The 68,727-nt window shown below is 33.4% G+C and overlaps 3 protein-coding genes across 8 annotated transcripts; 1 reads left to right on the forward strand and 2 right to left on the reverse strand.

Moving 5' to 3' along the window:
• Positions 1-6,460: 6,460 nt before the first annotated feature.
• Positions 6,461-15,696, reverse strand: LOC130635978 (glutamate carboxypeptidase 2-like). Of its 2 annotated transcripts, none has more exons than XM_057445537.1 (14): positions 15,399-15,694; positions 14,961-15,246; positions 14,004-14,129; positions 13,334-13,523; positions 13,093-13,186; positions 12,677-12,763; positions 11,604-11,689; positions 11,240-11,362; positions 10,639-10,785; positions 9,435-9,679; positions 8,688-8,949; positions 8,396-8,477; positions 7,985-8,080; positions 6,461-7,351 (listed from the first exon to the last, which is right to left on the reverse strand). In XM_057445537.1, exons 1-14 carry the CDS (start codon positions 15,605-15,607, stop codon positions 7,171-7,173), a joined length of 2,214 nt encoding a protein of 737 aa, XP_057301520.1. In that variant the 5' UTR covers positions 15,608-15,694; the 3' UTR covers positions 6,461-7,170. The 2 variants fall into 2 exon arrangements, 1 of the variants encoding a protein (XP_057301520.1); XR_008982203.1 differs by having other exon boundaries at positions 7,218-7,351; positions 7,931-8,080; positions 15,399-15,696.
• A 292-nt stretch (positions 15,697-15,988) lies between these two features.
• On the reverse strand, positions 15,989-40,358 carry LOC130635977 (uncharacterized). 4 transcript variants are annotated; one of them, XM_057445533.1, is made up of 17 exons: positions 40,189-40,357; positions 33,714-33,867; positions 29,849-30,032; positions 26,719-26,754; positions 26,561-26,626; positions 25,883-26,008; positions 23,825-23,950; positions 23,577-23,705; positions 22,960-23,085; positions 22,656-22,769; positions 22,401-22,484; positions 22,076-22,277; positions 21,629-21,817; positions 19,689-20,964; positions 18,509-18,984; positions 18,150-18,236; positions 15,989-17,431 (listed from the first exon to the last, which is right to left on the reverse strand). In XM_057445533.1, the coding sequence occupies exons 1-17, from the start codon at positions 40,301-40,303 to the stop codon at positions 17,181-17,183; spliced, it is 3,741 nt and encodes a 1,246-aa protein (XP_057301516.1). In that variant the 5' UTR covers positions 40,304-40,357; the 3' UTR covers positions 15,989-17,180. The 4 variants fall into 4 exon arrangements, with proteins under 4 accessions (XP_057301516.1, XP_057301517.1, XP_057301518.1 ...); XM_057445534.1 differs by lacking the exon at positions 26,719-26,754 and having other exon boundaries at positions 40,189-40,358; XM_057445535.1 differs by lacking the exons at positions 29,849-30,032; positions 40,189-40,357 and adding an exon at positions 36,605-37,215.
• A 24,297-nt stretch (positions 40,359-64,655) lies between these two features.
• LOC130635980 (uncharacterized) lies at positions 64,656-66,535 on the forward strand. Of its 2 annotated transcripts, none has more exons than XM_057445539.1 (3): positions 64,656-64,816; positions 64,915-65,167; positions 66,189-66,535. In XM_057445539.1, the coding sequence occupies exons 1-3, from the start codon at positions 64,762-64,764 to the stop codon at positions 66,190-66,192; spliced, it is 312 nt and encodes a 103-aa protein (XP_057301522.1). In that variant the 5' UTR covers positions 64,656-64,761; the 3' UTR covers positions 66,193-66,535. The 2 variants fall into 2 exon arrangements, with proteins under 2 accessions (XP_057301522.1, XP_057301521.1); XM_057445538.1 differs by having other exon boundaries at positions 66,193-66,534.
• Positions 66,536-68,727: the final 2,192 nt, after the last annotated feature.

Here is a 68,727-nt window from a genome sequence, read left to right on the forward strand (position 1 = left end):
GGAAAATATTAAGATGTAAATGTCCGATTTTTTAAAAAAATCTCCTCGATTTCAGTTAATTACAAAGTAGAACATCCACCACGCCTAACAAAAGACACCCCAAACTAAGTAAACAGAGATTTATAGAGTGCAAAAACATGGTATTTTGTACTCTATAAAGGACAGTGGTGACTGTATGCAACTCTCCCCTCTCTACGATAAGATTAACTATTATTTTCAATATAGCTATATATATCATATACTGATGATTACCTGGTAGTGGTCGGTGCAAGGTAATTGTTTTTCCCAGCCCTTAATAAGGCACCCACAGGCGCAACGCTCATCTAAAATCCCGTGAGCACAATATGTCGCTATTTCACCCCTAAACAGGCATGCAGGGTAAAGGCACGGCAGGGAGCAGCAAAGAAACAGTAAGATTCTTGTTACAGTACAATTCTTGAAATAGCTATGTGCTAAATAGCTTAATAAAATATTTATCATATACACACAAAACTAAAAATAGCCTAGAGGCATTTAACGAGGAACACGATTGTATGTACAAGGAAAGCTGGCTTTGGTGAAATCGCGCTTTTGCTACCTGTCGACTTGTCAAAATCAGACGTTACTACGTTGTACTACCGCTATACTACCTTGTTGTGAAAACATATATAAATATAAATCTTCAGTGTTTAAAAACGGAATAAATAATAATACATATTATACATACATGTAAACACAAATTTACGAAGACTAGCAGATCGATTGTTGTTTTTTTTCACTATTTTATTTATTTTATTCACCCCTAAGGTTTATTATATACTTTTTTTTATAAAACACGTCAACACAATAGATATCATAAAATATAATACAATATTACGGTAATATGACCACATTACGGTAATATGACCACAGACGATAAATTTCCGTCTCGATTTTTTTGTTAAAGCAGATTGTAAAAATAGGACAATGAAATAAAAATTTAAATTTTTGGTAGACCAGCCAAATTAAAGAAAAAAAGATAAGTAAGTAATTTTTTAGAAGATTTTTATTCAATTATCTCCTTTTGTGGCTCGACGTTGCCGAAGAATATGGGTGCCTACGCTTCCGGGCATTTATGGCGTCCGTGTGCTACTTGATTTCGTGTAAACAAACTACTTAAGTAGTACAGGTTCGAAGTAGCACAAACTTTAAAATAAACGAATAGAACCTAAGAAAAATTAATTCCGAAGCTGCACTTAAAAGCCATGTTTGTGACATCAAACTGTCATGGCGGCGACCATAGAAAGGTTTGAGTGAGTATCACTGTGTAACTGACACTGATTCGATGATGACAGTGATATGGAAGAATCTTTTAATGATGACAACTTTATACATTCTTGCATTACATAGCTGTGAAAAACACTTTGTTGATAATGTTGATAGCTAGCTATAGATCAATTTCCATGCTGAACTCATCATTGTGAACACTGCTAAAATCAATATAGAAAGTGTTGCGGAGAGGTTGCCAAGGCAAAGGCATTAAGCACGGCAAGGAAAGGGCACGACAAAGGCAGGCAAGGAAATAGGAAGAGGAATTAGCAAGCCAGGGGTAGGCAAGGCATAAGAGGCACAGGCAAGGGCATAGTAGGCAGGTACCAGAAAAGGCATAGGAAGGGTAAGCAAAGGCAGGCAAGGAAACAGGAAGATGGATCAGTAAGGCAGGGTTAGACAAGGCAAGGGAACGGCAAGGCAGGGGCAGGCATCTTAATAGAAAATCTCCCCCCCCCACATCTCAAATATTACGTATATTCAATATATCTTAAATATGTATCATGTTGTCCAGGAGTATAAAAATGATTGAGGTGCAAATATTTCAAATTTAATAGCTCAAACAAAGGTCTTAAATTTATATCGGGTCAATATATATACAGTGAATAATGTTAGCAGAATTATGTGCCAATACAAGTACTTAAACAATCCGTCATAACGCCAAAAAACTATCATTTTTTGATAAATCTGAGATTAAAAGTTTTTTTTTTTAATTTGTTTAAGATATAATATATACATTAGTTTGTCATAAATAGATGCAGGTTTAAACATCCACTTTATGAAAAACTGTTTTTATTCTGTTCTCCCTCTCCCCCTTTTTCTGTTAGATGTATAAAAGTTTCTTAATGTTGGAGATTTTCTCAGCCTGCTCACATTTCTTAAAATTTGACTTGCTCTTCCTAAGGTTTCTTATAGACTAGTTTCTTATAAATAAAAGCATGTGTCTAAGCTATGTATCATATTAATTTAGTATCATGGAAAATATTAAGATGTAAATGTCCGATTTTTTAAAAAAATCTCCTCGATTTCAGTTAATTACAAAGTAGAACATCCACCACGCCTAACAAAAGACACCCCAAACTAAGTAAACAGAGATTTATAGAGTGCAAAAACATGGTATTTTGTACTCTATAAAGGACAGTGGTGACTGTATGCAACTCTCCCCTCTCTACGATAAGATTAACTATTATTTTCAATATAGCTATATATATCATATACTGATGATTACCTGGTAGTGGTCGGTGCAAGGTAATTGTTTTTCCCAGCCCTTAATAAGGCACCCACAGGCGCAACGCTCATCTAAAATCCCGTGAGCACAATATGTCGCTATTTCACCCCTAAACAGGCATGCAGGGTAAAGGCACGGCAGGGAGCAGCAAAGAAACAGTAAGATTCTTGTTACAGTACAATTCTTGAAATAGCTATGTGCTAAATAGCTTAATAAAATATTTATCATATACACACAAAACTAAAAATAGCCTAGAGGCATTTAACGAGGAACACGATTGTATGTACAAGGAAAGCTGGCTTTGGTGAAATCGCGCTTTTGCTACCTGTCGACTTGTCAAAATCAGACGTTACTACGTTGTACTACCGCTATACTACCTTGTTGTGAAAACATATATAAATATAAATCTTCAGTGTTTAAAAACGGAATAAATAATAATACATATTATACATACATGTAAACACAAATTTACGAAGACTAGCAGATCGATTGTTGTTTTTTTTCACTATTTTATTTATTTTATTCACCCCTAAGGTTTATTATATACTTTTTTTTATAAAACACATCAACACAATAGATATCATAAAATATAATACAATACTAGTCGTTAGCCCGTGGAAAAATCCACGGGTTCGCCCGTCCTTTATAATTACACGTCGCAACAAAGTGGATAAAAAAATATCGCATTTGATATTCATGTTTCCGTAACATCATTTTCTAACTCAGCGGGGGGTCCGCGCAGAGACAGACAGACGGAATACGGCTATTATTATAGAGACTAGTCGTTAGCCCGTGGAAAAATCCACGGGGTCGCCCGTCCTTTATATTTACCCGTCGCAACAAAGTGGATAAAAAGATATCGCATTTGAAATTCGTGTTTCCGTAACATCATTTTCTAACTCAGCGGGGGGTCTGCGCAGAGACAGACAGATGGAATACGGCTATTATTATAGAGATTACGGTAATATGACCACATAGGAGATAAATTTCCGTCTCGATTTTTTTGTTAAAGCAGATTGTAAAAATAGGACAATGAAATAAAAATTTAAATTTTCGGTAGACCAGCCAAATTAAAGAAAACAAGACGTATGATATGCGCAAACAACCTCGCGAATAAAGTTTACAAAAAGCTGTCTATCAAATTGGGATTTTTGTTACGAAGTTAGACACGACATATTTTACTATTCAGATACGCAATAATATTTGTTACTCACTTATTTTTCAAAATTGATTTGTGAGACCTTCCTGAACGGAAAATTCCTCGAACTTTTAATTTTCGATGGGTCCGTCTTGGGTGAACCGACTGACAGGAAGAAGAAAGACCACAAACCCATAAACCCCAAAATTTGCGAAATTCATTAATTCAGTTAATTCTGCCTACATTCACTTTTAAAAAGTTTGGTGGAAACACCTTTATTTACTAGTTAGTTAAACAAGTGTTTTGAACACTTGTCTTATCTTTTTAAAAAAGAAAAAAGAAAAAAAAAGTAAAAATAGTTACCAAGATGAGATTCGAACACACGACGACTCCCGTGTCGGTGCTCAGGGAGGCAAAAATTTCCATTCTTGTAGGACACAGTTGCGTTTTAATACAAGCTCACGAGCTTGTAAAAAGATAAGTAAGTAATTTTTTAGAAGATTTTTATTCAATTATCTCCTTTTGTGGCTCGACGTTGCCGAAGAATATGGGTGCCTACGCTTCCGGGCATTTATGGCGTCCTCCTGGGTGAAAAGGCCTTTCCCCCCAGCAGCACGCCACAACTCAAAGTTCTCGCGGCAAGCGTAGCCACCCATATCCTTCGACAATAACACACTCTCTTTAAAACTTTCCCATGTCAATTCTGGCTCCTTCTAAATGGAAAATCAGTCATAATACAAATAAAATGAGCAGGGTAACCATGATACGACGAACAATGCGAACTACTTGACTTTTAGAGAGGTATCTTCATCATGACTTATTACTTATATATATGACATGATTTGCTGCTTTCCGCAAGAAATAGGCTACTGGTTTAAATTTACGAGGTTTTGCGTACACCCTGGAGGTAGCTAGCTATATGTCTATGTAATGTCTATGTAAGCTGCAGTATTTTAATTGTTTTTCTTTAAGTGAAGTTCTGTAAAGTCCTGTAAAGTAGTCACCTAAATTTAAGCTGTGCAAAAAGAATGTGTAGCTAAGTTTGGATTTTGGAAAGAGGGAGCACTCGCATTTTTCCAAACGTCCAATTAACGTTCGGCTAAAAGAAAATGTATCAAAAAAGGGGAAAAGGGTCTTCAAGGGCTTACATATCTACGCTGTAAAATATTATTGCAGCTATTTTATGTATCTTTTCTGCTAAAAATTCGTGGTTATTTCAACTTTAACACCTTAGAACTGCCGTAGTTACCCATATTGTCCTTTTTCCAAGTAATCATCAATCATTAATAATCATTAAGTTGATTTTTCGGGGAGGGGTGATCTGTACATTTGGGAAAGGGGTAAGTCAAAAGGAAAGCATACAATGGAGTATAAGATTGACGATTTATAGTACGTATGCATTTTTGAATAGACCCATTATAGTAGTTGTTGACAAATGATTTTTGTCTGTTTTACCCGCATGTGACTTATTATTCCTTGAACTATAACTTCATTTTTAGATTGCTTATTTGATCAATTATATATTTTTTTAGAGTCAAGTAAAGGAAGTACTTGTAAATGATTAAAGGAAAAGTCCTTCTCATACGTTACAACCAGTAAACCAAACCTATAAATTTGATTTAAAAATATTGAAGCTGCAGGTCTACTATTATGGTAACCGTTGGCCTGATTTTTTTATGTTATGGCTCATCTGGACTTCTTAAACAGAGATACTAGAATAGCTCTTTTGAAGTGACAATGCTTTAACTAGGTAATGTTCTGGCTACTTGAATAAAAAACAAGCAAGATCAGATTGGTTGGAAACAAAGTGTGACATTCTCATTAACTTTTAAGAACATGAAAATTACGAGGGTCAAAGACAAATGTTTGGATTTTATCAACTCCACAGCGTCAATATCGCTATCTCCCTATCTCCGCCAAAACGATTTTAAAAATACCCCATCGCATGTAGAAATAAAAAGTCCTGGGTAAATAAGTTTGAAGAAAATTATGGTTATGTACAGTATTGATGAGTTCTTGAAATATACTTGTTGCATCAATTCCCTAAAACAGGCTAAATATTTCTGTGTTGAATTACAAAAAAAAGCATTTGAAAAAAAATAGTTGTTTTTATAAATTAGTTTACTATTTCAAGATTTTTGCTGTTAAACATTCTCTTGTTGAAACATGTGCCTCAAAGATGTGCAGACTCAGCAAAGTTATTGCATTTTGGAGTTTGTCTTATGATTCAATCAAGTATGAGACTTTTGCATCATTTTAGAATGTCATTCTTGTACTTTCTTATGTTCTTCGTCTACTTTACTGCAACAAAATAACTGCAGACTTCTTCAACAACCAGTTATAAAATTTCCTGATAAATGAAGGCAAGACTTCTGCTAATTCAAAATGACTTAATCCCCTTTTTGTACTGCATCTTCTATGCAAATACACTATAGATTTTAAGTAAAGATATACTTGGTCACGTTATTTATATAATAACATGAACATTTTGGCAGAGACCTCAACTGACGCTTTTAAGCGATTTTTCTAGTTTACATCAAATCACGTGATCACAGTCGTTTAACCTAAGCCTCAAGTTTTGCCGATTCAGAGTTTACTAATACTTGTACTTTACATCAAAGGTTTTTCAACTTTTTATGTGGGATTGGAAGAAATTAAATACAATATCATATAAAGGTTTAAAGTTTCGCCTCTATAGATATTTGTCCCCTTTTACAACGCTATCTTTGTTGATTCGTTTACTCAAAAAAATCCTGCGTGTAGGGAAGGGGTGCTTATTTTTTTTTAGTTTAGTCTTTTAATCCAGCTTTCACAGTAATTATAAATCTCTCTAATTAAAAAATGTTTACAAGGTTTACAATTAAAAAATCTACTTCTAACAATATCAAAAAATATTTTCTACTACAAAATCTACAATAATGTGTCAAGTCTATAAAAAATCACAAAAAAAATACACATTGTTTTATAAGCAACACAAAATATCGCAATCAAACTTCAGTTTTTTCCTTTGAAATTAATATTCTTATAATCTTTATTCTTCCCTTTACCCGTATTTTTTCAAAAGAAATCCGTTTATAAAACTAGAGGCTGGAGCTTCCTAAAATACAAGAAACGTCCACTACTGGATTTTTTAGGCTTCAAAAAATTATGAAACTAATAAAAGTAATTTTTTTATGAAATATTTCTTTCTGAACTCTTTGTACATACGCATGCGTGATTAAACAACGTACAAGTCGATATTAATTTCAATCGATATATGTATAAGTTTAAGAAACCAAATAGAAAACTTTTAGCACTAAAAAATTAAGAAATTGCGGTACTAGAGTCTTGCACTGCTTTCTTTTAATACACATGTACTCCTTTTTATGCACTCACTTTCAGGCTGGGATGTTGCTGACAACTTGCTTCCCTTTTTAAAGCATTTGAGCATATAAAATGTGGTTTATAAAAAAGTGTTACAACATTGTCAAAGTCTAACAAAAACATATTTACAACATTAATAACATCGTCTTCAAATTTACACCAATGTTTCCATAATGGAGTCTGCTACAGATTCGATTAAATACGCGGTAATCGAAATTTGTTTCTTCACTTGGTCCCAGGCCTTTGTTTCATTTAACGTGGGTAGTAAATCAGAAATGGCGGGTAAAGGTACATCATAATTGACACTGCCTTGTGAGGGTGCCATTATGTAATTTCTAAATAAAGAACGCAGGTTTTTTAATTTTACCATTCGATACTTCAATAAATAAGCCTTCCTGTAATTATACTTGAACGGTCTCTGCGAAAAAAAAACTTACTATACAAATTAACGATTTAAAAATATTCTTAAAAGAAGTCGGCAAAAAATTGAATGTTTAGGATAGACGAATTCAATCCAAGGGAAGCATAAGGCTGGACAATGCTTTTCCAACAAGCAATACCTCTTTACTTTCAAATTTTGTTTAAACACATTATTTCCTTAAAACACTTTCGATAGTTGCTTCATAATCTTTTGTTTATTGATTCAAAATTTGAGAAGTTTATTAAACCGTTACAAATCTCAAAGTAGAATTCTCACTCACTAAACTTGCGAACGACCAGGTAATCCTACAGGGTTGGTAGAATTATCACTCACTTAACTTGTGAACGACCAGGTAACCCTACAGGGTTGGTAGAATTATCACTCACTTAACTTGTAAGCGAGCAGGTAACCCGTACAGGGTAGGTAGAATTCTCACTCACTTAACTTGCGAACGACCAGGTAACCCTACAGGGTTGGTAGAATTATCACTCACTTAACTTGTGAGCGAGCAGTTAACCCGCACAGGGTAGGTAGAATTCTCACTCACTTAACCTGCGAACGACCAGGTAACCCTACAGGGTAGGTAAATCCTTTCTCCAACTGCATCAACTTGTCGTTCAGTATGCGCAATTTTAAATCATCCCTAAATAGAAAACAAAAAGATAATCCACGGTCTAATATTGCAATGCTCGCTCACCAAATCCTCTAGTTGTAAGTAAATCTCAGCGCTAAACAAGGCTGATATCCTTGTTTAGCCCATTAATAAGTGGGGTATGCCAAATAAAGGAAAAAGAAGACAATTTTGTGAAGTAAGAATGTTAGTTACATATATTTCCTCAATCCAAAACGATTACAAAACTCATTTTCGATTAGTCTCAGTTTCACATAAGAACCTAAATTGGACTCAAGTCATAACAGAAAACAACATAATGGCATGCACTGTAAATTGTCAACCTACTCATCAACGTCAAAATCTTTCAGCTTTTGTGTTAAATTTCCAACAGCGTCTTTAAATTTTGCCACTGAGTTGGTTAATATTTCTGAAAACAAAATTTGCGTCGTTGACATTAAAACTGCATGCAGGATATTAAAAAAAGACGAAAAGCTGTATTCAAAAAGCAAAAAACGTTTTTTAGCAAAATATAAATTAAAAAAAAACACAACATTTCAGATTTTGTCGCCCTTCGGGCGAGCTTATCTGGAAAATCAAAAATTTATTACCTGAACAAAACACTAAATAAAAATTATACCTGTGCTCACTCCCTCTTTTTCAATTCCTTTTAGGAAGAGAAATTCTGTGAGATCCGCGATACTTTTATTCAAACTAGTCGCATACCTCTGTGCATTTAGAGGCAGCAAAGGTGAATCTGCCAGGTGAAGGAGGCAGTAGGCAGCCACCTTAGCAACAGTAAGATGAATCTTGTACTCCTTATCAACAAAGTTTTCCATCCAATATATGGTATCGTGCAGGGTGTGATACATGGGATAGTACGAAGTGCCGTACTTCTTGTCCTAGAGAAAAAATAAGTCCTTGATAACAACAGATTCTTCTAAAAACGGGTAGGAACAGCGATTTGTCAAGAAAAAAATGCTAAGGTGGAGAGTAAGAATGGCGCGGAGAAATTAGACTTGATAATATCTTATAAATGATTCGAACAGAGATATTTGGCTTTAAACATAAAACTCCTACGCAGATCTGCAAGCGAGATTATTTGTACAATACTACAATAAAGCAGCTTATACATGTTTTCGCTGCTACAAAAATTTTGCTGGATTCAGTAGGTTTGACTGGTCATAAGGATGGATTTCATAGCCTGCGAAATTGATAAAATCACCTTTGCAAATCCGCTTTCGTCAGCGATTTTCAAAGTTCAGGAGCAAGGGACATTCTGGTAAAATACTGTTCGGTTGATTTGAAATAAAATTTGATGTTCCATTGCTCATCGCAGGCGTTACAAAACACAAGACAATATTCAAAATGGAAATATATCACTTACAAGATCAGCTTGTCTATATCCATAATCAATGGAAGGTATCCCCATAAATTGATAAAAAGCATAGTAATCACTGCCCGCACCAAGACTGTATATTCTATGTAGAGAAGGTTCGTTTTTATCTTCGTAAGCGCGGACAGCTTTGTCAAACACGCTCATATCGAGGTATGGATCTGGAACCAACTTGTTGACTTTGTAGATAAGTTCGTGCAGCAATGGACTAGCTTGCGTACGCAACGAATAATTTCCTAAATATCAAAAATGATTATTAAATAAAATATTGTCATCAAACGAAATGTGACATTATTTTTTGTAAAAAGTATTAGATTTATTACAACAATTATATCCTCTCTATTCCTCGCCTATTTTTTACTGTATTAGTATTTTAGTCTAGTTTTATGAATTACTTTAAGGGAAGAAAGTGTTTGATACTAAAACTTTTGCGGTTTAACTCTACAGCAAAGGGTTTTGCATTTTTGCGGAAAAATATTCCCCCAGTTCTACAAAACTTTTCATCTATTTCCGACTACAAAATTTCTCATCTATTACCGACTACAAAATTTTTCATCTATTTCCGACTACAAAATTTTTCATCTATTACCGACTACAAAATTTTTCATCTATTTCCAAATAGTTTTTATACATCTTATCTTGTAGCTGTAAAATTTTGCGGTTCACTATTGACCTGATTTTGCAGAAATGAACTTTTGCGAATTTCCCGAAAACCGTGGAAAACCGCAAAAGTTCATTCCGCAAAACTTTTTCCCCATGGTCCATGTTTTGAAGCAGGCTGAAGCAGGCCAAACTAGTAGTGATCTTACGCAATACGATGAGCAACATTCACGATGAGCAGCATTCACAAGAAACAACGTTGTACAGAAATATCTTGAATGGACAGAATGATCGCTGTCACCAGTAGACCATTCATTTAGGCTGTGCTTGTCTTAACTTATTTTAAATCCAGAGGAACGAAATAAAATTAGTATGGTCAGAATTTTGAGAGTTAATAAGAAATTAAAAAAATAAATCAAAATTAAAACCGTTACCTTGACAACGTTGGTGTTAGTACTAAAGTTTGGTTAGTAAATCTAAACGTTAACAATAAGTGGTCATACACACGATAATAAAAATACATAAGATATTATCTACTACCAGTGAAAACCATTTCTACAATTTAAAAAAATATACATAAGTTTGTTTCACAAACCTGCCACAGCAGAGTCTATGTTTATATACGCTACAGCCCTATCCCGCAATTCATTGCGAAACTCTTCAACATATTCGCAAGAACCAATCAGATTAAACTCCTCCCCATCCCATCCACACATTTTGATTGTTCTGCGAGGACGCCATCCTACGAAAAAGTTAAAAATGTTTAACTTAATAATTAACAAGAGGATACAATTGGTTGAACAGAACAAAGGTAACTATGGTGGTAACTATGACCACACAAACTTGTTTTTAGTTTTCTGCTGCAAATATTTCTTAACAAGAACTTGCACTGTAAATTCCTAAATTTAAAATACCGTATTTGCTCATTATTCCCACCGCGTGAGTAGCGTTTCAACTTTAAAATAAAGTTGGGTTTAATAAAGAGCCAGGTTTATATTTTCAGAGCATGAGAATTAACGAAATAAATTCCGAAAGTTTTTAAAGAGGTCGCAGAATTATGCTTTTTAATTTGACCTATGTCATACCGAACAAAACTTTCTCCGAGCCTTCTTGTTTTTCAATGGTAGTCAAACTAAAGTTCCTATAAAACAAAAAACACCACCAAACTGACGCAATATTTTTACGCTACAACGTACCTTTGTTTTTCATTTGTTCACCTAACGCTCTTGCTATCTCCATCATTACTGTGGTGCCGCTTGACGCATCAACCGCACCAAACACCCACGCATCGATATGATTACCAAGAAGAACGTACCGATCTATAGTGTGCACAAAAATATTTTGTTTGTAAATGATGACAAATAAAAAGTAATTTGGTGTAAAATGTTGTTTACCTGGTTCTTATCTTAAATTATTTATCTGCGTATAATTTTTTTGGATTAGTGCGTAAACTACTTCTCACACATCAAAATAGAACAAGATCAAATCAAACTGGACATGGAAAGAGACTCAAAGGACAAAACTACAGCAAAACATTGGAAAGTTTAGGTTTGGACATACCTGGTTCAACACTGCCATAGATGGTGCCACACACGTTACGAATTTTCTTTATGACTAACTCGTTTGTCACGACCAACTTAGCTTTTCTAAAAAAAACACACTACGTTCTTGTATCATTCCAAACATGCAAGAAAGAAGGTTTATATCTACTTTATTAACACCCATATTTGGTGTGTTCAAAATGGTTGCGCGCATCTTCATTCGGACAAACCCGCAGAGTAATACTATGCTAACGCGCGAACCCGTGAATTTTTTAACGCGAAGAGTCTTTATAGGCGTTGTCTGCCTGTCTGTCGGATAAAGACGGGTCATCTTAAACTACACACAAAATTGGTAAGCTAAAAATTACAAATGCGATATATTTTTATCAAATTCGTTGTAACTTGCTGTTTCTGAAGATTTTCCACAGGCTAACGACTGGTCTCTATAATAATAGCCGTATACAGCCTGGCTGTTTGCGCGTGAGAAAAACGTTGTGTTATGGAATCACAACCTAACCAATAGTCTATTTTGTGTGTTTAACTTAGTACTCGAAGCGATGTTTTATGCTAAGGATGCACGAAAAAACAGTGCCCGGGGAATGTACGCCGTAGATTTTTATAAAATAACAGTTGAGGTATAGTTGTGACTTATGCTGGAATGAAAGTATCACATTGAAAAAAGGAAGAGGGTAACTGGTGTATGCAATGTGGTTCCTATATTAACTGTTGAGAGAGGATGCATTCATCACTTCTCCTGTAAGTACATCTAAACAACAGGATCGCAAATAACCGTTCTGTAATATGATTTAGACAGAAGCCGTTTAACAACCCCCACCAGCACTGGTTAAGATTAACGTCGAAACAAGAAAAAAAATATTTTAAATTGTTTTCTTCGCCATAGTAAATTTATTATATACAAGAACATACAAAAATGTACAATAAAAACACACAAAGCTTTTCGTAAGTAAAAATTCTTACTTACCTGACGATGTAAGTAAGAATTTTTACTTACGAAAAGCTTCGTGTGTTTTTATTGTACATTTTTGTATGTTCTTGTATATAATAAAGAGAAAAAAGAGAAAATAAACTCACAATGTAGTATTTGCAAACGGTCCAATTTTATACGTCACATTAAGTCCACCTTTCCAGCTGTCCGGGACTACTGCTCCTCCCATACGTCTAAAAAAAATATAAATTGCTTACACTAACATTGTTGTCAAAAATTGGTGTCAAAAATTGGTGTCAAAAAAACAAATACCTGATAAAGGTAAAGTAACAAGAAACTGTTGAGAATATAAGATTGAAAAAAAAATGTTTATATTTGCTTTTGGGTGTGCCTTATCACTAGTAATATCATATAACAATTTCACCTCGTAAAAAAATATGACGTTTTATTCACAACCTCAATATGGTTCCTTTCAAGTCCGAAATAGAAGAAGTAGATTTTTTTTTGGCGAGATGGGGTAGTCTTGTTTAAGAAGGTCTCTATTCATTCTATTTAAACCTACCTCAACAATTCTGTTGCATCAAGAGAAGATATGGGTTGTGCAAGAATAGTAGGCAATGCTCTAGTGTCTGATTTTTTTTCATGATAATATTCAGCTGAAAAACACAACCACAGTATAACATTATAATATTGTTACGTGTCACCCTGCATTAAAAACCTAACATATCAACATGTCAACATTGTCATAAAAAAACGTCAGGTTTTTGACTAAACAAACAAAAGCGTGCAGTAATTAGGTATACCTTTAGCAGGATATCCTTTCGTTAATAAATCACCATCAACAGGTTCTTTACCATAACCTACAATTGACCCGCGTTGAACCCCATCATCAGAAAGCCACCTGCCATTGGGAAATTTGGTACTTGGTGCATAGTCCTTTGGATCACCGTATATAAGAACACCTAGAATACCTCTTTTAGCAGCAATACTAACCTAAAAATAAATCATTCAATAAACAAGAAAGTTCCTTTTTTACTGCTTGCGTAAAAGTCTAAACAAGAAAAGTATTTAATAACTAATTCAATCTCCTTTTTTATAGCTGTTGTGGAGTCAACAGTTATCACTTTACAGATGTGCAAACCCAAATTAATATTTCACAAATAAGGCCCTTAAGAGATTAATATGTATTAAACTTTCTTACATCTTCTTGTGTTTTATCCATAAAAGGATATAATTATAAATTCCCTGATAAATCTGTGAGTTTTAGGCTGGACATTAATTAATCCCTGTATAAACATTTTTTTCCTTTCAAATAAATCTGCAGTTTTTACTCAAGAGCTTTTTTTAAGGAATAGTTATGAAATACCTAGTAGAAAGAAGTGTCTGAAAATTATCATTTTTTGACAAGGCTTTTTATATAGGTCTAGTTTTAGCATAATTACACACACAGAAATAACACTGGAAAATACAAACCTTTGCTCCCCTTCCACTTTTTCCATATTTCACAAGCGCTATTTTACCAGTAAAATTTGTACCATGCTCTTCTTGCAGGAAATTATAATCTATATCTCGACCATAGTTAACATAAACAATATCACCCTAAACAGACATTAGACAATAGCATAAGTTCTTGATAAAAATTAGTAATTACAGAGAAAATTTGACACTCTTTCATGTTAATTCTTTGCTGTGTAATTTTTTTGATATGTTTGACTAGGTAGTTTTACATGGGAATAGTGTGGCCCAACCCCATTCCAATACTAACAGGGAGTTTGATGAATTAAAGTTTTTCCTTTTACTGATGGGAGACTGGAAATTTCGAAAACTATTGGGCAGGAAAAGTCAATGGAGTATATATAATACAATAATTTAGTTTTAGCATATGAATATTACATAAAAAGGAAGAAAATTTCATGTAAAGGACTTTTGATTTAGGCCAAAAAAAAAATTTAATTAAAGTATTATTAGTTCTTCTCAATTATTTCTCTCCAGTAACGTTCTTTGCGCTCATCTTAGAAATTATAAACTCCCTTACTCTGTGTTTAAATGACATTTGCCAATTTGTTATCTTGTTTACCCCCTTGCACAGCATTTTTCACATTAAATTTGTCTTGGCACTGAAAATATAAAATTGACAGGCAACCGGGGAATGGGATCTAAAGCTTATTTAATGGAAACAACAAAGAGTCTAAATTACTATTTTGTGTATATTTTTAGAGAATTTTTTGCATAATAAGAAATGTACTCTAAACTAGAAATACGGCTTATAAATAGATTATATAAATAGAACTAACCAATTGTGTTACAGAATTACAGTATAATACAATATATATACATTATATTTGCCTTTCACTATTGATAAACTCATTAACACAGATAAAAAAATGACAAAGGTCCTACTCACAATACAAATATATAATGATTACACACCTCAACACTTCCACTTGGACCATAGGCTAAAAACGGTGGTAACGAGTTAGAGTTATTTTCTTTCTCTTCGAATATCTTCTCAATCCGACGGGACTTAAAAATCTCAGTTCCATCATCCTTAATAATATAAACATGATTTGGATGGTCGGCTTTTGGAAAAGACAGAAGTGTTTCATAGGAATGGTATTTTGGTTTAAATCCGTAAGACTCAAACCGACTGTAGATTTCTTTAGATATTATGTTTGTTCTTGACGATGAAGCAACGTGTGGTTTTTGAGCAAAGAATCTACAAGAGAACAATATGTTTATAATTTTAACATCCATCAACTCTGCATTACAAAGCAATACAAAGTTTGTGAATTAAATAGTTTGCTAAATAGTGATACATAACAGCAAAGACAAGCAATACTATGCAACAGAAATCATCATTTTAGATACCTTAAATTGCTTTTCAGATTCTCTGTTTTCATTACATCAACAATTTCTTGAAATATTTTCAACCGCTGTGCACTTCGTTTAACTTTTTTTGAGGCACACACAGGACAACCATCAGTGCTTTTAGACACATATCCAATAACAAATGCAAGCACAATAACAACTACTGTTAAAAGGCCAAAAACGATTAATTTGTTTCTTGTGATATTCATGATTCCATCTATACTGTGTTATTTATACACTAAAAAAATAACTATTATATATATATGTGTGTGTGTGTGTGTGTGTTTTCACAAAACCGTATTTACGGGGACACACACGCGTCGTGGATCAACAATCTGGGGACACTTTGAATTGTGGGGACAAAAATTCGCGGCCCACAATGTTTTTTTCGTTTAAACGACTAAAACGGCCGAATAAGCATTAATTTTACGTCATATAAAGTGTCCCCGCAATTTGTGTTTTTTACACACAACTTTAATGTTTAACACACGGTTGTTTTTATGGAAACTGTTTTGCGGGGACAAACTGTGTATGTTTTGCGAGGACAAACTCTGTGTATGTTTTATGGGGACAAAAAATGCGAATAGAAATTATGCTAAAACGTGTATTTTGTCGCAACTTCTTTATGTAATATGTTACAAAAACTAAAATCAAACAAGTTAAAATCGTCAAAATTATGTGGAGATGACCGAATTGTCATTATGGCGAATCAACAAATTACGACTTCGTTCTTGGTCTTTATGAAACGAAATACATCACGCGGAAAATGAATAACGGCGAATATAGCTAGGTCATTCATGGATAACGACTGACGAATTGAATGAACAAAAACCTCGAGTCTAATATTTCTTTTATGTTTTTCGCTGAATTACCCGAACAAAATGAGCTACTTCAAGAAGAGTAAATAAAATTCTTTTGAGCAAAATAAGAACTAAAACTACCAAACGAGCAAAAAAAATATTTTGCCGATGTTAAAAAACAAGAAAAAGGGTCGAATTTACCCAACAAAACGTTTTAAAATCCCCTACTTCAAAGTAAATAAATTGTCGCTATAAAAACTAAAACTATAAAAAATGAAGTTTTTCGGCGTTAACCAGGCCGTCTTTCAGCCATATTTCAAAGGAATGGTTTGGTCGACTTGGAACAGTGAGTCCCGAGATACAGTTATGATTAGAACATGAAGCACGAAGTTTTGCTTAAATTTTGATGCCCTGGAAAACTTACAAACAGAACTGCGTTTTCCAGTTTCAAAAGTCTTTGTGAATGTAAGTCTGACCATAAAATGATTCTGTATCCACTTTTGGTTGTTTGGAAAAAATGAAATGAACGTTCTTATTTTGGTTAATCAACCACTGCCAAAAGAAAGACCATAAAGTTTGTTTAAAATTATAATACTCCACCTGGGCAACAGAACGATCTAAACAACTTACAGAATATAGAAGTTAACGAAAATTTAATAACAAATACTTCCATAAAAAAGGGGAATCGTCCCCAGTAATGATTGGTATCGAAAGCAAGAATTGAAATTGTAGCTTTCTGGTCTACGGGGACCAAGTGACTCTCGACTTATAGGAAGGATTTCTGAATAAACTTAGTATCATTTTTCAGCTAAACCGCCCAAATTACTACAGGTGCATTTCCTTCATTTAAGTCTAAACTATAGCCTAATCTGACACAGTTTTTCGTTTATAATTCCGTAAGAAATACACCATATTCAAACAAAAAAGCAACTCAAAATAAATCTACAGCTATATAAAAACAAACAAGTGTCAAAACTTCAGCTTAAGCTGGGACAGTTTTTCGTTTATAATTCCGTACCCAATCCTTTAAATTGGTCCAGCTTCTTTTTTGCAACATTTCATTATTTGCAATCAAACTGAGACATTCAGCCTTTCCTGGCAATGACTTGCCTATAATGTGTTTGTGAAACGAGTCCAACAATAATTTTTTTTCGTCATCTGACCAACCAGTCCAATTGCGTCCATTTTTGGTTTTCGGAGCAAGTTTTTTAATCAATTCATAGGTCGTGTGAGCTGAAAAAAATCAGAGTAGTCAACTTGTAGTCTAACTTTGTAATTAGATGTATACGTGCTTTTGTTGACATCGGATTCACCTGCCATGGATCAATTTTCAATTGGACTTATTATTGGGGCGTGTGCACGTTTTCAACCGCAGATTAAAACTTAATTTTTTAATTTTTTACGTGGACTTGGTTTCAACATACCAAATTTTACCAATTTTAAAATTTATATGTCAATCAATCAATTTGAAGGTTTAAAAAACTCTGCCTTGAAAGATTTTCCCATTTTTGTTGTTTTTGAGAAAAAAGGGGAAAATTGGTAAATTTCAGCCTTGACATTGTTTTTATTTTTTATCAATTCTCAGCCGCAATGTTCTTATAAAAAAAAGTGCAGAGAAAAAACTCCAACGAGTTTAAACAACCTTGATTATTCTGAAAGAACCTTGCCCCTGAGGACGAAAATTGAAGATAGTTCGCACAGAATGAATTTTAAGTTAAATGTCAAAATCCGCGAAAACTAATCCACAATGTACAGACTTTCAGGAGGAAAATGTTATAAATTACAGGCCCAAGTCAATTAAGATTAACAATTGACTTACTCTTTAATAAAATTGACTTAATCAAAATGCTTTTTTATGTTTTCTCTGTAAGCAATGGGACAAAATAAGAACTTAATACCAAATCTAGTGTTTAACTTTAAAATATATCAAGTAAGGTAAGGAATAACTCACTCTCCTCATTTTCAGATATTTCCATTTCTTTTACTTCTTCATTGTCACAAGAATCGGGTACTTCGTCACAAGATGATTGATGCATTTCTATAACGATTTTTTGCAGCAAACTCAACGAAATCCAAGCAGCACACAATCAATTCAAAATAAACAATCAAGAACATGATGAAAATCAAATCAATGTTTTTCATTGATCACAAAGCAATGCAATAACGTGCAATGTTAAGAATAGTATATGGAAAAAACACACCCAGCTATTCAAAAAGATTAAAATATAAGATTGGATAAACCGATAATCCGTCATTAACTCAAATTTCAATTGCCAATTTATTGCATATAGAAAGATAAATCAAACTGACCTGCTACAGCAATTTCACTCAATTTCTTTCCTGACATTTCACCTCCATGGCCTGAGTCAACAGCCATCAAGAGCCTGCTGACCTTTGCTAACTCGACTGCAGAATCATGCAAACGATAAGCATTTTTATGTACTTCTACAGAATGGCCAAGATGATTAGACAGCCATTCCATTTCTGTATCATTAAGGCAAGTGATTTGCGCCACTGTAGCCACATATTTTCTGAGTTTAGTACTTGTGATTCGTTCTGGGCTCTCCAAATTTGCAATTTTCTTGGTTACATTGGAAATACACACATACCCTCTCAATGGGTTTTTGGATCCTCTTGACGGAGTTGGAAATAAAAATCTATTTGAATCACTTATCCCAATTGCTTCTCTTGTTGAGATTAGGGTGTCAATGGCTACAACTACATCTGGCAACAGAAGCACTGGGACTTGTCGTCCCCTCTTCCCTCGGACATGAACAAGATCGAGCCTAGGCAAAAACATAAAGAAAATACAATTAATAAGCTGCTTATGCACATTTAGCAGTACTTTGGTTAGAAAAGCCAATGATATGTGTAAATTCCTTTTGAGCCACTACCATTAATTTCCAAATACCATTGAATATTGCAATCTGACTGGTATTTTCTTTTAGGAAATGGGACACAGGATTAAACTTTATAACAGGGCAAATCAAAATAATAATAATATGACTTGCTCTGTTATAAAGTTATACCTCTGAGATCATTTTAATTTTGCGTGTTTTTTTTGGGGTTGAAGCAATAAGGGAAAATCAGAGAAAGGTCCCAATTTCAAAAATATGCTTCTATTACGAAAAATTCATGACAGGTGCTCGGACCTCACCTCCGTCACCACTAGAACAAACAGCACTTTTTCTAAACAAATCCATTTTTTATGCATTTTAATTTTGAGGTTCTTTTAAACCCCTTTTTCGCGGCATTTTAATTTCTCAGTTTATAGGACCTCATTGTAAAACCGCGAAATTCTCATCCAATAAAGTACCTTATACAAAATTTTGGTTGGAGAAAATTTGCCGAAATTAGCGATTTTTATTTGAAAACCATGCAATATTTTTCTTCATCATCCGCAAATTAAATCCACGTCAAATTTAATTTTTATTCATCACCATTTTATTCATCACTATGGAAAAAGTATGTACAAAAATAATAATCTTACCGGTTCATGAGCTTTCTTTCAAGAGGTGTAAGTGATTTCAAAATATCATCGTGTACTGTTCCTGTTTTATTTTTTCTTTCGGTATATTTCTTCAACAATAATGATGATGCCTCGTTACCACGCCGTTTGTTAAAGACTGTAATTCTCGTGATGACTACCTCTGCCAATTCTCGCCATGCACTCAAATCATCATGTTTGTCCTTTAAAGCTGACACAAGAAAGGATGTTCGCTCCTCACAATACACTTTTAGTTTAAGCAGGTCAGAAGTAACAGGTAGGAATTCCTGTTTGTTGAATTTGTTATCACCGAGGGTCCTCAATGATGCTGATGATAATTTTACATGCCACTCTGATTTGTAAAGAGATAAAAGATTATCCGAGTCTCGAATGTACAAATCATTCTTTTCTCTCAAGCCAATGCCCTTTAATAACATTAAAATTGTATCCAACGCATAACCCATCTTTAAGGGCAATGAAGGGATTTTAAAGGACGGCACAGCTTCTCCATCTTCATTTTTAAGAGAGTACCCTGCAAGATCTTTTGTGCAGTTCATAATAGCGTCAAAATATTGTGGCTGAAGAAATCCAATCAATGATATTTTGTCAGGATGAATTTGCTTCAGGGCAATCAGTAAACGCCCAATCAACCTCATATTTTGAGAAATATAATTTGACTTCCTAGCACCCTTCCCACTGAGCAAGAATGACCCATATGTCAGAATTAGGCGATCATTAAGAACAGCATCTGTTATTTCATCTCGCCTCATTCTACGTACCACAAATTCTTCTAGCTCTAAATCAGTCAACTTGGCCTTGTTAGGAAATAATAACATCTCGGCTTGATATTGGCATCTTTTTTCAGATTCTGCATCATCCGATCTTGATTTTGTTCTATACTCACACTTTTTTACATGTCGCCACAGATCATCTTTGAACAAAAATGCAAGACAATGTTTGCATGGCACATAATCCTTGTATGACACTTTCATCCCTTCAGCTGGCCTGCGATAAACAATCAGCTCTCCTCCTAGTTCTAAAACCTTTAAATTTTGATAGAAATCACCCCTGAAACGTATTTTATCTATCAATGAACTTCGTTCCTTCTTGTCATTCTTTTTATCTAAAGAAATTAGTTTTACAATATCTGGCTCATTTTTATGTTTCTCCAAATGCCTGCCAATTTTGGAGCTTGCTTCTCCACAATACAAACAGTAATGCCTCCTGTCATAAATACGGTCTCCTTCTTCTGTTTTTAATGCAACTGGCACCGTTATTACTGAAAATAAATAAATATATATTTAATTTTCGTGGCCTAAACTTTTGCGCGGTTAAGAAAGGACAATTCATTGTAAACTTGACATAAAAAGTACAATATCTATGCTAAGAACAGATCAAGCATTAGCTTAAGATTATTCACTATTCCAGATTTCTTCCACCCATATTTTTTTTCCAATTCTAATAATTTTTGTGCAGGCTAAACAAGAGTCAAAATGATGTTTTGAAACAGCTTTTACACTTAACTTTCAAGTGATATGGACTAAACCAAAACAAATTCACATTTTTTTACAACTAGATCCTTAGTAAAAAAGAAACCATGAACATTTGTCCTATTTTTTTTTGTGTATGTGTTTCAGTAAACTGCTAGTTGCTATGTAAAACAATACCATGTTTCAAAAAAGAATGCTAACATAATGTCAACCTATTTTGCAGGAATAAACTTTTGCCTTCTGGAAATTTTCGAGGAGCCTAACTTTCACGATTTGAGCCAAAGAGTTGCGAAATTGCAAAGTCTTTTATGCAAAAGTTTCTTCCTTTAAAGTAACTTCACAACCGCTCATAAAAGTGTCTGAACCTAATCATTTTGATCATTGTTTCAAGTTCTATCCAACAAATTTGTCCATGTAAGTAACTTTATTAAGCTAGAAAAAAGACCTTCTCACCTTTGTCATCATTATTATTTAACAGTGAACTGGGTAATGCAGGTACTTTCAACAGTTTATTATTCAACAGTGAGGTTGGCAATGCAGGTTTTTTCGACGGCTGCTTCTTGTCAAATTTTAGCATCTTTCTTTTAGGTGAAGACACAGGAATATCCAAGTCAAAAAGATCATCACTACTGCTCGACAACTCTGTATAAAACACAAATGTCCCTTCTGTAAAATAGGCATAAAAATAGACCTTATCTGCTTCAAGGTGGGTCTTTATTCAAATTATAGTGGTCAACAGTGGGGGGGGGGGGGGGGGGGGTGAGAAACAGGAGGTTAAGCATTAAATTTCACTTAAAAAATATTTTAGAGTTACTATTTTGCAATCTTTAATTGTTGAAATTTAATAAAAATGTGTGCATTCTTTTTTTCTGCAAATTAAAACAAAAAATCAATTCTTACCCTTGGCATTATGACCTAACAGATCAGATTTTTTGATTTTACTAGGTTGACATGATTTTTTCTCTTTATGTGATGGTGATACAGGTCTATTATACTCATAGTCACTACTAGTTGAAAATTCTGTTTCACTTGAGATAGTTTCACTGGATACATTGAAGTCAGAATCCTTGTCATCATCACCACTATCCTCATCTTCCTCCATCTATAAGAAACGAATTTGCTGCCTTGTATAACTTCAGAAATTATTTTAAAAGAAAAAACATCTACTAACTTCCTGCAACACATTGGAAAAGAGAGAATAGTATCAGTATCATTCATCTTTTACCTTGTCTATGTGTGTATCATCGTCATCAGTATCAGAAACAGTCGGAAAGTCACCATGAACACCCGAATCATTTAGAATAGTTGTCTAAAACATAAAGTTGGGAGGTAAAAAGAGAGAAATACTGTGATAAATACACACCTTTATCACCGAATTTTTTTGATATAATTGCGTACATTTAAGAGTAAAAAGCCACGCACCTTTACCTGATTTTGTGCCTAATAAACAAACTAAAAATCACCAAACTTTAAAACTTACATTTAATGGAGACTGATAAGGTTCTGCTGAAGTTGTTTTTATCTCTTCTTTACCTTTGAGCACATCAGAATTGCTTTCAATAAGCCCCTTTGTTTTTGCCAGCATCTGAACATCCTTGAATAATCAGTTATAATTTAAGTAACACCTACAGTTCTAGATTTTGACCTATTGTTTATTATATATTTGTGCCAAGTGCCTTCATCTAATTTACAATACAAATTTGAGTAAAGAGGCTTCGCCTAATTTTGTGTGCTTGAATGGTGGTATGATTAAACTTAAAATTGTCAGAATCAATAAAACTTACATTCCCAGAAGACTGATCTTTCATACTTAGTTTTTCTAAACTTGTTTCTATCTCTTCTTTACCTTTGAGCACATCAGAATTGCTTTCTATACTAATTTCCTTTGTTTTTGCCAGCGTCTGGTCATCCTTAAACATAAAAGTCATAATTTAATTTAACGCTTACAGTTCTCAATTTTGATCCATTGTTTTTATATTACATACTTTAAGGGAAAAACTTTCGAGGTACCAAAATCAATGCAAAATTTCAGAAATTAACTTTCGTGCTTCAGTCTTTTTAGAAATTTTCGCAGTAATAAACTTTTGTGAATTTGAAAGTTTCATATATATAGAAAATAATGACATTATAGTTTTAAATTGACGATATTACGTATATTGATGTTTAAACAAAAAAGGGAGATAAATTGTTTTAGTTTTTGAGGGGAATCAACTTTTGCCTATTCTAAAAAAGTTCCATATTTCGCAGAAAAAAAACTTTTGCATGTTTTACAAAAGAAACTTTCGTGAAAGTGATAGCTTTTTTACCGCGAAAAGTGTTTGTGTTGAGCACCTTCATCTAATGTTGAATGCTTGAATGGCTTTATGATTAAACTTAAAATTATCGAATCAATAAAACTTACATTCACTGAAGACTGATCTTTCATATTTGGTCCTTCTAAACTTATTTGTATCTCTTCTTTGCATCCGAGCACGTCAAGTTTTCTTTCTATATCAAGCCCCTTTGTTTTTTCCACCTGTGTCTGGACACCCTTAAACATATAAGTCAGAATTTAACTCAACCATTACAGTTTGTCTTAAATTTTATTCATCTCTTTTTGAATGGTGGTATATGATTAAACTTAAAATTGTCAGAATCAATAAAACTTACATTCACAGAAGACTGATCTTTCATACTTAGTTTTTCTAAACTTGTTTGTATCTCTTCTTTACCTTTGAGCACATCAGAATTGCTTTCTGTACTAATTCCCTTTGTTTTTGCCAGCGTCTGATCATCCTTTAACATAAAAGTCATAATTTAATTTAACGCTCACAGTTCTCAATTTTGAGCCTTCCCCGAATGTTGTATGGCTAAGGTGACTTCAAATTAATTAGTTGTTCTACGGGCGAAGTTGATAGCAGCTTACGGTCTGTTGGTCAACAAAATAAAAACAAATTTTCCAGAATGTATGGTCGGAACAACAAAATAATAATAAATAACAATAAATAAATAATAAAATAATAATAAATAACAACAGAGGAGGATGTTACGACAAGCATATTTTTCTATGTATTTTCGCATAACTCACACAGTTTATATTTTTTAGTTGCAAAGAAATAATAATAATAATTTGTCTCACTAAAAAAATGTAACTAGCTTCAAGGTTAAAAAATAAAAATACCTGCAAGCTCAAAAACTTGTTTTTAAAAGTTATGCAGCAAGTATTATTCTTATGCTGTTTTGAAAGTTATTCTTCTCCAATTTAAAAAGGTTATTTTGATTGTTTAACCACATAACTATTTTTTTTATTACGCATCGCACATTTTAGTTTCATTGCAACAAATTACCATGAAAAAAAGAATCAACTTCAAGTGACCTTACCAATGGTGGTCAAAAGTAACGCTATTGATTTAACTTGTTTAGTATAATTTTAGATTGACATTCAACCAACAAAATAACATTGATTTTATTCTATGCTCATTATATTTTTACAAGATGGGATGAGAAAATGTTTTTTTTTATAATTTTTGTTTTCTTAAAGGTACTGTCCGATTAAAAATCAACTAAAATTTTCACAAAAAATTCTTATTTGCAACTAATTTCTATAAAATAAATATTAGTTTTCTTTCCTAACACCAAATGAACAACAAAAAGCGTGCGGTCTCTCGCTTCGGTTGTTTATATTAGATGGTGGATGATAGGCACTAAAGTGAGGCTGAAATAATATGTCACATGTGACATATTTACCTGGTGACATACTTCCCTGGAGCGCCGAAGTGACCAAAATGAATTAAACTTGGCCAGGCTGATATTTTATTATAAGTTAAAAAATTTTGGTAATTTTACCCCCTGAATTGTGAAAGATCGCTTTTTATGAATTATTCATATGGAATTATAAAACTGAAGGCGAGAGATGTATCTAGACCTTAAGGGATTAGACTCACATCACACATTCAGTAAGGTCGAGAGGCAGAATGTTGTGAATAGCCTAAAAGGTTTCTTCTTAGAGGTTAATAAAATGAGTTTCTCTCAAACAAAAGCTTCGACGCGAACGAATGACTCAGCGGAAACCCTGAGTTAAAATTGAACAATGTTACTCATCGCCTCGGAAGCCATTTTGATTTATCTGTGAGTTGTTTACCAAGCTTGGCCACATCTTACTCCGGTAAAAACTTCATAGTTTAATAATGTTTTGTACTTTTTTAAAAAAATTAGGCTTCCGTTTAATAATCCCCCCCCCCTCCGAATATTAAGCTCTGGACTTCCTACCCCGTTTTTGTAACCAACATAAACACCATCAGTACTAAGGAACTCCTCGCGAATCTTGGATACCACACATGCTGGTATAACTCGTCTCACCCCCTAGACTACGTCACAAGCAAAATGTGCTGAATAATGAATTTACCCAGTCCTTTTTGCCGCATTTGAAAGTTTGTGAAGATGGTAGGCCATTGTATCAAGATCATAACAAACAAACAATGGTGCTAGGTATTTGAAAAATCTTTGTTGTTTAAGAGTGCAATCTTTGTTATTTTTTATACTTAATAAAACAATAGAAAATATATTGTTTTTTAATCGGACAGTACCTTTAAAACATTTTTGCTTGATATTATTTTTTTGTTTTTGTAAAAATTAGGATTGGCTGGGCCTATAGAACAAGTAATTAAGTTGGAGTTGCCTTATGGATTTATGATTAAACTAACAATTATCAGAAGCAAGAAAACTTACATTAACTGAAAACTGGTTTTTCATGATTGATTCATCTAAACATGTTTGAACCTCTTTATTACCTCCAAGCACATCAAGACTTCTTTCTTCATCACACCCTTTTGATTTAACCAGTGCCTGGACATCCTTGACAAAACAGAAAAAAATAAAAATCTTCTATTTCAAAAGTACAATTGCTTTTTGCCCCTTACAAGTGTTTTAGTGGGACAACTTTTATTTTGTCTATTTTCATGAATTTCTGATTAAATTTCTTGTTTTTTAATGCTTTCTATCTTTCCTTGTGAATGAAATTTTTTTTTCTACATCACTACAATCCTAGACCAGAATATTTAGCAAGTTACTAAAACAAACATGAATTTCATGTCTTTTAACAAAGTAATAAACACAATATCTTCCAAGAAAGCCAAAAAACTGGAAATTTCCAATTGATATGCTTAAAGTCTAGCTGATAAATGTCTGACATGAATGTCAATTATGAGACTTTCTGTTTGCTTTTGTGGTTGCTTTTTCTCTATATTTGCAAAAAGAAAATTGTCATTATTTAGGTCCCAGGATTAAAGGTTTTTCACTGCATCTATTTGCAATTGCAATATAAAAATGTTGAAAATGGGTTATAAGGTATAAGGCGGGATAATTGTTAGGCTGCCACACAAATTTTACAAATTTACTTTGACTTACATCTAATAACTCAACCACATCCCCTTTTCTTCGGTACTCCAAGGTGAAGTCCACTAATTCAACTCTCTTGAAAATATGAAAAAACAAATAAATGAAAAAAATATGCTGATTTAGACAATGAATTTTGCAAAACAAAAGTAAATATTATAAAACCTTACATAATCTGTCAAAAGTCTCGGCTTTATAAGCTCAGGCTGAAACATGAAATAAAAATAAGTAGTTTTGTTGCAGGGTAGGCCGGTTAGTAGAATTTTTTTTTACCTTTTAGTCAGAATAAAAAAATATGATTTTACTGTCTACTCTGGTCTTCTGGTGAGTCTCCCTTTACTGTATTATGCTGGGTCTATTTTTTTGTACCTTGTCGTTAAGCGTCACGTCAGCATAAATGCATATGGTACCGATACATATAAACAAATATGGTAGCTGCTTGAAGTGCGCTATCACAGTGTAATCTGTTGTTTTGATTATTCATTTGCTTACCGATTTGTTTGCTATTTTTTATTTAACTATACTTATACTTTATGGAAAAATAATTTGAGTCAGTAGTTTAACTGTTTTTGGGTCGGAAATCGGCGCAATTGTGGGAAAATAAAAAAATGTTGAAAAATCCTGACCCAAAGTTTTTGTGGTCAACGAGAAATTGCGAAGGTTGGTCAGAAAACAGCAAACGAAAATTTTTTTAAGGACTGTCTTATGATAAACTTTTTATTTCTAATAGCTTAAAATAGAAATATTTTCTTTTAGTATTTTCTGGTGGTAAAATAAACTAAAATAAAACAAAAAGATTGTTTTGACGAGGAAACAAAGACAACATAAGAAGCTGTATTTGATAAAAATGCTAAGGCACTACTAGCTAGGTAATTAATACTAAATTAACCCCAGCAGAAAAATCAATTTTTATCTCAGAGCAAAAAAAGGGCCAATTTTATTCACATAACTCTAATAAAGGATTATTAAAGTGTAATTCTGTGAATGTTTTGTTGAGAAAATTAAGACCTGCAAAATGCAATTTTTATGAGAAAAACATTACTGTAAAAATTAGTACCATAAAGTAGCTAAACTAGCTATTTCAAAAAGTTTAAAATTTATTTTATTAGCAAGCTTAATTTAAAAAAACGGGAAGTGCTAATATTGGACAAATTATGAATATCAAATAATGTGGGAAACTTCTGTTACTTTCAGTTATATTTGGAGGATATATTTAAAGTGGGACAATTTTCTGTCATTTTCAGTTATATTCGGATGATATATTTCTATGATATATTTAGACAATCTAAGATGTCGTTTTTGTCCTCAGTGGTCAAAAACTTTTTCATCACAAGTACTTTCGTTAGCCACTAAAGTTGAAAATTAACAAACAATTTTGTAGTCCTTTTAAGCAAATTAAGGGACATATTAAGGGACTGTCAGCAAATTTCGCATACGTTATAGCCGTTTATAGCCAAATGATTCTATGGTTATTTATTGCATTAAACAGCTTTTTAGTTTTCTTAGACAAAATTAACATTTTGGCGAAAATCAGCTTTTTAAAATCTACAAGAGTTGTTGCTCAGCTATTAAATTTTATTTACATTGGACTTTTAATTAGACACAAAAATTTTAAATGACGAAAAAAAAATAGTTTAATTTTTGAATCATGATTAACTGGGCAGTATAAAATTGTTTGCAAAATATTGTTGCTGTTTTGAGAAGCGTTAAAAAGTGAAAGAATAGTTTCCTAATTAAAATTACATTTGCAAATATCCTGAATGAAATATTTTGATTTGGTGTTGTATGTATACACATAGACTGTGAATCCTTGCAAAAAGCCAGCACTATTTGCACGTTGATTGAATCCAAACTTGCTGCAGCATTTTGCATTGTTGCATTATGAGCATATTTCTGAATTTAAATGTTTTTTTCTATTGCATACAAAAATAAAATGCATTATTTTTACACCGTAAACTGTGTTTTCAGAGTGAAGTTATCTTGCTTAACTTTCAAATTTTCAGCCTGGCCAGGTGCTTAACATCAGCTGTTAACAACTTGCTTGCTTATAAAAAACATGTATTTCAAAATAGGATATTTATTTATTGCCCTGTCCATATAACAAAGACGTAACTCCAAAATTAGCATTTTGGGAAAAATTAGTTTAGTAAAATGTCCAGCAAGGACATATTTACAAGGTACACCACCAACTCAGTTTAATTTTACTGGTTAAGGGTGCATGTGACCTATCTTTGGAAATCGTTTTTCCAATACTTAAGTACTATAGCTCTTGTGGTATGTAAACAGGGCTTGTTCTTGGCATACTTTGAGTGCTTGTGCACTATACAATTTTTTATACTCCAATTTCTTAGTCAATAAAGATGTTTCCACTTTTTTGTACTAAAAAAAAGCAAGTTTTCTCCAAAAAATGGAGATAAAGTTACACCCTTTTTAGTTGACATGGTAATATGCCAATTTTAATTTCTAATTTCATATCATTATTTTTCAAAAACATTTCATAACTTTCACATAGCAGCCTCAACACCCACTCTTACTATCGTTTTAAGTTGGGATGCATTTAGGTTAAAGAACCTGGAAGTGAGGTTGTCTTACATAGCAAAATAATTCAAAAACACCTGAAAGACTGATATATCTAGTTTGGTTATAGTAGCAACCAACTAGTATGGTATCATGACACATTTTGTAACATAATGCAAACGTTAATTTCGATATATTCTTCAAATTTTGAAAGTTTTAAAAAGTTTTATTTAGAAATTAATAGCTAGTTAGAAATTGTAGTATTAGAGTAGAACAAGCGGAATATAATAATTTTTGGCTGTGTTGTTCATTGAGCTTGTGGTTTAAATATAAAACCCTGAAGTGTTTTATTGAAATAAAAGCTTGAGCATTCCTGCTGAGATTTAAGTGTGTTTTAACTTAAACCCCATTTCAGAATCTCTTCTGATTTTTTTTTGTTAAAACCTGTTGTTTTTTCTCTAAAATGTGCAAAACATTCCTCAAAATAGTTGAAAATCATTTGACATTCACCCACGGCTTTGAACTTTGAACCACAATATCAAAATTTTTTGATCTGAGGTTTTTTTGCTGACCAATAAGGAATTTCTTTTATTATCAATTCCTTTGCCTTTTAAACTTTGCTTTTATCCATTCCCTGATAATGCAGAAAAAATTATGTTTTCTACAGAAGGATGGGACAAAATTATACCCATATTTTTCACCTGCCTAGTAGACAATTTTTATGCATATGGCAAAGGGGCTCTGCACACTAAAGCTTTCTCTGCTGTATCTGAAAACTCTCACCTTCTCTCTCCACCACAAATTCGAATCCCCATAATCATATACAATCTCCTCCATTGGATTTATGTCACGTGTAGCAAACAAACAGAGTTTATAACCACAGTCTTTCACAAACTTAATCTTTGTGTTGGGAAAGGGACTGTCATTGCAGTAACGACCAAGGCGGGTACTTTCTGTTGCATCAAAGCTAGAGTTCAAAAGAACAACCAGATAAATAAAAATAACTAAACGAGGTGATACTTGATCTAATTAAAATTTTATATCAAAAATCAATAGTGTATTATTTTGTTTTGAAGTTGGATTCAATGGTTTCTTTACGAATTTCAAACTTTCAAATAATGTATCTCCACCTTGTATCACAAACACATAGAAAATTGATGTATCATAACTGAAAAAATAATAAATAAATACTTAAATAAATAAATAAACAAATAAATAAATAAGCTGAGTTACTGCTCCGAAATATAATAATCATTGTCAAAAAATGTTACTTATTCCATTAGGAAACAATCCATTAAAACAGTCTTTGTCTCTTTAATTTTCAAAAAGAAAACAACTTTGAATAAGCACAATTTCATTTTAAAAAGCCAAGCTATAAATTATTATTTTAATAATACATTTATTGAATAAAAAGTTAAGTAGGAACTTTTTGATTGGCAGGGTTCTGTACTTAGTCCTTTGTTGTTTGTTCTAGTCTTAGAAGCGCTGTTAATGGAGTTAAGAACAGGTTGTCCATGGGAGTTATTGTATGCAGATGATTTGGTTCTCATAGCAGAGTCGATGGAAGAATTTGTCAGACTTGCAAGCATTGGGTACATAAGAAGTGCAGTAGTATTGGTGGAAGATTAAGAGCTGACATTCAGTTTGTTTGTAAGCGTTGCAAAGGTGAGATTATAGAGAATGAAGTATTTCCAGCTTCTATGATGTACAACAGTGGCTCGTTAGAGATAGTTGAGAACTTCTGTTACTTAGGTGATATGTTGGGCAGTGAAGGGGGTGTTGGAAGAAGTGTTACTTGCATGATAGGTTCTGCTTGGAAAAAGTTCAGAGAGTTACTTCCTTTGTTGACTAGCAAAGTCTTGTCAATTGAGTTAAAAGGTAGGTTGTATGAGGCCTGTGTAAGAAGTGTTATGTTGTACGGTAGTGAGACATGGGCAGTGAACCAGGAAGATCTTGACCGTTTAGAAAGGAATGATATGAGAATGGTTAGATGGATGTGTAACGCCAGTCTGAGAGACAGAAAGAGTTCAGATGAGCTAAGAAGCAGGCTAAGTATCCGTAGAATTAAAGATGTTATCCAGATAAGAAGATTGAATTGGCTGGGGCACTTGGAAAGAATAGAGGGGGATAATTGGGTAAGAAAGTGTAGAGACTTGATAGTTCCTGGGGCAAAGCCCAGAGGCAGACCAACAAAGACTTGGCAGGAGGTTATAAGGACAGACTTGATACAGAGGAAGTTGAGTTTAGATCTAACACAGTCTAGATCAGATTGGAAGAGGGTCATTAATATACCCCGTCCAACCCATGCTAGCATGGAAAACGGACGTTAAGCCGAGAATGATGATGATGATGATGAGTCGAAAATCTATGAAATCTTTACCAACAAAATAGTGTGTGCACTTTTGTCACATAATCCTCTGGCATGATGCATTTCAATTAAATAAGCTACAATAGTTTAAAAAGGTATCTTAAACACCGATGATTGCAATTCATGTGCAATGTAATTGATACGTTATGGCTTTAGTTGCTCCTAAATTTCCTAAACATTGTGGGTTTTTCATAAGCAGTTTATAATACATTGATCGAAAGCAATTAAATATCTTCTCTTTTTTTTTTGCCTTTGAAAAATAAAAATAAAATGGAAGTCTTGAAAGAAAGATATGTGACAATTCCAGTGAATTTGATAACAAAGCATATCTATATTATAATACCTGTATACTGTACGTCTGTCTGTCTATCACGCAAAATGGTAACAGCAGAAGCAAGACACACATGCAGTAAATAAATAACGGAGCACCTGTGGATGTATCTATGGGCTACCAACTAGTAATTTTATAATGGCGGATCTAGCTAACTATAAGTACACATTTTTTTATAATCAACTAAGCACCCACTTGAGCCTGTAAACATATAGGGTCTATACAAGCCTACCCAGAAAATTTTGTTACAAACCGATTTCCAGATCCCAAGTTATTGTGACATTGGCAAAAATATCTAAGATTCCTGGGGCGAGCAAACGAGTGTCATTTTGGCAAAAAAAAATAATGATAATTAATTCAGCTTTATAATATCTATGCGTTGATAAAGTTTGAATGCACATCACTAAACAGGTCTAAAATTTGCTATTCCTGAAATATGACATCATAATTTTGCAGCATAATTAAATCTGAAATTTAAATGTGAATGTCTTGAGAACAAAGAGCTTTTTAAAAAATTTAAAAAGACAGAGTTGAGTTGAATTTCTTATAAATAACAAAGTTGTAATTGTTATATTTACATTTGTAACAATCTCGTTCCCAGAGATTTTTTACAGCAGAACAGAAACCTAAGAACGGGGTTGCTGTATGTCCTTTCAAATGTTAACTACCCAAATATTGAGAACATTTGACAGTTGCTCTTTCTAAATGGAATTTAAGGGTATGAAATAAGGGTCAGGTTCCATGAATTTAGAAGATCTCAAACCCAAAAATATGTTTCCTATTATACATACATAACCTTTTTTTATAAAAAAAACTTGTGTATACATGTTTTTCTCTTTGTAAAGCATAAGAATCAAGAAAAAAAACATGTGCATGTTTTATGCTAAAACAGAGAATCATTTTATCAACAAAAAACAAAATACATGCACAATGTTTTTTAATACATTAAGTTTCAATCTGAAAATTTTGCCAATGCGAATAAGTTGAAAAACAGTCAGCTTAAGGGTTTTGACAACAACAAACAATTTGTGAAAAGAAGACTGAACTTAAAAATATAATATTTGTAATACAATTTACGTTTTAACAGACTTTTTTTAAAAATAAGTTTAATTTTAGACACAAGAATATAGTTCTTATGAAAAACAAAACACTTCTAATTATCTTTCTTCTTCTTTTTAGCTTAGTAAATTAATTTAGAAATAATTGTTATAAAGTAAATCATGCCATAGAGTTTAACTCTCCACAATACAAAACATTTTTAATCATCTTTATTGTCTATCGTGACATCCTAATAGATGCAATGTGACTCAGTTCTATCGAGACAAAAATATGCTCAAAAATTTATTGCGTATAAATTGCGACATGCATGGCAGAAGACCATGATGTTAAGATACCTTTTTACAGTACTGTACACTATTGATTTTGGTCATTTCCGTGAAAATAATTTCCAGTAAAAAATCCAAATAACGTTGATCTGCGAAAATAAATTCATGTGAAATTTTCTTAATTTTATATATAAATATTTATGAAAGATACACATATATACCGTATTTTTTGGAATATAACCCACAGGTTAAGTTTATTTTGACAACTTCCAATGTGGGTGCGGGTTATAATGTGGTGTGGGTTTTAAAATGTACACTTTCGAATGTCTGGAAGTTAAGGTTTCTTTTTTTCATTAAATTTTTTTTACATACATTCTTCTGGGTAACAAGTAACGAAATATAAAAATATGCACTCAAAAACTTTCGATGCACTCAAAAACTTTCGATGCACTCAAAAACTTTCGATGCACAAAAAATTCCTGCAAAATTTCTTAACCGCCAGTGTTTGTGAAAACAGTCAATTTTTTTCACATTTTCAATAAAAAAATTCAGAAAGAATAAGTTCCCACTAAAATTAATTCCCTAAGAAGATTTTTTAATTGTAAAAACTTATAAATGCCTTACCAGTATTCTCCATAGAAAAAGAGAAAGCAGCCTTTATTTTGTTTCTTGTATTTCTTTTCACGTTTAATTCCATCCTTTTTTTTCAAACATTCTGCCGCATATTCCAATACAAATCCATTGTCAGCAATATTTTTTGTGCAGAAAACACCATAACCTAAAGGAGAAAACTATAGATATAATCTACCTTTACTTAGTAGTAAATTGGAGAGATAAAAAGTTATACAAGAAGTAATGTACTGGCAAGCATTATTTGTTGTTAAATTTTGGAGTGACAAACTTTATTTGCTGATGTTTTGAGTCAACCATCACCCTGAAAATGCTTGATTTCCAGATTTTTCTTTTTTGCAACCTTGTTTTTAGTTCCTTTTGTTTTTGCAGCAAATATATACCAGTTGAGAACAAGGTTATATTCTCATACATATTATTACCTGACTGATACAAAAAAAACAGGTTAGTATGAAAAAAATCTGATGGTGTATATAATTGATTTACAGCTTATTTCAACAGGTCTTTGTATAAGCCATAATAACCGGTTTTGGAAGCCATTATTAAATTGGTAACATAAAAGCGTTTTTATGTTACCATTTTAATAATGAGTTCCAAAACCGGAATAAATAACAAATAAAAACATTTTCATAGCACACAAAAAAATAAAAGTGGTTCACTTAAAACCATCTTTCATTTCAATTCACATAAACAATTATTCAAATTTGTTTTGTGTACTTACAAAATTTTAAAATCGAACCATCTTGAATTCAAAATGTATCAAAATCGAACAGGCGTTTTTCTTCCTTGGTGCCTTGGGAATAGCGTTTGTTTTGTTCACAAAGGAATATTTATTTGCAGACTAGGTACAGTTGGGTAATAAAACGGATACTGACTGGTTTTGATGTTGTACTGTAAAATACAATGCTGCTCAGTATGAGTTAATTACCTTACAGGCATAAATATTTCTGAACATGTAAATGTTTTCAAATTATGGGATTTATTTTTGCGTTTTAATAAGGTTAATTAAATTTTCATTGAATGACAAATATATCTGGTGTCTGATAAGTACTAGTTATCGCACAGTGCTGAGAAAAATATCGGCAATATTTTTTGAGTGTTTTTATGTTCTCGTTTCATATTTCATGAGCCTTTAGGCGAGTGAAATATACGAGAACATAAAAAACGAAAAAAATATCAGCCGATATTTTTCGAGGGCATGTGTGATAACTTGTTTATCATATAGTCGGTCTTATATCATGTTAATTTCACAAAGTCCCTTGCACACTGCTTAATTATGTTCACGATATTGACAAGCATTGTTATGGGGGACAATAAAATCACTACAAAGTAATTTATTTCATTTATATTCATAAATCGCACGTGACTTCATAAATTCAAATAATTTATAAGTTATAAATTATTTGAATTTATGAAGTCACGTGCGATTTAGATCATTATAACAAATTATGTTTATGTCACGCTTGAAAGAATTTGAATGGAAATAACTACGAATTTCAAGAGAATAAATTATCATTGTGAAGCCAAATAACAGAACTCCATCGTCCTGCTATTATATAATTCTTTCTAGTTGACTGATATAATTCAATTGTTTTTCATCCCCGGTGGAGAGCACGTGCTCTATGATTAATGACTGTTGAAACAAAAGAAAATTTTCGAATCATAATTTATGTATATTCGTGAAAATAAATTCACCGACAAGTTTTCGTTTTTAAGAACATAATAGGTTTTTCCTACGAATTTTCAACCAATCAAGGGAAAAATATAAGCTTTTTGCACTCTGTATAAGTAAAAATTGCACTCGTTTCTCGGTGAAAAACAAAATACAGCATATATTTCGTGCAGATTAACTAATCAAGTTGCGAGAAAAACTCAAAGTATATGATAAAAACTAATATATATATAGCACACCTTATGCATAATTACCCGTAAGCCATTTACCGATCAACCTTTACAATTTCTCACCAATCACAAAAAGTTTGGTTCGGATTTTTCAACATGTTTTTATTATTTCAGTTATCTCACTGATTCCAGAAACAAATAATTAACCCAAACTATTTTTTTATATATAAAGTATATATAAGTGTACTTTTAAATAAAAATGTAGCAAACAAATCAATAAGCAAGTAAATAATCAAAACAACTACACCGAAAAGCGCAATTCAAGTGGCTACCAAATTTGTTTATATATCATGCCCAGGGTTTCAACAAACTCCTCTTTTATATGCTTCTTCGTAAAAAAATGTTGTCTTATATATAGAACTTGTGGGGGACTTTTTAACTCGTAAACCTCAAACACGAAGAATGTGCACAACAAAAACTGACTACCAGCCTTTACAAGTACTAACTTATTGATAAGAAAAAATTGCAGCTAAGTTACAATAATTAAGAATGTGCACTCGATCTAAGTAAAAATAAATTTTAAATTAAATGTATATATACCAAAATTTTCTACACCGCACAATGGCTGCTGTTTCGGCATAGGGGACATAAATATAGCAAGTGCAGACATTTTATGGAGCCAGCATTTTCAACCGTACAAATACCTTTGGGCTAAAAGCATAACGCAAACAACACAAAACTTTGGTGTAGAGTCAAGGCATAAGGCAAATGTCACAAATATTTGTTGAAGAGTCACCCGATTGACCATATTTATTGCTGGAAAAGTTAGAATGACAAAAAAAATTATATATGGTTGTTGTCAAAACTAACAACTAGCATACAACTAGCATACAACTATAGCTGGTAGCTAATTATTGAAGGCTATAGCTAGCTAGCTAGCAGTAGCACCTTTAGCTACAAACCTCGTCTTTAAACATTTATTATTTCAGCCATTTAAAATTCTTTAATATACCATAATAATAAAAACTTAAATATATACATACTTTTCACGTGCCTTCAGAAAATAAATTGAAATCAGAGAACAGGAAAACTCTAATAACAAGTGCCAGGTTGGAGGGCCTATTTTGCTCGGCGACTAACTTAAGAAATTCGAGTAGCTGACATATGGAGGTCATTCTTGTCTCGATGATTCATGAGACGCGCGAAAACTGCGCACACGAGATTCGGTTTCTCTTGGTTTGCGTTATAATTTTTAATCTATGATCTATTATCATGGAAAAAGACCAAGCAAAGATTGATTCAACCGATTTTAAAAATAGGTGAATTCACTGTTTTTTTTATTTTATTTTTATCTCTGTTTATCGTGAAAAATAGTCATTTTTGATATACTCGTGTTGTAGAATATGATGGAGAATGACTATTTTCAAGTGACGAAGAAGATGATTCGTTCTTTAAATCTGATGCGATGTAAAGAAATATATTTTTTATTTTTGTGTTTATACATTATTAAAATTCTTCTACAGTAGCTATAATAGCGCGCATTTTATTTATTTATTATAGAGATGAAATTTTAAAAATACAAAAAAATCATGCGCAATCTCGTAAAAGAAAACTTGGTAAATCTATACAATAAATTAATTATTCATGATGTTTTAATTGCAATAATCCTTTTGTTAAAATAATAGTGGAGCAAAAACATAAAAGTAAATCTGACATGGAAGTGGAAAAAACCCAGAGATTGTAGAAAAAGCGCAAAGAAAACGTATTATTTTGCTAACAACTTTTACTTGTTTGCATTAGCTACGATTTGGTCACAAACTTAGAACAAGGTTTTCTTAATGACGTTTTAACATCATTTCATTGTCTTTACAAAAACGTGTATGTTATACCGTCGTAGACATTTCTTCTAATCAATGAAACTATACTGCTTTAGAAAGTTAGACAGAATGTGTCGACTCCTTACGAGAAGCTAAAGAAATAATTCAGCAACATGAAATAGAAACCGGAACATCGTATTCTAACTACTTTAAGGATGAACAAGAAGCCCTGGGGGCTCTAAGAATTTCCGCTCGCTACCAAAATATTTGATGAAAACCAGCTAATTCGTTGTGTTATTGTGCTAAACATTTGAGGAGGTTTGGTGCATGAACCTCTGAAGATAAAGCACACAAGTGACATTATATCTTACAACAAACGCAAACAAAACGAAACGTGTCATAATAAACTCACATTTTAAAATAAATTGCTAACAAAAAATACAGCCTAACATTCATGGTAAGTCTTGCGATTGAAACGTTTATGGTCTTAAACGGCATTTAGTTGACAAAAAATCAAAATTTTGCTGTGACCATCATTTTCAGCATACTTTTTTTATTAACTGTGCAAATTTTTGTCGAAAATAAAGCAGTTTTAATTTTTGGTTAAATTTTGGCCTAAAATGACATTTAGGTGACAAAAATCAAACTTTTGCACCATCATCATTTTCAGCATACTTTATTTGTTAACTGTGCCAGATTTAGCCGAAAATAAAACGGTTTTAATTTTTGGATCAATTTTGGCCTAAAATGGCATTTAGGTGACAAAAATCAAAATTTCGATGTCACCATTATGTTCACCATACTTTTTTTGTTAACTTTGCCAATTTTTGTTGAAAATGAAGTAGTTTTAATTTTTGGACCAATTTTGTCCTAAAATGACATTTAAGGTGGCAAAAAATCAAAATTATTATGTCACCATTATGTTCAGCATACTTTTTTGTTAACTGTGCCAAATTTTGTTGAAAACAAATACTAATTTTGTCCTTAAACATCATTTAGATGAGTTCCCAGTAGTTGGGGAGCTTGGGTGCGAAGTTTACATCTGTGACGGAGAACATGTAATCCCAGGGTCGATTTTTTCTCAAAAAATGCTCCAAAAGAAAAAAACGACGGTTTTAAAGAATTTCCTACGCCTTCGGGCGCGGAAATTCAATAACATAACATGAATACTGAACAGACAAACCGAAATAATATCTTCAATAATACTTTAAGGATGTAGCTTTCGGTGCAGACAGTAAGTTTTGACTAAATATTTAATAGAATATAGCTACATAAAATGTGATTTAAATTAAATTTTAATTTAAGCGTGGAAATAAGTTATCCAAATAAATTTTTGAATTAAAAGGAAAATGCATTTTGTTTGAAGACAAAAAATCTTCCATTTCTCAAATAATGTTCGACGGGATACCGTTTATAGTTGTTGGAACAAAAAGCCTATGGTACTGATAGGAACGCTTCTCACAAGAAAGAAAGAAAAGAAAATAAGCTAGAGCGAAAATTATCCTTCGAGATATTGTTTCCTTTCCAGATTACAAGGTGAAATAATATTTTTCCATTCAAGATTACCCGTAAATGCTATAGGATAACACCGTCCTAATATTATTTTATTGTTTATTTAGATAGACAAGTTAACTGAATGGAAGAAAAACTGCGCCAAAAAGTTGAAAAATGAATGGGCAGCTAATAAATCCCAAGTGAAGACCAACAGAGAAATTTGGATAAAAATATTAGATTGCCACGCAGACCATTTGTAAGGGGAGGTATTGTCAATATAATATAATGTAACGTATAAATACACTAAGGACGCTGTTGCAATTATATTAAACTTGAAATCGTTTCAGCGCGGTGGTATCAGTCAACAAATCGATTCAAGAATAATAACGAAAATTCACGAACTCGATGGTCAAGGAATAAGGCAAGTAAAAGAGATGGAAAGACACATAAAGATATATGTTCAAAACAAGTTGTTTTGTGATAAAATGGTTCCTTCACCAACAAACAGAACATTTTTTCCTACACGACGTGACATCACAAACCACATGTACATAAGCACAACAAAGTTACGTTTATCATAGATCGATCAAAATTTCTTATTGTAGAGGAGTTCATCGACAATGTGATAGATTGTAATACTGTAACTCCGCCTCAATCTCCACCTGTCATTAATTTGACCTCACCCCAGAAAACAGGAAAAACTGACGTTGTCCCGGGCCAGTTACTGAGTGAAAAAGAATTGTTGACTTTGCGTGAAATGGACAAAATTATCAACAACCATATGCTAACCGTGTGTTGTGGTATTTTTGGAAATGAAAGGATGGCGCAGTGTGACAAGTGCAAAAAATGGTTTCACGGAATGTGTGAAAACATACCAAACAGCGTTTTTAAGAAGTCCAACCAACAAGAATTGGTATTGCAAAATGTGTAAAAGTGTTTGTTGTAAATTTATCTTATCTCATAAGAAAAAAAAACAAAAACGAACGAAAGTGTTTTATTCCATTCCGCGTGGGTATTCAAGCCGTACGGGCATAGTTTGTTTAGATATTCGGAACAACTCGCGAAAACTCGTCCAAAATATTGTTTTTTATGAACCTCCGACCCGGCACTTGTTATTAGAGTTTTCCCAGAGAACACTGACTACATCCACATGGTATGAAGGAAGGAAAAGAATAATAATTCCTTCGATTTCGCTCCGCACAAAGTTTGGTGGTTTCATATGCGGCTCAGTATATACGTCCATTTTATTCGAAATTTTACAAAAAAACACAGAAAGCTGATTTTGACAGTTTCATCGAAAATTTAAAGCATATTACCTATTAAATCGTTTATCTTTTGTAACGTGAAGCCTTCGGGGTCTGTTTCTGCTTGACAATACTTCTTCGCAACATCTTCCGGCTTCTCTTGTCTCCTTCTCAACGCCCTGACCATCCTTGTTGCGTGTTAAGGCGTGAAAGACTTGTGGGAAGAGGATTTCTAGATCTTGTGGGACAGGGCCTCGCCCAAGAGGATTATGGGCCAAATACCTTTAATAACCAGTGCACACTAACAGTTAAAAAGACCTATATATCTTTGTGGAGTCAACTCTATCAAATACCAGATCAGAAGATAGCATGGTGTATTCAAGACCTTAAATATACAAAAAATACTTTCCCGCGCGCGGGAAGACTTGCCTTCTGCGTGTGTGTTTAACAAAATCAGATTTCTAAATTGCAAATTTATGAAGTTGCTAGCTGTGACACATTTCTTGTTTTCAATGAAGGAAAATAGAGCCATTTTAAAATGCACAGAATGTGGGACAATTAGCCCAAGTCAGTATGGGGACACCAAAATCAATTAGTAGTTAGTGTGATTAACTCAAAAACGAAATGTGGGACATATTGACATAAAACCTTTAGGGGACATCAGTGAGATGCGAGTCTTCCAAATTTCGTAAGGGAATGCTATTTCGGGCAGTCTTTATCAGACACGAAATGTGAGACATATTAACACAAAACCTTTTGGGGACATCAGAGAGATGCGAGTCTTCCAAATTTCGTAACGGGAAATCTTTTTCTGTCAGTCTATATCAGACACGAAATGTGAGACATATTGACACAAAACCTTTTGGGGACATCAGAGAAATGCGAGTCTTTCAAAGTTTGCAAGGATTTCTGTCAGTCTATATCAGACACGAAATGTGAAACATATTGGCACAAAACCTTTTGGGAACATCAGAGAAATGCGTGTCTTCCAAATTTCGTAAGGGAAATCTATTTCAGTCAGTTTATATCAGACACGAAATGTGGGACATATTGACACAAAACCTTTTGGGGACATCAGAGAAATGCGTGTCTTCCAAATTTCGTCAGGAAAATCTATTTCTGTCAATCTATATCAGACACGAAATGTGAGACATATTGACACAAAACTTTTTGGGGACATCAGTGAGATGCGAGTCTTCCAAATTTCGTAAGGAAAATCTATTTCCGGCAGTCTATATCAGACACGAAATGTGGGACATATTGACACAAAACCTTTTGGGGACATCAGTGAGATGCGAGTCTTCCAAATTTCGTAAGGGAAATCTTCTTCAGTCAGTCTATATTAGACACGAAATGTGGGACATACTGACACAAAACCTTTTGGGGACATCAGTGAGATGCGAGTTTTCCAAATTTCCTAAGGAAAATCTATTTCTGTCAGTCTATATCAGACACGAAATGTGAGACATATTGACACAAAACCTTTTGGGGACATCAGAGAGATGCGAGTCTTTCAGAGTTCGCAAGGAAAATCTATTTCTATCAGTCTATATCAGACACAAAATGTGAGACATATTGACACAAAACCTTTTGGGGACATCAGAGAAATGCGTATCTTCCAAATTTCGTAAGGGAAATCTTCTTCAGTCAGTCTATATCGGACACGAAATGTGAGACATATTGACACAAAACCTTTTGGGGACATCAGAGAAATGCGTGTCTTCCAAATTTCGTAAGGGAAGTCTTTTTCAGTCAGTCTATATCGGACACGAAATGTGAGACATATTGACGCAAATCCTTTTGGGGACATCAGTGAGATGCGAGTCTTCCAAATTTCGTAAGGAGAATCTATTTCTGGCAGTCTATATCAGACACGAAATGTGGGACATATTGACACAAAACCTTTTGGGGACATCAGTGAGATGCGAGTCTTCCAAATTTCGTAAGGGAAATCTTCTTCAGTCAGTCTATATTAGACACGAAATGTGAGACATATTGACACATAACCTTATGGGGACATCAGAGAGATGCGAGTCTTCCAAATTTCGTAAGGGAAATCTATTTCAGTCAGTCTATATTAGACACGAAATGTAAAACATATTGACACAAAACCTTTTGGGGACATCGGAAAGTTGCATTCTTTTAAATTTTGTAAGGGAATGCTATTTCAGTCGGTCTATATCAAACCTTTTGGGGACATAAAAAAGTATCTTTCATTTTAATTTTATAAAATTTTTGTCAATCTAATATTGCATAATCGAGCCCTCTTATTGGAACCCAGACTTCAGCCCATCGTGGATACTTCTTATGTGTCAGTGTTTCGTGTAGTTTATTTAACCGTGTGGTCAGTTATGAACCATTATTTAAAGCCGGTGATATATCTTAGCAATATCTTCACGAGTTCAAAATAAACGACTTCGGTTAGTGAACCATGCTACAAACGATGTCGTCTGGAGACAATGCACTATGAGGGAGCAAACCTATCGCATTCACCAACTACAATGGAACAGTATGCAGCACGCCAGATGACAAAGTTTAATAATGCGATGTCATATTATTTATTGCATTATTTGAGAACCCAGTGCCAGCAAACGTCAGTTCACCGTTGAGAATGAATATATTTTCAAGAATGAAAAAAAGAAATCCAAATTGAATTATCCTGTGACTCATTGCATTGAAAAAGATTCAACACAATTATTGTGTTTTTTTACCGCTGCCCAAACTCTGGATGTTGATTACATTACAGAAGTTATGTAGATTCTTCTCATTGAGCAATCTGTATTAATGCTGGGACAAACATTTAACTCTCGCTAACATATCATTGCCGATTATCTGCATTGACTGTTATAATGGCTGATCCAAAGAAGGCAAAATTGACTTTGCTTGAACTGGCAAATCTGTTGAGAGATACAGATACTGCATTCTTTGAAAAATCGTTTGGAAAATACGTGGTGGAGAAGTCTAAGAAAGAAAGCAAGGAGGTGTACAGTTGACATAACAAAGTTGTAAACAAGCAGCTCTTTTAAAAGAGCTTCCTATTTCGAAAAGAAAATGGTGGCGAACTACTGTTTTCAAACAACAAAAGGTCGTATAAAGAGCAACAGAAGGGTCATTTACCAGTCCAATGGCTCGGAAGGAGCATCAAGAGGAAGTGACGGTAAGAAATATTTCAGAAGGCAACCTTTAGTTCACATGGCTCCCGTGACAAAATATGTCAGACATAATATCGTGGAACTAGTAGTGAAAAACCGAACATAAATTTACAATCTTGAGGGAAGCAGTGTGTCAAAACCACTGCAAGTGCTAGAGTGGGTTTCACACTTAATAAAAATGGAGAAGGATTAAACTGCACAGGAAGTGCATATTAACGATCAGGAAGCCATGTTAATGAAAGGGGGCATTTAGATAGTTTCTCTCCAAAAATGGAAATTAGTTTAGTTTAGTGCTCTAAAAAGATGGGGGAGGATTGGAGTGGTGACAGACTAATGACCAATCTAAAACGTCTAAACTCCTTTATACCCTATCAACATTTTTAAAATATAGAAGCTACATTAGATAAAGGAACTATTACAGGACATGTGCAAAATAGATCTAAAACACGCTTGTTTCTGCGCACCGTTACATCACATTATCGGAGATTAAACCCCGGGGTTAATGTTGTCGGTAAGAATTGATAGTTGGGAAGGATTTTAGTCACCAATGCATAGAATTAGTTAGAGTTTCTATCAGGCCAGCTCCTAGCATTTTTTCAAAGTTATTAAAAATTCAAATTTAAATTCTACGTCGGATAAATAGTCGTGTGATCATTTACCTGGACAATATGCTTCCGATGGCTCAAACTCAAGATGGCCTGAAAACTGCTCGGGTCACTTTGAAACATAAACAAGAAAGACATTCGTCTTAGACATCTACGTACTGATTCCAGCACTCTTTTTGCCGTGTTTCTTATCACCTGTTTTAGCTCATTCTTTTTTTTCAAAGCATACGATTTATAAAATCAGGTATATTTGTTAAGCACCTCTGGCAGTAAAAAAACCCAATCTCTTTATCCTAACCTTTTCTGCGTTTTTATAACATACAGACATTGATAAGTTTCTCCCGTGCGATCGTTCTCAAGGCGCCTTAACTCTCGAATATTTGAAGGAGTTAAAAAAGTTCTAATTTATAACAAGCAACGAAACCTCTTTTTATTTTTTATCACACGTGAGACAGGCATCTATTACAACAAACGTAAACATAATATGGCCTTTTCTTACTTTAACTGTAAATCTTTTCACTTTGACATCAATTGGAGCAACCTTTTTGGACGTTTAAGCCTTCATTACTTTTTTTTATGCTCACACTTTAAAGAATTTTTAAAGTTATGATAGTTTTCCACCATTCGCCTTTTTTCAATTTATACTTCTTGGAACTTTTGAAACTTGCATAATTATCAATCATTCGTTTCTTTTTCAAACCATATTTTTCAGAACACCTAAAGTTTTAATAGTTTTCCATCGTTCGTTTTCTTTCGAATTCGTATTTCTCAGAACTCTTCAAGCAACCGCTGGTAATCTACACGAGCATTTTTTCTGTAACTCATACATTTCATTTTTGACAGCAACTGATGTCCACTCTGTAACACCACAGATTGGGGTCCTACCATCTTCTGATTGCATATAATACACAAGCAATTGGTAACCATATAAATAAGTTGCTTTAATGCACTTCTCAATTTCTATCTGGGATCTAAATTCTAATAATGGCTTATAAACCGTTTAGCCGGGCCCTACAAGAAAATAGCGACCGAGGTTGTGACGTCAAGAATCGAACGCAGTGAGGTCCATGCAAACAACCGAGGTTGTTGTTTTCCCAAATTTAGTACATAGTAGCCTGATATAAACATAGGACTTGAAATGATCTATAGCCAAAGTAGATCTGGGCATTTGGATAAAAAATAAAATGCAACATGTTTATGTAGAAACTATGTCCTCTAATAGCAAACACGTTCAATCAACTAAAAAATAAAATTTTAATTGAAAACAACTTTTTAAACACAATAAAAACATTCCTATAGTTCTAAACATCGCCGTTTGGCTAGTGGAGTGGTTGTGTTTGCTGTAAAATTGAACGAGCAATTGTTGTAGTTACCACCAGAAATAGACGAAGAAAACGTAGAGACATCACACGAAACTTGTTTTTTTGAAGAGATAGTCGATGATGATTTGGGAGTGGTGTTAAGTGGATTTACTTTATTTTTGTTTGGAGAACTCAAGATGTCAGACATTTGAAAACGGTTAGTTTTGTTAGCTGCTTTGTAGCTTTTTAGAGAGTCTATATTTTTATGACCACTATGTTGCGCGACATATACTTCTGGAATGTTGGCATCTAACAGTCTCCCTATTGACGTCTTTCTTGCTGAGTGGTTTGCCACATTTCCTTTGAAGCTATGATACTTTATGCTTAGAAATCCTATCTTGTTCTTACTCAGAGGTGTTTTCAAGTACCAAACGGTATCTTTTGGGTAATCTACTTTTTGCTTTATTGTAAGAAAGAAAGGGGAGTCTTCCTTTAGTGCTTCTGATGGTCTAGTAGGAAACAGGACATCTGTCTGTACCGGTAGCATATGCAGTACGATTGTAGAAAGGTTGTTTCTTGATTTTTTTTCCAGTACGTGTTTTTGCACCTCTTTCTCTAATTAAAACAATGCACTCCCCTTTTTCCTGGTCACATTCATATACAATACCACCCCATCTTAGTTTCCTTGCCTCGTCTCTAGCACGAAACCCAAATTGAGAGGAACTCAACCACCACATTGCTTTCTGTAATGTGTGTGCGTCAAAAATTCAGTTTAATACAACTTCTCGATTTCGTCTTCTTCCAACTCCCTAGTCGCGTTAGGTTTATTTCTATATCCAAGCTTTGTTAGTTGTTTTCTTTTAGCAGCTAAAACATTCCTTAATTGCTGAAAATCAGGATCAGTCAATATGTTCACATCATCTTTTTTTTATTTAGGTATCTCTGTAGCGAGCGATGTATAGAGGTTAGAGTATCAGGCTCGTATTCTTTACCATCAAGTTTTTTACGTTCATTAAAAATTGACATAGAATAGAGTTTAGTTCACTTGTAAAAATCAACCCTACTGCTCGTTGTTCGTTGATCCTTTGACAAAATTTCTTAAACGTATTACTTCCATATTTTGTTGCATATTTTGTTTTTACAGACTGTTGATCAAGTATAAATTTATCTATCTCATCGTACTCCCAAAAGCTTGTATCAATTAGTTTAAAACATGGCTTTTCTATGAACATTTTTATAGCGTTCAATTTTTACGAAAGTTTGTTTACTTTTTTTGTTTACATTTTAGCCGGTCGCTACGGGAAAATAGCGCCCGCTCACGTGATCGATATAAGTCATCAAAAACGTCAAATATAAAAAAGACGTCACACTGCCAAGTACTAATGGCATTGATTGACTATTCTTGACAACCTTTCCTTCATCACTGCGACTGTGAGAATCAAATAAAAAGAAATTACATTTATTCCACATGATACTGAGTGTATAACCTTCAATAATCAATAGAATCCCATTAGCTTTTATTTGCATAAAATGTGTTAAGGTGGTTCCCCTAGAAAAAAAGTCTAAATTTCAAGAATTTTCTTTTACCTGTTTTCTGACAGCAAATTCATCTTAGAATAACGTGGCAAGTAGTGCTTATGACAAATTTAGGTTTTTATTGCGCATTCTGGCACTTTTTCCAACCAACCGCAAATATAAATGCAACGTACAAGGGCCCTGGGGACGACTTTGTACATTATCTTTAATTTGCTAAAAATAATCTCTTCCAATTCACGACCAAGTCATACACGGATTCTAAGCAATGTTTATAAACTGCAGTTAGGGTCAATGTTTTCCTAGTTATTAATGCAACTGCTGGTTTCTGGTCATTTCTGTTTGTTGCCTGGTCGTCTTTGATAAGTATTATAAAGGCAAGAGTGGAAGGTTATCTCTGATAACGCAAACATGGCACAGTCAATTGTTGGAAACGTCAGTGGAAATCCTCATGCTTCTTTTATAACAACACTATTTGTTGGTGGACTCGAGGAGAAATTCCCATCCCCTGATCAGCAACAAAACATTGCGGTTAGTGGCTTGAAAAATATCCGAGGATGTATGGAGACTGACGATCTGCGTAGATTTCTAAATACGAATCGTCCTGGCGAAAGAGGGCTGTCAGTTGCAAACAACAGTAAGTTGATCCCTTTAAATGTTCTGTGAAATAGTCTTATAGTACATTTGTTTGAGATGAAATTTAAATACCGCACAACCAACTGTCGGCGATCAGCTATATAAGCTTATCATACTTTATTGAACAATTTGCTTACTGAACAAGATCAAAATATGTGTAGGCTGATGACAGGTGTGCTAATCCATCAAAACCAAAATATACTTTTGTTGGGGATGTCGAACAAATTAAAATATCTTGAAAATTTATCTTCTACAAATACTAAGTTTTTAGAACCTACAATATTGTTGTGTTTCTGAGACTTTAAGATAAAGACATTAGGTACAAAACTAAAACACAGCTTTCCTAAATATTTTATTTCACAAAAATTAGTAAAAGTTGGAAAAAGGCAAATCGCCACTTGCGCCAAAACTCTAAACATCTTTATTGTCGAGTTCCGTTAAGTTCACTATCTCTGCTTAAGGGCTCTGGGATAGATACAACCGTTTTTACGATTCTACCTCAAAAGGACTCTTCCTAGATTGTATTTTAAAACATGTCATTGGTCTGGAGAATTCGCATGGCAAAGACACGGTTGAAATGAAGAAAAGTTGTTTTAAGAAGCAGTGTGTTCGGTAGGAACGCTTTGAACAGAGAAAGCACTTTATGGTAGAGATAGGATTTGATTATTCAGTATTAGATGGAGGGATATTTTATGAAATAATCGCAGTAGGATCTAATAGTGTCACATTATCACATTGTTTTCTACCGTTTTAGAGAAGGAACAGAAACAACATATTCTGGTCTGACTTAGATAAATAGACTTAATTAATAAACAATTATTACCACAAATACAGTGAAAAGTAAACCCCCGGAAAACTACAAAAAAAATTTGGATTTTTTTTACCTTGATATGTCATCTAAAATTTTAAGAAAAGTCACCAAAAATCATAACGTTTCAATGACGTGTTGGAAGACTATACGTATTAACTAGTTAACTTTTTAAAAATTGTCCATGAGTATTTAGCGCATGTGCACTTTGACAAAATTAGGGTTTTTTGTCTAAGTGCGCAGGCGCTAATAAAATGCAGACATATGGAAACGAGCCTTAAAGAATGAAAGGAAGAGGGTTGAATGAAAGCAGTTGGAAGACTGAATGTTCGACGTAAAACTTTATAAATACTGGGAACATATAATTTGAGATTCCAATAGCTCTCGTCAGAAACATATGCACTATTCAAAGAATAAGAATGATTTATGGCAAAGCTAGCTCTGACGTACATAGAGAAAAACTGGTACTGACAGGTAACATCATAATAATTATCGTAAAAGTCCTGCTTCAGGCATTATGAAAGGGAGACCAAGAGTCTAACTCGGCACAATTTTTATCACATCAGAGATATTATTGATAATCATTTGATGAAGTTTGGTAAAGCAAATGGGATTTTCAGACCAACAGCAGAGAAAATAAAAATCTCCAGTCCCTTCACAAAACTGCAAAACAGCTACAAACTACCCTATACTCGGCATGCTTAGTAGGTATACATGCCGTATTTGATCGATTTTACTCCCACGTCCAAATATACGTGCATAATCAAATAAACGCCTATATTGAGGCGAATATTTCAATCATCAAAGGTGCCAAGTGGATAAAATTTGGGTGGGTTAAATTTTTTTTTATATTTTTTTAACAAACCCCTTATAATTATGCCAGACTACTCGAATACCGTTTAACTCGAACCTTAATTAAGTCGAACCATGTTTTTTGATCTTTGAGCGACTTTACGTCGGATGATAACTTGAAAACTACAAGAAATATGGCAAAAGAATAAAACAAAATTGCAAAATTTATTGCTTTTAAAACAACTAAAAAATACAAAGTACATTATTTTTTTATTGTTCCTTAAAATGTCAATATATTGTGCGTGCGCTTATGTTTATGTTGTTTCCACGGTTAGTTGCTTTCCTTTTATTTACTTTAACTTTGGATGAGTCGTACACATTATACACATAAAAATCGTTTAACTCGTATTTTTAATAAATCCGCCTTTTACCACGTTTCATGCTATTAACAGAGCCTGAGATTTTGAGAAGGCCCTTGGGCACCTCCTCCCCATAAACAGGTAAACAGGCCCATAGATAATAGGGTAAAGGTAGGATATGCAAATTAATAAACCATCAGGGGCATTTATTTAAATTAAGCTAAATAGATGAGTTTCATTATAATCTGCGCGAAGATAATATGACTGGGATAAGAGTTTTTGAGAACATATGTTTTAAGTAAAATTAATGCGATGCATAAACGATCTTCTTAAATAAACACCGAAACTCAAATTTCCGTGCTAAATTCCTTATTTAAATAGCGGCAAGGGTGTTAATCGATCAGGCATGGTAATAAGGTAATAAGGTATTATAGAATATAAAAAGGGTTGCGGAGCGGTTGACAGGGTCCCCTAGGTTCGCAAGCGAAGAATTTTAGATGCCCCTTTCGGTTGAATCGTATTAAAAACAAAGTTCCCACGTGCTCCATGGTAATTGATCAATCTTTGCCAAAGCAAAAAAAAAGGTTTAATTTGATGAAACATATTCTGGACTTCTAAAATAGCAGTACGCAGTGTGTTCCGGACGCAATATTGCATGGGCCAGTGATATATTTTGTTTAGAAAAAAGGTATTAAGGCATGGTAATAACAGAAAAGTTGTGACCGTCAAAACAATGTCAGAAAAACTTTGGGGAGCTCTAGTCGTACGATTTAGGATATTATGTTGTGAACGTTATTGGGACATATATAGGACTTGATGTACGAAGTCTTTACGAACTTAACTTTAACTTTATCGAATTGGATGGAATTAAACAAATATTTGCGACCTGGAAGAAACAGTTGATAACGAATCATAAAATAAGAAGATTATTCTGCGCGCAGAAAATGCTTTCAAATTATGACATAGAAAATACTAGTATTTGCCTTGTTTATTCATTTTCCTTGGCTGAATTCAAATATTTGTACTTGTCTAGTCTTGTCTAGTGCTAAATAAACGGAGTTTTGATAAATTGGAGGTAAAAAATTTCAAAAAAATAAAAATGGGTGGCAAATGTTGATAAATGGGACAGGAAATAAATAAATAACTAGAGGGAAGGGTCAAACGAGGTAAAGGCGATGGGGATGACTCCATCTCCAGTTTTTTTTAATAAAATTCCACGACGTCATTGAAACTTCCCGATTTTCTGTCCCAAAAATGTATACGACTCTTCACGGTAAAAAAAAAGTTTCCAAAGAATTTCAAAATGTTCCTGGGATAGCCATTTCGTTGACTGGAGGTATTATCTAAAAAATAATGAGATTTTTTTGTTAATATTTTTAACTGAAATCTTCACTTTTTACAATGTATTTGTTAAAAATTTATTATTTATTATTTACTATTTGTTAGCCCATGGCAAAATCCACCACGGGTTCGCCCGTCGTACATATTGTATTTTACAGATTTCGCCAGTCGTACATATCTCGGACATAGCTATTTGGCGCATCCTTAGTACAAAGTACCAAGTCAGCTAGCCTTTTGAACATAAAACGGCTATTTGTTGACTACCAAGGGGTTCGGCTATCAACATAATGAATTATCCTGCGGGGAGGATCCGGTCATTCTGTCATGAATCTTGATAAGTCTATTCTGCACACCAGAATATGTGCAATTTACAGACCAGATCTTCTACTTTTAGTCTGTGAAAGTTGTACGTTACTTCTTTTGTTTTTGTTTTTTCACATCGTTATCAAAGAGGCATGGTCATCTGTATTAGAGCATGAATTGGACCATGAATTGGAGCATTAGGATATTATTACAAATATAGTGCTGTAGTTAATTGATCAAATCCATTTTCTCCCAACGACGAAATCTAAAAATATGTATTATTAGTTACACCATTTTGAAATCATTTGCAATTTCAAGCAAAAAATTCTTACCAAAACAATGCGATGTTAGTTTCATTAAATTTGAGTTATGGGGACAATGCGATGTTATTTTCATTAAATTTGTTATGGGGACATTGCGATGTTATTTTCATTAAATTTGTGTTATGGGGACAATTCGATGTTAGTTTAATTAAATTTTAAGTTATGGGGACAATGTCATGTTATTTTCATTAAATTTGAGTTATGGGGACAATGCGATGTTAGTTTGGGGAAACCACATGATATGGCTAAATTTCTGTTTAATATACGATACTGCGACAAATTTCCCGTCTCAATTCTCCTATAGTTAAAAATAACTATTTCAATGCTTATTTTGGTATATAAAGCTTTTTTTGAGCCGGGCATGCCCATCTAAAGTAAAAACGTTCGTGTTAGGCAGTTTCTCGCCCGGAAACATTTGAATTCGAATTTAAATAGAAATCGCTAAATTGTAGGGCAAATATACGCTGTTTATATAAAATTTGTATTTATGGAATCATACACTGTATTTCTTTCTTATTATGACATAACAAGGGTAATAAAGTAAACTGAGCTTTTACAGTACTCAGAGTTTCATGTATTCACTATGTTTATATAAAATTTGTATTTATGGGGTCATACACTGTATTTCTTTCTTATTATGACATATAAGAATCTTTTATAATCGGGCATGCCCATCTAAAGCAAAAACGTTGTTTTTAGGCAGTTTTTCGCCCGGAAACATATATTCTCGGATTTAAATAGAAATCGCTAAATTGTAGGGCAAATATATGCTGTTTATATAAAATTTGTATTTATGGGGTCATACACTGTATTTCTTTCTTATTATGACATATAAGAATCTTTTATAATCGGGCATGCCCATCTAAAGCAAAAACGTTCGTTTTAGGCAGTTTCTCGCCGGAAACATTTGAATTCGAATTTAAATAGAAATCGCTAAATTGTAGGGCAAATATACGCTGTTTATATAAAATTTGTATTTATGGGGTCATACACTGTATTTCTTTCTTATTATGACATATAAGAATCTTTTTTAATCGGGCATGCCCATCTAAAGCAAAAACGTTCTTCTCAGGCAGTTTCTCGCCCGGAAACATATTTTCGGACTTAAATAAATAATGCAGAGTCATGGGGACAATCCGATGATGCGTCGGAAAAAGCTACTCTGCGGGATCAATTTCTTAGTGTTTTTACTAAATCTATGCTATGGGCCGGGTTAAATCTGAGCTATGGGGACAGTTGTGTATTAAGAACATTATTACGACAGTCAAATTAACCATTCGGGGAAAACACGTGGTGTGGCTAAAATTCTGTTTATTTTCTAATTCACGTATTCAAACGAAAATAACTTCATTTATTTGCTTTTATTTCAAGTAATAGTAAGTATAGAAAGTTGTATCTGTCGCAGGGGAAAGATAATTAGAGACCAAGGTTGGAAGACACGGACAACAATGATTTTACACTGTCCTGAATATATCCGTCTTTCGCTCTGTCAGATTTCCATCTGCCGTGTTTTTTAAACAATCGATCTGTAACTCCAAAGTTGGCCGCAGGCGTCGCTCCTCCAGAACGTAAACTGCGTAATCCAAAGTTTTGTGGATCAAGATATTTCACTATATCGCATAAAACCTGCAAACCCCAAAATTAACATTGAAATGGTTCTGAGTTGAAGTAGTGAACATTTATCGCCATTTAAACTGTCGTATATTTTGTTTAAAATTGAAACGGTGATGGGGAGTTTTTTCTTCAAATCCTTTCTGCACATTCTAGCATTGCATATTTTAGCATTGCATGGATTTATATTGCAAAATTTGTGATTGTGCTTTATTGCGTAAAACGAACTTTCTATTGTAGAGAAAGACTCGCCGGACTGTATCAGGTTGACTAGATAAAGAGCAACGAACTTATCTTCAGTGGGATAAGATTTGGCTCGGGAAATCAAATACACCAAGTTTCAAATTTCTGAAAATAACAAGCTTATTTTTTATTCGTGTTTTTACTCCTAGCGTTTGTTAACAAATCGGTAACTCTACGAGCTAACAATTTTAAACGGTTGTCTTTTACTTGAAAACACAATTCATCACGGACATTATCTAAAAGTAAATAAAGATATAAAATTCATTTTCTTTATAAGAAAAGTCAATTACTCTTAATTCCACTTTTTTGTTTTATTCTCGAAAGACTTTATCTCTGTGATATTTGAAATTAACACAAGTTTAGCAATTAGTATCAAAACTAGTTACCCGGTACCCTATTTTTTTCTAAAATAGTACGCAGTAATCTTTAAAAATTGTAACCTAGTACAATATCTTTCTTTAAAATAGCATCCAATACTATTGTAACTCAGTATTCAGTATCCTATCTCTTTCTAAAATAGTACGCAGTAATCTTTAAAAATTGTAACCTAGTACAATATCTTTCTTTAAAATAGCATCCAATACTATTTTGAACTCAGTATCGAGTACAATATCTGTTCTTAACATACTACACGGTACTCTTTAAAACTTGTACCCAGTACAATTTTTTTCTTTACAATAGTATTCAGTACTGTGTTGAACTTGGTATACCGTACTAAATCATCCTCCGTAGTAGCACTCAGTGCTACTTTAAACTTGGTACCTAGTACCGAATCTTTCTCTATAATAGCACCTAGTACTATTTTAAAAAACGCAACTCTAATAGCCTCTCACAATTACTTCACATTTGAGTAATTCTAGAGTCAATTTTAAAAGCTATAATTTCGCCTTTATATGTTTCTTTTCCGAGAATATAAAAGCCACTAGGACCTTCATTTAGATACGTCTGAGACACATTGTTAAAAATTCTGAAATCTTTTATAAATTTTAAAAAATGTTCCCCTTCTTTTAAAAGGGGCCAATAAGTGGCAGAACGCCATAAAGGAACTACCAGTACACCTACAACTTCACTATTACATATTCTCTTTAAACTTTGAGTTAAATCTATTTGCTTTATGGTTACGCGAGTCAGCGAACCTATCAACTATCAAAGGACCCCATAAAGAATTTAAATAATTAAACAATCTATAGCTTGTTTCCCAATCATCCCTATCAACAAAACAGGAGATAGTATCGGCCTTAGTATTCAAAGGTTTGAACACAATTTTATTTTCGCAACAAATATTATAAATTTCAACAGCCATCTGTTGTAAATCTTCCTTATTACTTCCTGCTTTAAGAATTTTTGACACAGCATAATTATCTGTATGCCAAACAACACTTTTATCTTTTAATATTTGACTAAAACATTGTACTGAAAAATGAACCGCTTATAATTCTCTCCAAGTGGAACTGTTTTCCATTTCATTTACCGTAAAAGTTCTATGTGAAACGTTTTCCGTGTTATTAACCAATGCTCCTAAAGCGTATTTGCTTGCATCAGAGAAAACAGTTAATTATGTAAACTTTCATCTAAACATCTGTAATTAAGTCGATCAAGGTTCCTATCCCAAAAGAGTAATTCTTGATGAACACCTGAGAAATTCACAATATTAATTGTCGCGTCCCATGACGATCTCTTTTCAATTAACTTATAAAGTTCTCGCGTTTTTAAATTTACGACATCTCTCATGACGAATTTTTTAGAAACTAATTTCCCAGTTAATTCTGCAAGCTTTCTAGCTGTAGTATAAGGATGCGAAAGAAGAGATCGTAAATAAATCTTTGTAGAGCTCATGCGGTTTTTTGACACTTTAATGATGTTTGTTTTGCAATCTAAGGTAAGTCCTAACCAAGTAAGATTTTGCGAAGGAGTCCAAACCGATTTCTCGCAATTTGATACGAATCCCGTTTTTCTAATGAATCCTTAACAAAATTCGGATGATTTTTTGCTATGTTAAAACTATTTTCAATTCCTGCGCTGTCATCTAAATAAACACTAATCTTAATTCCATTTTCGTGCCAAAAAGCTACCAGAGGGCGAACCGCTTTTGTGAAAACGAATGGGGCAGTACTTAATCCAAAAGGCAATACTGCGAACACAAAATACTTCTTTATTCCGTCTATAACCCACGAAAAACCTATATAAGTTTGGTGTTCTTCAAACATTTCAATATGATGGTAACCTTGTTTCAAATCAAACTTATATGCGTGACTGTTTTTTGACGCAAAAGATCTCAAAGATGTCCAATCGTGAAATTTAATGTAGTCTTTAGCTATAGATGTTTATTAACGTATCGTAGATCTAGAATCAGTTTGTTACGACGTTTACGTTTAATTAAACCTCTACATTTTTTAAGGCTTTTCAGTGGTTCAGAAGTATATCCATCTTTGATTAGAGATATGGCTTCATCAATTTTTTCGTCAATTTCATTGTTAAATGCCAGCTGTTTCTGGTTTGCCTTGAATTTTAAATCAGTGTTTAATTTTCTTGTTTTTGAAGGTGGCGGCGAAGGAACGGTGATTTGACGCTTCAAGTGTTCAAACTTTTTATCGAAATACGTCTTACACAAAGAAAACGTGTCGTTCACAGACATCATCTGGTTGTCATCAGCTTCATTGTCAGCACGGCTACTGCGACTTACTCGCTCGATATCCATTATTTCAACTTCTGGATCAAAAGCATTCATAATCTCTGGACGATGTACTCTTTGTAAATTTACAGAATAATCAGACATGATCCTTCTCACAAGATTTCTATCGACGTGTGACTTGAAAACTTGATTGAACGCCTTTAATTTACTAACCACGTGATAATTTGTTATGCAAATTATCAAGTGCATAATTTACATAATCGTAAATAAATTCATTTAATATATGATACTGCGACAAATTTCCCGTCTCAATCCTCCTCTAAGCCAAAAAATGAGTATTACAATTCTTATTTTCGTATATAAAACGTTTTTAATCCCAGGCATGACTATCTAAAGCAAAAACGTTCCTTTTACGCAGTTTTATAAAACATTCTGTACCTAAATGGTACTAATTTTCGCTGGTACTAAATTTCGCAGTAATTTCCTAATTTTTTCGTGGGTATTATTTTTCACGAATAATATTTTCAGGAATATTTCGCGTGTACATAATTTCGCGAATTTTGCCATAATCCGCGGGAAAAGCGGAAAAGCGAAAAATTAATACCCGCGGAAGTTAGTACCATTAAGGTAGTTTAAATGGAAATTGTTACACTTTGAGGCCAATATAACATACCTTTGCCGTCAGAAGTGATATTATGAACACTATGCTCCGAAGAATCTCTTTGAACAGACGCTTTTACGATAACAAAAGTTAGAAATAGACTCAAACGTCAACAAAAAATCTCTCAACTAATTGTCCCCACATTGTGTCCCACAAGTTCGGAATAGACACATTACTCCATTGTTGAGACGAACATGGGTATAGGTCTGTAAATCTGTAACACAATACCACAAAGTCCCTGCAGCATGACGGAAAAGGAAAAAAAGTGTTGCGCCCGTGATAATCAAGTTCTATTTTTTGAATGTGCCCTGTCCCCGAAAGTCGGTTCTCTACATGTGTCCCCAGAAGTCGGTTGAAGTGCGTATGTGTGTGTGTGTGTGTGTGTGTGTTTGCGTGTATACGACTTATGGGGACTTCTGTGCGTTGCGAACTAACGCTATGGGGACCTGCTGCACTGTGGGACAAATTTCTCTGGCCCATAATACATTTTCCTTAAAAACAATTTTAAACTGCAAAATAAGGTTATTTATCCAGTTTACAAGCAGTGTCCCCATAAGTTGTGTCTGTGTCTGTGTGCAAACTTATGTGTGTGTGTGTGTGTGTGTGTGTGTCATGCATAATAATACAGAGACTGTGTGTGTTTGCCTGTCTGTAACAGGAAAAGTGGATGTGTTCCTTTCCTTTGATAATGTCTGAAATGTTAAATTTTTTGACATTACGTGCGACGTAATAACGTTAATGTAACGCCAATAGCCTAATTTAAATTAATGAAGCCATTACACAATGCACTTAAAATGTGAGGCCAAATAATTTGGAAAGGAGGTCATGATGTCATTTTTTATCACACAGGTAACTAAAAATGAACAAGTTGATGACGTCATCAAAAAACATTCAAACCACAATATTTCCGTAATCGTTTGTCAAAAATACATAATCCAATGCATCTCCTTGATCAGTGTTTCAAGACCTTTATGATGAAGGCAATGGGTATACAATTTTTTTGTACTTTGGGTGGGTGGGTGGTTGGGGATTTGCTGACGTCAGCAAAATTTTTAAACCTTTGTATTTCTTTAACCATTTGTCAAAAGTGCAAGATCCTATACATTTTCTTCATCAGCGTTTCAAGCTCCACACAAAAAAGGCAACATGTAAAGAAATTGGGAAAAAAAATTTGTAATACCAGATCCTTGCAGACATCATTAAATTTTAAGTTATGGTTCTCCTTTCCATTATACTCCTGCTAAGTGGATTCCTCCATGGGCCTTGTTTATATATATTTTAAAAAAACAATATTATGATTCTTCCCAATATACTTTTAGATTTTCTTTTACACAATAACAAGAATAAACACTTTTTATATTAATATAACAAATATGAAATAATAAAAACTACATTGCAAAGTAAAACTTCTGTTTAAAATGCTAGTTAAGTTAAGCGAAATATATTTTGAACTGCATATAATTTTTCTTGTCTGTTTTATGATTAAGGAGCTGGCAAAGAAAAACTTGGAAAGAAAAACTATTTGACTCCTGAGTAAAAAATAATATCACCCATTTATCCAAAAAATCTGTATATATCTTTTTTCACCTATATGCAGGGACAGTACCCTTATTGGTATTATTTGTTTACTTGATAGAAGCCAGGCCTGTTATTTTACACTTCTCAGAATTCAATTTAACAGCCTTTATTACAGAGGATGATTAAAAACACCAGCTTGCTTTTTCATACAAGCTTTATGCCTGGTTTATTTCTACAAATAGCCTGACACTATTTGCAATAGCCTTCATATTTTTTTCTTCAAGTAATAAAAAGGCTAATGACACAACATGTATTTAATATAGCTGAGACACTTTCTAAAATTTTATATATACATAATAACTGGAAAAACAAAGATTAGTGATTTAGGGACTTGTACAACAGTCTAATTATAAGTTTCAGTTATATGTGACAGCTACACAGAGCAGTATGTCAACAAGGAAAGACATTATGCATCCATATTAACAACGAATCAACCAAAGTAAAGGAAAGAAAAATTAGCTATATAAGCATTTTGACATGAAATTTAAGAATGCAGATGGCTTTTTATATACCCGTTATTTAATAAAAAGATTCCTTCTTAGAACTAATTTTAACTATTTGTTTATGGGAAATAATAGCAGCTAATGCTTGTGTAGAATACCCAGTGCAGTTAGACAGCAGAGTGTTTAAAGCACTTTAAAGCTCCCATTGTTCGAAACAAGAACAGCCATATTTATGGGAATCACACCCACAACCTCTTGGATGATTCAAGTGCTATACCAAACTTCAACCACCTATTAAATGGTATAAAAATAATCTGAAACTTTTTAACTCGTGAAAAGTACAGAGACATTTTTGTTTTTAACACACCCTGCCTTCAAAAAAGTGACTTCATTTACAAAACTACTTCTTTTCCAAATCTCATTCGATGTTCTATAGAATCGTGATAGAAGTATGTAAAAACGATTTTTTAATTATTATCCACAATTTTGATTTATTTTACTTTTTCTAAAAAAGCCATTTAAACTTTTGTCTTTAAGATGTAATATCTAGAGAATCGTTGATTTATGAAATTAAAAAAAATCGCTTTTACATAAACACGTTGGCTACAGCACAGTAGCACTCTCCCTTGAAGATCTTCTGTAGTTTTGTAAAAGAGATTTGGAATGTATTAGATGGTATACGGAAAAAAAAACACTACGAAAAACTGTTTTAAAGATTTTTTTAAAATATCACACCTTTCAAGCATACTCATAATGATGGTGATACTTTCACACTTCCGAGGCGATGAATATTCAGAAGGTTGTCCTTTTAAATTTTATTATTCGCAAAGACATGACTGAGAATACCATAGAAATAGAACTTTCTAAGTCCTTTAACATTTTTCTGTGACTTGCAGAAACAGAACAGGATGACATACATTTTTAGAAATGAAAGTGTTTTTTTTTCAGATGCAATGGTCATTTCTTTTCGGAAATTTACTTTATTTTAATTTATTTTTAAAAGTTATACTCAAGAGGATGATAAGTGTTACAACATTCACTCTTAACTCTTATTCAACTTAAGGTGTGAAAGACAGATCAGAAAAAAAAGTTAGTTATTTGGATAAAGTCAATATTCTCCTTCGACAAATAAATAAATAGTTTCACCGTTGGGAAGATCGTCGTTTCTTTAGTATAAATGGCTAATAAAAAATGGATTTTTTGATACAATAAAGGTAGCCGTCGCCTTAATTATAATATATAGTATGGAAATTTCCAAACGCTATTATGGTCTTCTTTCCTTGCGCCTTTATACAAAAGGAACTTGTCTATGATCAATGCAAAGGCCCTGCTTTTCAACGCAACTCCGCCCTGCAACCCCCTATATATCGATTTAGATTAAACATTACAGGTACATATACAAAGCTATACAAATTTGTACCTCCTACCCTACCAGACATCTCTATGTTGTGACCGTGCATCGAAATTCTTTTTACTACACGTGATTGGAATGTTTGTTATTCTCTCGCTTACTCGATTTTTAACGCAAGGGCGAGAATAAGTAAGACAACAGTTCCCAGGGTTTGCTAAAAGAGTCTGCATTCTTTTTCTTATGATGAGTATGCTAAAAAAGAAACAAGGACAAGTTTATGCATTGGCCTGTTTTTGTCCCGCTTCCCAATTACTGTGGCGCCGTAGATTAGTAGTTATACCTCGCGTACTCTGTGCGGGGGACCGGGGTTCGGTTCCTCTTGACTGCGATTCAACATGGGCGAGTGAATGTTACCATAGCCCCGGGTTAACACCAGCCATGTGAGGGAAATTGGGGTGATGGCACAACCTCGTTCCCAGGGCTTTTTGTCTCTCATCGGCGCTGCGCTTATTGATAGGTCTGACGAATAAGGTTCATGTTCGTCTCGCCGTCCTGGGATCGAGGTTGGAGATGGCACACTGTGTGGGCCGTTGGATGTTTCCGGGAGTTGTCTAGTAGAGCACGGGCCCTAATTGGATCTGCGTAGCTCAAAATAAGCATTAAATACTCTAGGACTCTCCATCTAAGCCATGCCCCCTCCTGGAAATAATAGACAGGGTATATCCCTTGATATTTGTGAGGCTAGCCATGTGAAATACGAACATCTATCTATCTATCTATCTAGTTGACGCTGGTGTGGAACTTGAACTTCTACAACCAATCCATTAGGTAAGGGATATTTCTTGACGAACTGAAACAAGCAAAAGTTATTCCAATATTTAAATCAGGTAATTCAGAAATTACAGGCCTATTTCCATTCTACCCGTATTCTCAAAGATTCTTGAAAAAATTATGCACAACAGAGTTTTTCGCTTCTTCACCGATAATTCTATCTTTTGTAAGAAACAATTGGTGTTTAGAAACAGACACTCCACAGAACATGCGATAATGCAACTTGTGGAGGACATTCATCAATCTTTTAGTGATGGAAAATTTACTTTGGGTATTTTTATTGACCTATCTAAGGCTTTTGATACCGTTGATCACAACATATTATTAGGTAAACTAAATGCGTATGGAATAAGTGGGGTGACATTAACTTGGTTTAAAAGTTATCTGAGTGAACGAACTCAATACATGATATTGGCAGTGACAAAAAAACTAATAAGGTTCCACAAGGTTCAATTCTTGGGCCACTCTTATTTTTTATAATATATGTTAATGATCTAAGCAATTGATCTGAAATACTAAATTCCATTATGTTTGCAGAAGACGCTAATTTGTTTTACTCCCATAAATGTATTAATACTCTTTATAAAACTGTAAATACCGAATTAAACAAATTATCGACCTGGTTCTCTGCTAATAAATTATCACTAAATATAAAAAAAACAAAGTATACATTATTCCACACACCACAAAGAAGAAAGGACTTACCCTACCTGAACTAGAAATAAAAGAAAATCAAAATTCACGGGAGATATCCACTAAATTCTTAGGTGTGATACTTGATGAAAATTTAAGGTGGCACCAACACATATCTATGGTAAATTTAAAAGTTTCAAAATCTCTTGCCATCCTTTACAAATCACGTAACTTTCTCAACAGACAATCTCTAATACAATTGTATTACTCTTTTATAAATAGTCATATTAATTACGCTAACATAGTTTGGAATGGCACTAATAAAACTAAAATACAGTCACTTTACCTTCATCAAAAACATGCTGCAAGAATAATCACTTTTAAAAATAGGCTAACTCATTCCAGACCATTACTTCAGTCAATGAAAGCCTTGAATGTATTTCAACTAAATATCTTTCAAACGCTTTGTTTCATGTACAAAGCAAACAATAATGACACACCTGAAGTATTTTCTAACACCTTTCACATTTCTCATAACAAAAACACAACAAGATCTGCAGGTCAATACTATCCACCATTTAGAAAAACTAAAAACAGTCAATTTCCATTTCGTACCATGGGCTACACATTTGGAATAGCTTTAACAAAATTAAGAATTCAATTTCTGTATCTAATTTGGAGAACATATATCGATGTAAATTGAAAAATCTACTTTTATTTGAATTAGAAAGCGAAACGTCTTTCTTCTAATTTGAATTCTTTTTCTTTAATTTTAATTTCATTTTTATTTTTTTAATTTCATTATACTTTTGTTATTGATACATAGCTATATTGATTAGGATATATTTGTTGTCAATAAACTTGTTTGTAACGTTAAACAGTAAATAGTTACCTTCTCACAAACAGGCACCGTGTAACTACGCTTTGCGTAGAAATAACAGGTTCTCGATGATAAGACTTTTGTCTTCTGCGAGTCACCTGGCTTAGTAAGAAAGTTGCAATTAATCCGTAGTATATGTTACGTATATTATGTATGTATATATGTATTGTAGTGTTACGTATATTATATAAGTCTATGGAAACTTTTGTAACTATACCTTTTTTATGCGAAATATACCTACATACATACATACATATATTTCGAGTGGTTTTAAAATATTTAAAAAAAAATTATTCAAAACACACTGGAGCGTAACATACTTTTTAAAATTTTCGCTTAAGCAAGAATTTTTGTTGAGATTTCTCCATCCTTACGATATGGTCCAAAATCTTCTGATTTTACTTAAAGCTTATAAGACTGTGAGTTTAAGTTATAACGCATATACAATCATGTATTCTCCAGCGTTGTAATAAACCAGTACATGTAGAGTTGATAATAGCGGGTGTGTCCTAAAATGTCTAAAAAAATGCATAAACTTGGCGCTGCGCTTTCTAATAGTTCTAGCCGCCACGGTAAAAGGAGCTTGACTGTGGAGACACTGTAAAACAGTAAAATGGTTCCATAGTCTACGCCAGCAGCAGTTAGTACCATCAGGCCGAACAACAAAGTATGCTTCTTGTGAAGTTGCATGTAATGTTAGCCGTATTCATATTGGTTCGAGTTATAGGGGATAATAAATATTTAAAACGTACTACATGGTTTGACTCTTGGAGTAGATATAAATTTAAAAAGCATTTTATTTTTGCCTTTCATGTTAGCAAAATTAGCGAAGGAAAGAATGTTTGTGTTCGCTAACAAGGCAGGAAACAGTGATATTTATGTGGGTTTTTTAAACGAGATAAGAATTAATTTGAATTATTGTATTTACTAGCCAGGACACCAATTGTTGCACGTCAAAAGGTGAACTGACCTCATTCTTTGTCATTAGAGCATTATTTTTCTGACATCTGGAAACGGAAGCGAAAATGTTCGAAAACTGCAGCCAATTTGTTTTACCATAATAAGCAGCCGTTATGATGAGATATTTCCGATTATTTTCTGATATGATTTTTCCATCACCCTATTTTCTGTAGCACTCTTAAAAATGTAAAAACTAAGTGAAAGCTAGTTGTAACTAGGTTGTACCATGTGCGTAAGAGATCAAACAGGTAAATACAATTCTTTCCCCAAATAGTAAAAAACACATGAGTACTACAGCTAGATGATAAAATAATTTACAATTGAAACTGGATCAAATTTCACATTTCTTAACCTATCAAATTAATCAAACATGCAAGCCTCGAAAAAATTCAGAGGACTCTACAACAATTCTAGCCAAACTATTGACACAAAGACAGTTTTTTCATCATTTTTTCAAATATAGACAAAAGTCCGCAGCCAGCAGGCCGCACAGTCGCTTCTTTTGCACGCACGTTAGATAGGAAGACAGTAAAACTCGTTCCCAGGGTTTTTTTCTCTCATCGGATCTGCGCTTGTTGATAGGTCTGACGAAAATAGTCAGGTTGTCTTTCTGACCGATTTGCATAAAAAAAAAACAGGTTCTGGGATCGAGGTTGAAAGATAGTGTTTAAAATGTGCTATGGCTGAATGTGTGTCCAGTCAAAAAAACTGTGGGCGTTTACTTTACCCACTTTTTGTACTGTCCTAAAAAATAATATTATAAAGGTTAATAACATAATAGGAATCATTTAGCAAACAAAGTTCACATGCTAAGCAATACAATCGTCTCATACTGACTTAGATAGCGAAATTGCTGACATCTGCGAATTTTTACCCGCACTTTACCAAACAAATTATTTGATGCTATATTATATTAAGTTTCATCAACATATTTTAAGCCATTTTAAAGATATTTAATGTGGTTAGCCCTCCTTCCCCCTCTACCCTCCAACAATAATTGATGCGAAAAAATTTAATTTTCGACGTCGAGGGTTAAGGTGTAATCAAAAGCTATGCTTTCTTCATTTATTAAATCGCGATAGCGCGATAGTTTTGTTTTGGCTCAGACCTCATTGTCAATTTGAAGTCTTTTAAGGTGGTTTAAAACAATTACTTTTATCCGCACTTTATTCACAAAGTGCGGAAAAAATGTGCAATTTTACTTTAATTTAACCTGTCATAAATTTTTCATGTTTTTTATATACAAACAATCGTTTCTTCTTCGCGACTGTTGCCATGCACAACATTTGTTATCTTTCTGTATCTTGTTTTCACTGGAACGAAGAACAAAGAGCCCTGGGTGAGAGCATAGTTGATAGACGTGTTTGTCTATCAACTATAGTAAGAGGTTAATAACTAACGTAAAACATAATTACTACATTGACGGTGTTCTTGGTTTAAAAACTTATAAGTTTTTGTCCTTTGGCATAGTATTACACGGGTTGCTAGGAGACAAAGAATGTACAGAATTTTTTATTGTGATATCGACAACGTGATGGTATTTTTACGTTTCGCTGGCTGCTTATACTAATTAAGTTTAGGTCGTAAAAACAATTAAGTGATGATTGCTATAAATCAAATAAATTTTAAAATTTGTCGTTCAAAAGCGAGTTCACGTTAGCTGAAAAACATGTACATAATCGTGTGCTTTATAATTTCAACTGCAAATCAATATGCATGCGAGAGTAAGGTTTATAGTTTGTTTTTGCTCTCACTTTTGTTGTTGTTATTATGTCATTATTTTCTCGTTACTTTGTTGCTACTAGTTATAAATATTTTCTAGGGACATCTGCAATAGCTTCAACAAGAGGAAGTTTGTCGCACACGATTTCAACAATCCTTCCAACACAAACCTCGGCAACGCTGTCAAGCGTCAACAGCCACTTTTCTCTTCCCACACAAAATGAGACGAATGGAAGACATGGGTTGTTGCCATCCACAAAACGTTTAATTATCGTCTTTGGAACGGCGTCTGGTATAGGTGTTATAATGTTTCTCTCGTTTTTAATGGCCCTCACACTTAGGAATTTGCACAGGTACGGTCTAAACTCATGTTTTGTTTTTTAATTAGTTGATGTTGTATTCCAAGCGTCTTAGTTTTGGTTTTATTGAGACGTTGTGCCAACAAAGACAAAGAGCCCTGGAAACTAGTTTAAGTTCAGAATCCAATTATGAATAAAGATTACATGTTGTTAAAAATAAATGAAAGCGAAAAATATTTTAATTTTTCCATGCTAATTAAATTTTTCTATCAATTTGAAATTTTAACGTCGAATTTTGAATAGCTTCGTTTTAATTTTCTTGGACCCCGTAATTGGCTTGATAGTCTTTATCTTTATCACGATGGACTTTGGGCCCAACATTATTGGTAGCAAAGCATACAAAAAGTGCTATAAGGTAGATGTTATTCTAGCTGATTAATCGCCTATCTTGGTACGTTTTGTTTGCTTTTTTTGCACCAGTACATCATAGACCTCCAGGCTTCGTATAGTGTTATAATTCGCGAATTCCCGACTTAATCTGAAATGTTTTCGAACATCATATAATTGTGCTACAAAACAAGACACAAGAGTCTTTAAAGCAATGTTGACACATAAAAATAAGTGAAACCATCCCAAGGAAAGTTGTAAATCTATGAAAAGGCCTCTCTACCTTTCAGGACTTTGTGCGGACTTCGGGAGTTTAAAGTCCAACTTTTTTTCCACTGCGATAGAAAGAATTCATGATAGCATCATAATTCTGAAATTGCGTATTTCCTTACCATTTACTGTATTATATGAGATTCTTAAAAATTTTCGAACTTGATAATGTTTAAACTGCTAGGCTGGAATCTAAATTGCTTTTCAACTCTTAATAACGCAAACAAAAACATTACTTCGGTCCAACTTAGCCTATATCACACTGCGCCTGTTAATTAGGGACAAGTGCGGTATTCCAGACTAACATCATCGAAGATTTCGTCTTACGTGCTAATTATGTATAAACACGATATTCCAGACTATAACACTATCGAAGTGTTTGTACATACATGGTTTCTAACACTTTTTTCTGCTTTAGATAGATCTTCATCAGAAAGACAAAAACATAGGACGATCAGATTGGAAAAAGGTTTTGAAACTTATCGTCAAGTAAACACAAGCGATGTCGTACGGTAATTATGTTGATTAGATGACAAAAAAATGTCAGCTTTGACACGTTTGAACTTTCCAGGACGACCTGTTTTTATGAGAATTATAAAAAAATGACGAATGAGCTGAAATAAATGATAAATTTTTAGAATTGTAAATATAGTAATTATTATTAGTTCACATAATAAATATTATTAGAAGCGAGAAAAGAACTGCATAGAAATATAACAGGATAAACTACCCCTCCACAAATTTTTTTATCTTTTTCACCTTATACAGAGTTGCGTTTGTAAACAAAATGCAAGAACAATTTGCTATCATGCTGTGTATTTTTACCAACGTCTTGAAAATACTTTTTTCGTTTTTAAAGAATTAGTTTTATTAAAAAATTCCTCAAGCAAGATAACAACCAAACAAACAAAAATATTATTATCAGGAATTCTGACTGATGGGTTGAGTGAATATAGATTATGCGTGACGTCATTTTTCTTTTATCAGAAAAATAATAAGCAACGGATGACAGTTATGCAAGATTACTCGCCCTCGTCCCAACAGCTTTTTCAGATAAACCACGAAAGAAAGAAGTTTCGAAATTTTATCTAAAATAGCTCTACAGGCGAGAATGGGCTTCACCGTAGTGACGAAGACGATCCCAAGGCATCTTGTATCATTCCTGACTTCGGGACGGGACACAACAGGCGCTGGGAACGAGGTTGAGTCATGACGGTTATTTAAATGTCAATACAGAATTTCAAAAGTTCTCTTCAAACCTCCATCTCCCACCTTTCTTCCCAATTATTTACTTTCAATACATTTTTTTAGCCACCAACACCCTTAAAGTATGATAAAGAAGAAGAAGGTTTTGTATAACTTCACAAGTATGCAATGAAAAAATGGGAGTTTTTCTTAATACAGGAAACATGTTCAGTTTTCTGGCTAAAATTATTTTTAACAAATTCTAACACACGTGTATGTGTATGAAGTTTTTGGTAAGTTGTTATAAGATCTACACACACACATTGACATAATAATTGAAAAAGACGACACATTGTTTAATGTTGATGTTTTGATTATTTAAGAAACACTGTTAGAAACAAAAAACTTGATGATAAGTCCTTTTATTCTTGTTCCTATGGAAAATAAGCCGGACGATTATACTTTAAGATAATTCTTAATATTTTAAGTAAACCCCAACCCCATGAAGCATATTCCGGTTAAACTAACTGTGGAAAATATAAAAAGAATAACAGAATGGCAAGATAAAAAAGTCAGTCACTTATCAATTAAAATTCATAGGCAAACAAGGATCAGAATAAGATTCTCCCACTTCTTCATTCTTGATTACAGAGAAATTTTGACTGACATAAGATAAACTTTGAAATTATTTACATACATTCGTAGGTTTAACAATGAACCGAAATAAAAAATGATATTGTATTCCCGAGACGAAAATATGCAATGGCTTTCAAGATTCGATTACTCACCAAACAACACTTGGGTGCTTCATTTGACGACATGACGAGGATAGAAAGTTGATTAACATTGATTAAAAATTATTACTAAATTACTTATTGAAGATGAATTCTCAACATGACTTACACGGATTAAACTTGCCCATCATGATCGGAGCTCCGATCGGGTTAAAACATTCTCTGTTGAGAATGAAAAATACGGATGTGATAAAAATTCACCTATATAACTAAATTACTTGTCGTTAGCCCTTGTAAAATACACGTAAATTCGCCCGTCAAAATTCTAAATCCACGGAGATTTGCACGCCGCAGCAAAATCGATAAAATGATATTGCATTGGATGTTTTTAACTTGTAGATTTCGTGCGTGGTTTTGCATGAGCTGGTTTTGGCCGATAGACAAACAGACAACGTTTTAGAGACAGTTACCAGTCTCTCTTCCACACACCCGCTTGGATCTGATAATTTCGAGATTCTGTATAAAACGTGCTAGTCAAAGCGAAACCGTACTAGAACGCTATAGATGTTTTTCGCATTATTCGCCCTTTTGTAACTACTTCCCTACGCAACAAAAAATTAGTTTAAATTGTGCAAGAACCGAAAGAAATTTTTTAAGCTATAAAAATAAAGTAAATAAACCAAGTTCGAATTAACTGGATGTAACAGAAGTAGACACAACCAAGGCGATTACAAAAAAACAGCGATAATAAAAATTTTATGTATGCGATTGTGTCAGCATTACATCCATCAGACAAAAGACGCTTATGGAATGGCAAAATACAAAAAACACATTAAACTTTGATGGCATGCAATTTTCCTGAACTATAGAGGACATAGCAAGGTTCGGGAAAATAGCGACATAAAAGTGAAATTTAGTTACGAAGAAGTTATCAAACTCGCAAGATGAAGGGGCAACAAAAATGCAATAGACCTATTATTATTATTATTTACCTAGAATATCCTTTTCAGTTCCTAATAGAACTGTTATTAATAAGGG

The sequence above is a fragment of the Hydractinia symbiolongicarpus genome, chromosome 3, assembly GCF_029227915.1.
Source record: "Hydractinia symbiolongicarpus strain clone_291-10 chromosome 3, HSymV2.1, whole genome shotgun sequence".
Taxonomy (NCBI): Eukaryota; Metazoa; Cnidaria; class Hydrozoa; order Anthoathecata; family Hydractiniidae; genus Hydractinia; species Hydractinia symbiolongicarpus.

Bases quoted from the DNA above. Each gene is read 5' to 3' on its own strand.
- LOC130635978 (XM_057445537.1), bottom strand. From the start codon at position 15,607: ATGAATATCACAAGAAACAAATTAATCGTTTTTGGCCTTTTAACAGTA. The intron at 9,680-10,638 runs GTTTGTGAAACA...TTTGATATTTAG, and splicing joins CATAGACTCTGCTGTGGCAG to GAAATTATTCGTTGCGTACG. The intron at 8,081-8,395 runs GTAGGTTGACAA...TTTTCTATTTAG, and splicing joins AAAGATTTTGACGTTGATGA to GGATGATTTAAAATTGCGCA.
- LOC130635977 (XM_057445533.1), bottom strand. From the start codon at position 40,303: ATGGTCAGGGCGTTGAGAAGGAGACAAGAGAAGCCGGAAGATGTTGCG. The intron at 30,033-33,713 runs GTAAGGCATTTA...TTTGAACTCTAG, and splicing joins TTTTTCTATGGAGAATACTG to CTTTGATGCAACAGAAAGTA. The intron at 21,818-22,075 runs GTAAGAATTGAT...TGTTTTATACAG, and splicing joins GTTAGGTCATAATGCCAAGG to AGTTGTCGAGCAGTAGTGAT.
- LOC130635980 (XM_057445538.1), top strand. From the start codon at position 64,762: ATGTACATAATCGTGTGCTTTATAATTTCAACTGCAAATCAATATGCA. The intron at 64,817-64,914 runs GTAAGGTTTATA...AATATTTTCTAG, and splicing joins AAATCAATATGCATGCGAGA to GGACATCTGCAATAGCTTCA. The intron at 65,168-66,192 runs GTACGGTCTAAA...TGCTTTAGATAG, and splicing joins ACACTTAGGAATTTGCACAG to ATCTTCATCAGAAAGACAAA.